A 72,089-nucleotide genomic window follows, 5' to 3' on the forward strand; every position below is an offset into this window, starting at 1 on the left:
CTGGTCCCTCCATGCTGATGCTATGGTTAAGAAAGACCACCAATGCCTCTATTTTCTCAGGAGGCTAAGAAAAGTAGGCATGCCCGTTACAACTCTCATCAGATGCACCATAGAAAACATTCTTACTGGTTGTATCACAGCTTGGTACGGCTCCTGCTCTGTGCAAGACTGCAAAAAAACTACAAAGCATTGTGAACAAAGCCCCGTCTATCATGCAAACCCGCCACCCATCCACTGGCTCTGTCTATACTTTCTGCTGCTTTGGGAAAGCTGCTAGCATAATCAAGGACCCCAAACACCGCAGACATACTCTCTTCCACCTTCTTCCATTAAGAAAGAGATATAAAAGTCTGAGGACATGTACCAATCGCCACAAGAGCAGGTTCTTCCCTGCCGTCATCAAACTTTTAAATGGACCTATTTCATATTAAGTTGACCATTCTCTACACTCTAGCTATGACTCTAACACTACATTCTGCATTCTCTCCTCTTCTTCTCTATGTATGGTATACTTTGTATAGTGTGCAAAAAACAATACTTTTTACTGTATACTAATATATATGACAATAATAAATCAAATAAAATCAAATCTAAGGTTCCTGAAACTGAACACAATATTCTAACTGCAGCCTAACCAATGAGTAGGGAGGACAATTATTTTGTTACTTTTAGCACCGTGCCTGATTAGAAAATTTAGGTTCCTAGAAGTTTTTTTAAAAGCTTCATGTTGTGTGGTCCCTACCTGGGACAAAAAGGATAACTATTTAACTAACTAATGCTTTGTGATAACTTGCAGGATCTTGCCCGTTTGGGTGCAGAATTTAATCAGGATACCTTCATTGCCAGAACTGCATGAGCAAGTAGTTTTCAAACAAAGATGAAGCCCATTAAAAATGAATAAGTTGTGAAAATGAGTAAATTGTGATAATTATCAATCAGCAAAATAGACTTGGAACTTATTTTCTATTGCAGGTCTATAGTGCTGCACAAATTGCACCACTTAAACAACAATTTAACTCTCACATTAATTCATTGTATCTAAGTTACTAAACCCAGAGATTGGGGCCCTGGTGTATCAGTCTTTAGTTTCTGCAAACATGGGCTTTGATATTATAGTGGCGGAATATTTTTGTTTACCATTGTCTCTGTGATTATACTTCAACAGATGCAGCAAACGCTATCTAAATTTCCCAGAAAATAGCATCACACGTGAGAAAGATTACTAGGATTATAGTTATAGTTATTTACAAGATAACCTTATCCAACAGATAATATAAAAGTGCCTTGTGATGGAGGACTTTGTTCACTAGGGACCTGGAACAGCCAAAACCTGTTCAACTACTGAGTCATATCACTTTTGGGAAAGATAAATATTTTTCTGCCCTTTGCAGGGAAGCATTGCTATGATACATGGTGAAACATTTCCAGGAATCAAAGTAAATTGAGAAGCATGGGTCATCATTCTGTTTATTGAAATAAGCTCCCTGACCTATTAAATATCATTTGTATGAGATAGTGCATGCATAACACGGTGTATCACAGCAGTCAGGTTCACTTCACTTTTGCAAAAGTAACGCAAGAAAAATCATGCTTTCACATTCCTAAGTGGCTCATAGCCAACTGATTATTGATGAAGTGCAATAGTTGTTATTATGCAAACAAAAGAAAAATAAATTGCATTTAGATAGAACCTTGCATGTCCTCAGACCATCTCAAAGCACTTTACAACCAAGTCACTCTATGGCCAAATAGGTAAATGTGGCAGTAATTATAATTATTTGCTGTGTTGAGTGCATTCCCTGCGTATTCTCCTTAACTCACACTTAAATAGTTTTATTGCTTCTAAACCTTCAACTCCTCTGTGTTACCCATTCAGCATAGGATAGCAACTTACTTGATGGAGCTTTGCTTAGGGGAAACATTATGATGTTTTTTTAAGTTGTCCAGTGTCAATGATAGCATGCATATTGTTATTGTATATGAAGACTTAAGGAATGGAAATTTCTGTTTAAAATGTTGCCAGTGCAACAGGGTGGAATGGGAGATTGTCCAGCTTAATGGTAAATTGGAACCTGGTAAGAACGCTTGCATGCTCACTATGACAGGTATTTACAATAATTCATAAACACATTAAAAGGGAAAATAGCAACTAAATATGTCTAAAATGTGACAAGCAAAGCTAGGACTTTTTACACTTTACATTTGATAATGTTAATACCTGTAATATTAATGCTACAAACAACACTTGACATTGAAGCAATATTTATTTCATGTGTACTTTGGATGTTGCACTAACTCCAGGTTTTGGCATTACTTTCTCATCATAGAATTTTTAAAAAATTTGTCATAATTCACCAGAAGATGATCAATATTTGTATTCCTATCTGTTTGACTGTTTCATTCACTCTTTCCAAGCTTTAAGGGGACATTGTCACGTTCGTATGATTCCAAACTTAAGTTAAGAAGCTTGCCTTGTAAATTAAAATATTCTACATGTGAAATTAAATATGGCTCTATACCAAAAATGAACAAAACATGAATGAATATTCCATCTTTCATATTAGCACAAGATATTACTTCTAGTAATTTTTGTGCTTTGAATGGACATAGCATTGAGTGAGACAGAAAACCAGATACATATTTAGCATACAAGAAAAAAAGGTGCTTTTAATCAGAATAACTGGCAACTTATGACTGTGCTGTTTATTGTACTCTCAGTGATATTTTTAATATATGATACATCAGGCATGGAATGGAAGTTACATGATTGCCACTGTGTATCTCTTATTAGCATGTGTGCAAGAAGCATACATTTACAGATGTTCACATATTAAAATATTACATAGAAAACCAAACTAGACAAATATTTACAATTCCTTAAGACATTGCTCTTATTTTTTTTTCACTAAAAATAGTCATTGCAAACAAAACAATGTAAGGCTCAAGAGAAATAGGTAGTAGGAGTTTTATCTTATAATACCCATTTCTATGAAGACTGATAAATCTTTTTAACCATCATTAAAAGTCCTTACCTCTGATTGTGGAAGGCCAGCTTGAGGAATACACAGTGTGTGTAGAATTAGAAGTTAACAAGGCAAACTACTGTCCCAGAGGGGAAAGAGGGTGGACAGATACTTGTAAAAAGTTAGCAGAGTTAACCAAGTGGCAATTTGGTTTGGCAGCATTATTGTTGCATAGAAGGAAGGAGATTAAAAGTGCTGACATCTTGTGATTGTTATTGTAGCAAAAGAGTGACATGAGGAAAATCTGTATTTTAAAAAATTGGCACTGTTAAGATAAAAGATGTGTGAAAGTAGTGGTAAAATGCAAACAGAGGACGGAGGCGGGTATTTCAGAAAATAACTAATTAGGACAGGAAAGCTATTGTAACAAAGAAATAAATCAGAGCCATCTGCAAGAATTATCAAAACACACAGTGGAAAAGTAGCGAGAAGTTGAAAATAAGAGATTAAGCAATATGGGCTTAAGGAAGCTCTTGGAAATGCTGTCATCTTTTCACAGAGCCTTAAACAATGATGCAACAAGAAGTCCTTCAAATGATCAGAATGAGAATAACAATGAAGCTTTGGCTACAATAGTGAGTTTGATTTATATAAGGATTAATGGGGCATCTCCAATAGTACGCAATGGCACATCTTCTTACTGTAGTAACTTCGGAACTTCAACCTAAAACCAGTAAAAAAAAACGCTTGTATTAGAAAACACTTTCCATATAATTGTGTTAAATCCATTTGAACATCACAGGTCGTAAAGCTTTGTTTTTAAAAAAGCATGTACTGCTGGATTTACAAGCCATGATTGCAGGGATAAAGGTACCAAAGTGGAAACTGGGCAGATGTATGTTTTTGTAATATGTTTTGAAAGTAAAAAAAGGATGAGAGCTTACTGGCAGGATGGTGGGTAGGAGATAGAGCGGGCACTGATAGGATGCAGAGAAGCTTTATCAGGAAGGTTCCCTGATGCAGTACAGTCACTGGGCCATTTTGTTAGAAGTAGTAATGGCAATGACAATAACATTTAGGCAAATAAATGCCCAAAAGCAATTTACTGGTTACGGTCATTGCATTAAGAACCTCCATGGTCTAAGCACAGTGTTCCTCATACCAAAGACTGCCCCTGCACCCCCTGCTTGCCTGCCCCAACAGAGAATTTATTTTCTAAATCCCCTGAGAGAGTGCCTCAGAGTGATGATGCCCTCTTGTTCTTGCAACCTCAGCAGTGACCACCTCTCTCAGTAGTGTTGCTCAGGCTGAAGAGCTGTTGCCCCATTGATTGGGCCAGCAATGCAGAGAACCAAACTGTTGTCCAGAATAGAGGCCACTACTGGAAATACTGTCATAGTGGACCCTCTGCTACCCACATGGGCTGAGGACCTACATTTTGTCCCAGTGACATCCTCGCCAGTAAAATTCCAGCCAATAATTATACAAATGTGGGCAGTAATGCATATTGGGAGTGGGTACAAGTCAGCAATCTTACTGAGGATGTTAAGGTTGTGTAATAAATCATAAATGTAAAACTTTAAATATCTTATTTCATTATCTAAACCCCAAAATGAGATCAATTTCTTGTAATCACTCTTGTATTTTTATAATAAATATACTGAAATTGCTTGGGCAACTTAACTCTGTTTCTACTACTTTGCCATAAGTTAATACATTGATGGTAGTCCACAGCCAGTTATTTGAAGCATTTGTTACAACGTTATGCGCTCACTGAAGAATTTACCATTATGGCATTTAGCCTGTTTAGCCTTCATTGTCTGGCTGTGTGGTCCTCTCAGATCTTCTACCTCAGTGTCGTCCATACAAGTCCAAATGCTGTTTTCTTGAGGTAACCGAGTGCTCCGGAATACAAGCAAATTGAGGCTGGACAATCATAATGCCCCCTCCCACTTTTTTTTCGCAATACTTCTTTATTCTATGCTACCATTTATAAAACTGTTCATTTTTATGGCCGTATGTTCAATGATTCTTTGAGACAATGCTCTTTATTTTTGAAAATATGGAGTGAGATTCACTAATCTTGTTCATTTGTGCCCCGCTGCCAGTGAGAATGGAGAATTTGACACCCAGCCAAACTGGAGAATTCCAGTTGCGGATGAGTTCAGAGGTTTCCGACAATGATTTTTCAACTTTCATTTGATGGAAATTTTGCAATTTGAACTGAGACAGAGCAAACTGTTTAAACATGCAAGGCCACATTCCAAGGTGAAAAGGCAATACTGAGAAATCACCCTCAAGAAAGTGTGAAGATAGAGGCATTTCCTGTAATCCAGAAACCCATCAAAACTCACAACTAAGGAAGAAACTTTGAAAAGGCAAAGGACTGGATATTGAAATGTGGCTGTCACGGACAGACCAAACCCAGAGCTCTTGGAAACACACAATGGGTGAAGTATTCCAAGGCAAAGTTGCCCAGCCACTAGAGAGAGGTTGCAAATGATTCCAATGGTGTCAAGGAAGTCTTCAGCAGAGGAAACAGACTTAAGACTATTCTATCTCCCCTTCTCTCTTTTGGAATAATAGTGTTGCTCTATTTGAAAAGTCAACACTACCACAAACCTACCAGTAAATCAAGATTATATATTAATTATATCATCTCTTACATTTGCCAGCATCCAAGGTACCTGTTAAACTAAATTGACCATAGCAGCTAAAATCTACGTCTCAAGGACAATCAAAGGACATTTAACTGTAGATTATTTTCCTTATTTTTTATTGGATTCTGGTGTGTTTTGGGCATTGGGGAGAATGACTGCATGAGGGACAAGTGCTCAACACCATTTTTTTTTAATGGTTAATGAATTTGACTCAAGAAAACTTTGTTTGATTGGCTACTTGTTGCTCACAACTTAAATCATTAAATACATTCTGATTAGGATAAGGCATATCCTTAAGAAAAAGAAACTTAAATCTCTGTTGTGACCAACCAAGGAGATTGTCACCCTGTTGTAACAATGGTAGCATATCAGTTTCTTTGTGACAGAACACAATATAATAATCAACTAGAAAGTCATAAAATGGCTATATAATTAGGAGAAAATACCATTCATTCTATTGTAGTTTGTAGTAGACTCTTTTGCCAGTTAATCTCACATTTATAGTTAATACTGTGCATTATGATCACTAGGATGGCCAAATGAAATCTGTTACCAAAAAAATCTGTTAAGTTATTGTGCAGTTCAGTCAATGAGGATGGGGCTTTCTATGAAATGTGCATAAGAAATCCTGTTTTGGATTACTTGACTATTGCTGCTTTGTCAGTCATAGGATTCTAAAACAAATTCTTAATTTTGCTGCTGTTTACAGTATTTAATTTCAAAGTTATTTATTGTGTTGTTGATTGGATGTTATTGTGATCAGAAGTAAACATCTTCTGGTAGGCTATTCTTCAAGGTGTGTTAAAATTACTGCACCTGCCCACCCTAGGAAACATTTCAAATTGCAGAAATGCCTTGATTTTCCCTCCAAGGACACTTCCAGCTCTATGTCTTCACTATCTCACTTAACCTCTTCATTGCTTTTGAGTTGTCACACTACTTCTCCAGAATCTAATCTTGGATGCACCAGAATTTCTTCCAGTTAAACATTGAAAAGACCAAAAACTTTCTCTCTTGACACTGAGTAAAAATGTGCCGGGAGGATGAAGTTAGCGGTTGCATTTTTATACTTTCTCCACTGATTTCCCCCACCTGCCATTTTTGCTGGTTAGTAAAAGTGGCAGGTCACCACCTGATGTTCGCTTAAAGTGACATTAGGTTTGCTATTGAAATCCCTGCTTTAATATTAATTTTCCTTGCTATTTTCATGGAAGCGGGGTGGGGGGGAGAGGTTCCTGAAGGCCATGAGAACCATACCAGCTAAGTCAGTCCATGAACCTTGGGGAAAACCTGCTGTGGTGCCATGATCTTTTTGACAAGTAAATTTAAATGCTCTTGCCAACTTTAACTGTGATTATGTAATGGTGTACAACGATTAAAGTATGTTTTCAATGCAGTTATTGATCATAGGGTTCTCTCCTTAAGAGAGACCATTAAATTGATGCAAGTGTTCAGATGCATTGATGTCATTTATCATCGAATTGTTATATCATAGAATCCCTACAGATGGAGGCCATTCAGCTCATCGAGCTTGTACCAACAATAATCTCATCCAGGCCCTATCCCTGTAATCCCCCATAATTACTCTGCTAATCCCCCTGACACAAAGGACAATTTAGCATGCCCAATCAACCTAACCCACATATCTTTGGACTGTGGGAGGACACTGCAGCACTTGGAAGAAACCCAAACAAACACAGGGAGAATTTGCAAACTCCACACAGTCACTCGAGGCCGGAATTGAACCTGGGTCCCTGGAGCTGTGAGGCAGCAACACTAATGACTGTGCCACCGTGCCACCAAATCCTTTGTGAGGATTTTATCCAATGCATAAGGTCCTCTTCTGCATTCTATAATATGGAGAATCTGTTATGACTGTATAGAAGGGTTTGATTTTCATATTTATTTAATGTCCTAACATCTGTTGAACCTTTGAATGTTCTTCAAGGTACAGAACCAATAAGCCACCTAATAACACTGGCAAGACTTCGACATGCCCATGGGGAAAAAAACAACAATCAGGCATTCAACATTCCTTTTGAAAACATTACCCCTCTTACATTCTCATAAAAATTGTAAATCAAATGCAGCAAGTCAAAATCTCATTGGAGAAACATTTAATCAACTTTATATCTCTCAATTTTGACCAAATAAACACTTTAGGCATTGAAAAACTACTTCAAAGAACGATAAGCTCATAAAGTGTAAATCAAAGTAGCTGGCCCATTCAAGCTGTGTAAACAATATCCTATCGACTGAAATATACCGAGAATGCTGTTAAAAACTCAGCTGGTCTGGCAGCATCTGAGAGAGAAAACAGAGTTAATGTTTCGAGCCTATCAATTGAGTTCATTAGTGAATCTTAGAGCTCAGCCAAGTTTACATAATGAGGCCATCTGGCAGAACAGATTTGTCTTGCCGTTTGTTCTGCTGATACAGTTCACTCCCAAATCCTTTGTGTTCCCATCAAGTTAATATAGGCCATAAAACTCCATCCTAGTCTGCTCCATTCTCATTTGTGGCTGGAATTCTCTGGTGCCACTGACATTGAATGGAGTTTTGGCCGGAACACCAAATTCTCCATTTTCACTTGCAGTGACGTGATCAGTGAATCCTGCCCATATACACTATCATCAGATTTGTGCTTTTATGAGCACTGTCACAGTAATGTTTGATTTTCCACATTTCTAAATCTTGTAAGAGTAATATGATCTTACCATATGATATTCACAATGGATCAAAGGTGGTGGCAGATGAAATTTGTCACGTTCTGTGATGTGACGATGATAAAACAATGAATTTCACATCCATGGAGGGGAATTGAGATAATAAAACCATGCTATTGGGTGAATCCCAAACTTCTTCCTCTCTGTCAAAACATTTTGATCTTTCTGGTGTTAAACAAGCAATTCTTGATCTTAGAATGTTGTACTTCTAACTTTGATCTGCTCTCCTTTTATAAGTGGCTTATCACTGGGAGAACAAGATCTTCTTTATCTAACTTTATCCTACATCAGACCACACTAAAAGGTAGTATTGTCAGCAAACCTGATATTGCAAATTAAATTTTGACTGACCCTGATAGAAGACTGGAACTGACTCAGGCTTGTGACATATAAAAATACGTGTGTGGCATCATCCATTATTTGCTGCAAAATTGAGCTCAAAAAGGCATGCTCTGCCTGACCCCACTGCAGATACTAAGTGGTTCTGAAAGGGCATCATGTATACACATTTTTCCAGTATATCATCATGTAGTTGCGAAGCAACCAAATATATTTTTCCAGACATCTCATATTACGATGACAGTTTTCACAATCTGGGTCAGCTATCTATGTTCATTGCTTTTGGCACATCAAAAAAGACAGAGATCATGCTCCATTCACACATTTTTCTTGCAGTTAGTTGACCCGTAACTAATACGTTAACTGCACTTCTCTTCCCCATTTTCTGTTTAGTTGCAATAATTGATGGACTACACATTATTTTCAAGTTAAAGAAAGTAGAAGTGTGAGTCCATTGAAAGAATTAAATCTGGAGCAATGAAAGAAATTTTAACAGAAGTTGTTCCACCATTGACCTGTTAAGGCATTTTCTGACATAATTCTTCTCCAAATCACAGTTTTATCTTTCTCTTTTCAGTTCTCCAAAACAACTTCCTATTTCTCAGTTGCTTTAGAAATAACCTTCTTTACTTATGATTTTTTTGCTTCTATCTTCCTTTCTAACACATCTTTCGACATCCCATTCCCTCTCAGCGTTTGGCCAATCCAATTCATTTGCCTTATTTTCATAACATCAATAAAATTATGTCCTTTGTGTAGCATCAGACACCTCTTCATTTTTTTTGTCTATCCACTATACTTTCTCCATGCAGCTCCAGGCTGGGGGTTATTGACTGCAGCTAACTCAAGAACTAAGAAAAAATCTTTATAATTAATTCATGCAAAGTTATTCATCTTTAAAATGTGTTTTAACCATGTCAGAAAAAAATGCATTTGATTTGATACCCAGATATGCAAATGGAAATCATTTTCCTTGTAATTTATTTTCTAATTCAAGTGGCTTAAAATCTAAATAAATCATCAATTTATTTGCAGCATGGGAGGAGGCCAATCAGCCCATCAATTCCAAGTGAGCCCTCTGTGGAGCAATCTAGTCAGTACCATTTCCTTGGATCATTCCCTTCAAGTACCCATCCAATTCCCTTTTGAAATCATTACTCACCTCTGCTTCCACAAAACTTGTGAACAACAAGTTCCAAGTCATTACCACTCACTGCGTAAAAAATTCTTCCTCATGTTTCCTCATATTTCTTTCCAAGTAGCTTAAATTAATTTGTGTCTCCTACTCCTTTTACAATCAATTAATAGGAACAGTTTTTCCTTGTCTACCTTATTCCAACCTTTCATAATCGCTATCAAATCTTCCCTCAATCTCCTTTGCTCTAAGGAGAACAACCCTAGCTTCTCCAATCTAGCGTTGTTGCTAAAATCCCCTAATCCTGGAACGATTCTGGTGAATCTCCTTTGTATCCTCTCACGTCCCTTCTAAAGTTTGGGTGGTCATATTCTAAATGATAGTCTACAATTTTGAGAGTAATTCCTTTGGGGACATCAGCATTAAGACCCCGCTCTTCCACACTGCTATTGTAGATAGTTGTGCTTTGTGCAGGAATTTTTGGCTGTGGCCAGAAAGGGGAGAACTAAGTCAGGTTCCAAATGCTGCTTTTGCTAACCATTTTCAGAGAACCATAGAATACCTCCAGTGCAGAAGGAGGCTATTCGGCCCATTGAGCAACAACAATTAGCCTCTAATTTACCTCAGGCATTCTGTTCATTTACAAGTTGCTGTGTATTGTTGGACAAACTCTTAGTCACAAATAGTTGGTGATTACCTAAGTAGGTAATCATGATTACCTACTTAGAGCACATTCCCAAAGTAAAATATTTTGTGGCCTTAAGTGCAAGGTCATTTCTGCAGCTCTATTTTAACAACAAACAATGAATCTTTAGGCAACTTGTTTCATCCAATTGGAAAATGCCATCAAGTCACAAATGTTTCCTTTACTTTTAAATAATAGCCTGTGTGTTTTGCAGGATAATGATTTTGTTATCATGAAACAGTACATCTTTGAATTTAACTGTGAGCACTTTGAAATTAATGGAATTTACCTGACCCCATAACATTTCTAGGAAAGATTTTGGAATCTGGACTCCAAATAACTGGACTCTTCAAGCATGTAGTTGGTGATTAACTGAAGTAATAACTCTCCCCTGTTACTCCGTTAAGTAGTGCTGCTCTCACTTCTATTCTTAGCTATCAAATTATTACCAGAGTATCTATAGCAATGGCCATTCTTCCTGCCCTCACAGTGTTATCTCTGTAGTTCACCACAAATCTATTCTTTGTGCTCACCTCCTCCTTATCTACATCCTGCTATGTGGCAACATTGTTCAAAGACATGGCATCAGCTGCCATGTGTACAACGATGATACTCAGCTCAACCTCTCCAACACCTCCCTGTTACTCATGTAGCTCACGTGGAGCAAAAACACCGGTTTGGGCCAGTTGTCTGTTCCTGTGCTGTACATCCTATGGAATTCCACAGAAAACCACTTTCGTCCATTTGTAGTTGCCTGTTTCTCCCCCTGACTCTTCCCCTTCTGCTATTAAACTCTGTCTAGTCAATGCCTTTGTCAGAGTGTATGTCCAACAACCAGTCTTAAAGTCATAATTTTCTCTAGTTAATCATTGGGAAGGTCAAGGCCATCAATTTTGGCCCCTGCCACAAACGCCATGCTCTGCCATTGTCTGAGATTGAACCAGATTCTTTGCATTCTCAACATTCTCTTTGAGATGAACTGCTGATTCCATATTTCCTCCAGCACAAAAATCCTTTACTTCTGCCTCCATAATATTGCCCTCTGTCACCTCAACCTGTGCTTTCCTTCTGCTACAATTGTGTTCCATGCCTCTGTCACCTTCGATTTAACTATAAATATTGCGATACTGACTCACCTACCTCAGCCATACTGACTCACCATTCATTTTCCTAGTGCCTCCAATTGTACTTTCTCTAGGTTTATAACTCCATAGAACCCCTGTGAATTCCAGACCTTTCACTCCCACATCATCTGGACACTATCCCTCAGAATTTTATTCTGCAAACTCTGAATGCTGACTTCCCTTTGATCACTTAGTCCAAGCTTTTGATCATCCCACTTAATATATCACCCTCATTGACTTGTGGCCATTATTTTATGATTACACTTTTGTGAAGCCTTTGAATGTTTTCTACATTAAGGGTGCCATTTAAATACAGATCATTGTTATTATTTTATATCAGGATTGAAAAAATTATAGTTGCAAAAGTTTGAAATGTTCCTTAGTTTAGAAATGTATTAAGTACCATTTAGGGTACAAATGCTTTTAAAACAGTTCAGAAATATCAAAAACAGATATTACTCTAGAGCTGATAGAAATCTAAGTTTTTTTGTAAAAGCTGGATTGGAACTGCTTAAATTTAAGAAAAATGCAAATGGATTAATACAATCTTATTATACCATAAGCCAGCATAGCAGGTTATCCCTATGCAGCAGATAAATCTGTGTTTTTCAAGCATGCAGTCAGAAATGCTAAACTTCAGGCTATTGATTTACTGTTAAATTTAATCAAAAGAACTGCAGGAATGTGGGCCGGAATATTCCAGCCATCCACGTCCCGCCCCCACTGCAAGCGAGGACAGAAAATCCGTCGTCAGCCAGAAAAGCCCACCGGTGTGAACAGTCAGAAAATTCTGCCCGTTGCGTTGGGAGATCCTCAAGGTTTGGATGAACAATGCCAAATGTCAGTTAAACTGCAGTTATCCTTTTTTTTGTTCCTGTCAACACCTCCAAGCCTCTGTCCTTGAATCTATCAGTCTTCCTTACTGCTATCTAAAGTAATGTAGGTGATTAGTATCGAGCTTGATCTCAAGTTCTACTTCCTCCTCCATATCTACTCATTTAATACAACTTCTACCTATGTGACTCATGGACCAATTGTCTGACCCTGTGCTGTACATCCAGTGTAATCTCATGGAAAACCAATTCCTCCCAGCTGTTGTTGCCTGTTTCTGCCGCCAGCTCATCTCATTTGCCCTTAAATCCCTGTCCAGTCAACACCTTAATTTCTTCAAGGTTTGATTGATTTCTAGCTGGCTGCATTGTAATAGAGGTTCAGAAGCTTGGGTGTTGTAGGTCCTTCGTTAAGTCCACATCCTCATCATGCCTACTCTCCAAGCTCCTCACCCTTTTTTCCAAATCTCTTTATGGATTTGTCTCAAACTACTGTAATGATTTTCTCTGCCTGACGTCTGCATGTAAATATTCCAAGTTTCACTGTGTTTCCTTTCCTCCTACTACCCATAAAATGGCTTCTCATTCAGCTATTACACCCCTTGCATTTTGTCTCATAGTGCCAGGGATCCGGGTTCAATTCTGGTCCTGTGTGACTTTATGTGGAGTTTGCACATTCTCTCCTGCTGTCTCATAATGAGAGGGACCATATTCAATTCTAGCCTGGGGTGACTCTGTGTGGTGTTTGGACATTCTCCCTAGGAGTGATCTTATGAAAACAATTGTTAGTCCAGAACAAGCATGAAAATTGGAACACTTCTTGATCTGTTTTTGGGCTAGTCCAATCTGCTATTTTCTGCACTTAGAGCAGAAAAAAATCTCAACATCCATTTCTCACCTATAGGGAGAGAGGGCAGGGTTTAAATCGTTAGATGGTAGGATCGCACTCCCTGTGTCAGCATGGGTTTCCTCTGGGTGCTCCAGTTTTCTCCCACAGTCTAAAGACGTGTAGGTTAGATGGATTGGCCATTCTAAATTGCCCCTTAGTCACCTAGATGTGTAGGTTAGGGGAATTAGTAGTGTTAGGGGGATAGGATCTGGGTAAGATGTTCTCTCAGAAAGATTCAGTGCAGACACAATGGGCTAAATGGGCTGTTTCGGCACTGTGGGGCTTCTATAATTTCTCTCTAATTCTCTAACCGCTTGCCTGTTTCTTGCCTCCTCCTTCACTGTTTTGAAAACCATCCTTTAAACCCTCCTATAGAATTCGCTACTCCAAAGTGCAGTGGATGCTGGGACAGTGAGTAAATTTAAGGAGGAATTAGACAGATTTTTCATTGGTAATGGGTTGAAGGGTTATGGAGAGAAGGAAGGAAAATGGGGATGAGGAGAATATCAGCCATGATTAAACGGCGGAGCAGTCTCAATGGGCCGAATGGCCTAATTCTGCTCCTATATCTTACGAACTCCTCTCTGTCCCCTCCTCTTTCAATTCCTCTCCCTGGCCTGCACATTTATCACCTTTTGTATCTCATTCCTCTGACACTTCTTGCACTTATGGAGATTGAAAAAACTGCCATTGCTATTCTCATAGCAGAATAATTAATGACACAAATACAGTGAAAGTGTTTCCACAAATATTATGAGTTCCAGAAAAAAAGACTTTAAATTTGATCTGCAGCCTTGCTATTCCACATGGATGCAAAATATTTTACATTTGCTAAATTCTAATTTGAACTCACAAACGGGAAGTACTGTCCACAGATGTTGAAAATTAATCTGGGCGTAATGGTAATATAATGGTACTGTCACTGGGCTAGTAATTCAGAGGCTAAAGCTCTGGCAGGACTGATTCAGATCCCACCATGGCAGCTAGTGAAATTCAAATCCAGTTATTAAATCTGGAGTTGAATACTAGTCTCAATAACGGTGGCCATGCAACTATCCTTAGTTAGTGTAAATACTCAGTTGGTTCACTAATGTCCTTCAGGGAAGGAAATCTGCCGTGTTTACCTAGTCTGGCTTACACTGTGTGCCGCCAGATTCACAGTAATGTGGTTGACTGCTCTTTTGGGCAATTACAGATGAGCAATAATTGCTGGCCAATGTCACACCCTATGGAGGAATGGAAAATGTGACTGGAGTTCTACCAGCACACCTGCCCCGGAATCGGAGCAGGCAAACTTGCAGAACAGCATTCTCCGGGCGGGATCTTATGAGCTTCAGGCAGGCGAGACGGTAAAAATTCAGCATAGATCTCCGTTTATAAATTAATCATTGAACTTTCTGCATTATATTTGCTCACAGCAACCTCTGAGAATTAGCTTAAGGCATAAAACATTGCTTTATAAAACTTCAGTTTACATGCTTTGATGGATGAAACATTCACCTTTTCGGCTTCCATATTTATATATGTTGTCCGGGCATTTATAATTCTACACAGCTTCCTAGAAATCCAAATGTAAAATCTACCAGTGAACAACATAGGAAACTAATTATGTACCTTCCTTAAATTTTTTATTGTGCTCCCTCGAATGGCAGCCAGGAGCTGATCTCGTGAATTTTGCTCTTGAACTGGTGGTCTATCTTCCAACTTTCTTTCAGATACAGGTGTCAAGGAATTTCTTAGCTTCATGGTCTCTTCATGTTCTTCTCCAGTCCTCTTACTTTGTAATTTATGGTTGTGTGGTACAGAGTTAGCTTTCTCGGGCAGGGCTGGGGGAGGAGGAGGAGGGGGAGCGGGTGGTGATGCATGAGTTGCCGCCTTCTTTGGGGTTGGCTTGGGGGATGACCATGGTGAACCTCTTGGAGAGGACTGCGGAGAAGGTTTGGGCGATTTTTGCATGCCAGGCGTCTTTGGGACTTCAAGCCCCTGCTTTTTGTCTCCAGCTTGACCCTGCCTTTGCTCTTGCAAACGCTTCTGTCTTTGTTTGTCCATGTTTCTACTTAGTAGGTTGGTCACAGTCATGCGTGGCCCTGCCAACTCAAAATGGTAGCCCAGCTTGAGAAGAGTGGTGTTTTCCTTTAGAAGTTTGGCAATATCCATCTCAACTTGTCCTCCAAATATGTGACGCTGATTGTGGAATCGGAACTCTGTCAGGACGTTATTCTGTTGCAAAGCTCTCATGATGGCAATGACGCCTTTGCCAGAGATGTAGTTGGATTCCAGGTTGAGGTTCGTTATGCTCTTGTTTATCCTCAGCACACCAGCAACAGCGAAAGCAACGTGGTCATCAGCATGAGTATTGGCAAAGCTAAAAGTCTTCACCACAGTGTTTTCCTTCAGCGCATCAGCAAAACGTATTAAGATATCATTGGTCATTCTCTCCGCATTATTTAAGTTCACCTCAGTTAATTCAGGATCATTATTCCTTACTTTTTCTATTGGCTCATCGTAAATGGTCGATGTTGGTTGTGTTTCTGAAGCTTTTGGTGGTTTCTTCTCCTCCTGGTTTTCTGTGCTGGGTGAATCTTTACATTTTGTTGTACAGCATTTGCTAGAATTTGTTGCAGAAGTGTCAGTGCAGTTTTCACTGCTCTTAATGTCTTTTGTCTCACTCTTTGTTTTGGAGCATTTCTCCTCTTTGATGATTTCCCTTGGTGTTTCTTCTTTAGGTTGAATCAACTTCTCTTCTTTTCCCTTTCCCTTCATCTCCCTGCTCTTCTCTTTCTCCTCTTTATCTTTCCCTTTCACCTCTTTGCTCTTCGGCCTTTCCTCTACCTCTTTGCCCTTGATGTCTTTGATCTTTGCACTATCCTCATTTTTCTCCTTTCTTTCATTTTTTCCCTTTGGTTTAGCAGTTTCTTCACATTTTTTCGTGTTTTCACTACCCAGCTCCTTAACTGCTTTATTTTCCAATTCATTGGATGTGGATTGCTTACATAATTCGTCTGGGGTTTGTCCTTCCTAAAGGAAAGGAAATGGATAGGCGAAAGATTAAGGAATTAATAAATATTGCTATTAAACTTTTGCTGTATACGCAAACTTACTTTAAAATGGTAAAAGAAAATAACTGATGAAACTTAGAAGGTTTCTATGATAATAACGATGAGATTCTGGCCTCAAATTTGACCTTGGATCAGTATCGGACAGGTGGGTTTTCAGTTCAGTTTGCAGCCAAAAACAGACCCAGATTATTTTAATTGATTATAATCTCAATTGTGAATTTGCAGCTTGGTTGTCCAATAGCAATTAATGGCAGGTTGGCCAGATACCTAATTGCAACAGGACTTTACCTCTTGAATAGACATTTCCATTTTGTTACTGCGGTATTGGAAGAAGAATCATCTATGAGATGATTGATAGGTAAGTTTTATAGTTCTCTCAAGCCTTCCTGGAGTTGCTACTGAAGAGGTGAAGATGGTGAGGAGGAGTGTCGAGAAGGGTTGCCATATACCCTTCCTGCTCCAGAGATGGAAGGGAAGTTCCAGGGATTGCCAGTTTCAATTGTGTAGGATCAGTTTTAATGATCTCATTAGAGTAGCAAAGGTAAGCATCACTCTTTATTCATTCCTATCTCCAGTGAACACATAGCAAAAAACTTTCAATCGTTCTCAGCTCTCTCAGCAATTCCCTTCCCTCCATCACCTTTTTTCACCACCAACACCTCTCATTCTCATCACAAACACGCACTCACCTCTTCCAAAGCAAAATACTGTGGATGCTCTGACTGGAAACATTGGCTCCATTCTCTCTCCACAGATGCTGTCAGACCTGCTGAGATTTTCTATCATTTTCTGTCACCTCTTCCTTGTTCCCTTCACAGCGACTACTAACACCATTCTTCTCACTGACTAGGCTCTACACCATCATTATATACTTTCAGGATTTTTTTCTTCACTTCATACTCCATACAATTGCTCTCCATTCAACAGCTCTCATCCTGCTTGTGTCATCTATTTCTGAGGATATATCTTATTAGCGCATTGCCCCAACATACCCACATTGTCCTCAGCATCCAGTCACGAACGTTTGCCCACTCTTTCTGCAGGACAAAACAGTGCACACTAATCATGACTGATCTAACATTGTATTTACTGTAGCTGTGCACGACTGACTGGAATTTCTCCTGTTGAAGTGGTTTTGAGGTACTAATTATGTAGTTGTTACATAGTTGGGTACCAATTGAAATATATTTATCAGGTTAAAATCAGGACAAAATGGAAAGAGAACAGTAAGTAAATTCATCCAATTTTAATTGTTTATGCAGCTCCTTGTTCCTGTTGGGCAATATGGTTAAAATCAGACTCTACCAGAGTCACACCACTCTTTTTACAACCAGTGAGTTAATGGACTTATAACATCAACAACTTCCATTTATATAGCTTCTTTAACATGGCAAAAGGTTGCAGCTTTAGGTGATAGGATCTTATTATTCTGCGGTCAGTGGAAATCCGATTTTAATCAGTACTCATTCACGTATTCGCTTGGCACAGTTGGTGCACCCTTGTGTAGAATTTCCCAACATAGTCCCTGGCCAAATGGCAGGACTACGTGCAGGTTAGGAACCTGAATGATGAAGCAGTGGGCTTTGCCAAGGTTTTTTGACTGAGCCACGATATTTGCATTCCTACCTTTGCATTCCCCAACTAATCAGGGAATGTGGGAAGGATGGCATGTTGGAGCTGTTAAAGGAAAGATTTCTAATCAAAGGGACCATAGCATGGGTTACAATGACTCACCTGCACTTGGAATACTGGGACTGCAACAACCACAGGAATGGTGGGAGACCTGGGAAGACTCCCTAGGTCTTTCACCCTTACTTGAAGATTTCACTGTGGGATCACCGTGAGGTGAATATTATCAAGGACATGAGGAGGTTGTCAATGTCACCAATCAAGCAGGCATGGAGGGAAGTGGTTGAGGAAGTCAGCAGCAGAAAGTTGGTCACTCAAAGCTGGAGGATCTCCAGGACGTCAGGAGGGTAAGAAAGGTGAGTGACAGAACAATTCCATGTGCCCGCTGTGCCTTGCCCAGCATTCACTTGCATTGCACTCCTCAGAACAACCCACCTTGCAGCTCCACTCATTCCTCTCTCTTCAGGCATTCTCGCAACCTCGTCTGAGGAGCCAATGCTCATTTTCACCCGCAGTCTAGTGCCCCTTTGCACCTGTGCGACACGGCTTCCACATCCACAAATGTTGCCCTTTCCTCATCTCCACAGAAGATGTGACAATCACTCAGACCTCTCTCCTTGTCGAACTTGAACCCACCCATCTCTAGCCTCAGAGGGAAATGTGCTAACATTAAAGCAAAGTTGACAAACATACACAATACCTGAATGCTCCTAGCCGCAGATTAAAAATAAGCCCCAAATAAATGACGAAGTAGGATTAGTGACATCTGATTAAAATGAACCCGCATCAGTGGTTAGCACTGCTGCCTCTCAGCGTCAGAGACCTGGGTTCAATTCTGGCCTTGGGTGACTGCCTGCTTGGAGTTTATACATTCTCTCGTAAGAAGTATGTTTGGTTGATTAGCCATGCTTAATGTGTGGCGATACGGGGATAGTGTGTGTGTGGTGATGGTGGGGAGGGAGAGTGGGGGTAATGGCATGGGGTGGTTATGGGTACAGGCATGGGCCTGGCTAAGATACTCTTTCGAGAGTCACTGCAGATTTAATGGGCCAAAATGGCCTCCTTCTGCACTGTCAGTATTCCTGTCCCAAGGAATTCTTCAGCTACACCAGGGTTTTTAAAAGATGCTGCAGGTTTATTGAAGCTGAAAAGATGGCGTTAGGTTTTGGCACATTATTATATGAGTACTTAAAAAGTTCAGTAATCTTCCAAGCTGAAAAATAAGTTAAAACATTTTAATGGTGTTACTTTTTAGCTCTATGTATCAATTAAACAGCATGGTTGAAAATTTCCATCTACCTTTTGATGTCTTTGAGTAAGATTGCCAATTTGAACATTTCTGCATTGGGTATACAAATCTAGATTGACTAAAAACTTAGACACCACTGACTAGATTGACCACTTGACTTCCAATTGCCCTGAGTTGCCAACATTACATTTCCATACCAAACACTTCACTCAGTGTTCCCCAATGTATCTATCCTTGAATCCGGAAATCCCCTTCCCAATGCTCCTACACTAGCTATCCCATTCCTAGTCTCTACACTGCAGCTTCTCCTTGCCACCTTGCAAACACATTCCAAACACACCGGCCTTAATCCTCCCAAACCCAAGCCCACCTTTATTATTTCAACCTTCCCAAGGATCTTTCTCAATATCTTATCATTGCCTTTCATTCCTCCCACAAACAAGATCATGCCTTGTGTTGATCTCAGACAGCTGAAGCACTCTCCTAACACTAACATCTTACATAACCCATCCCTTCCCTAGTACTGTTCACTTCTTTTAACTATCTACAACTTTCCTCTACCATCTTCGTTTGTATCCGGCACTTAAAAAAAACTTGAGACACAAAATTGAGTGCATAAAGAGACATCTTACATTAATCAAAGCCACAATTACCAAAATAGTGGATTTCAATCTCTGAGAACATAAGAACATATCAACATAAGAAATAGGAGCATGAGTAGGCCATCTAGCCCTTCAAGCCTGCCCCGCCGTTCAATAAGATCATGGTTGATCTGAAGTGGATCAGTTCCACTTTCCCGCTTTCTCCCCATAACCCCTAATTCCCTTGTCTGTCAAAAACCTATCTACCCGTGTCTTAAATATATTTAGTGAGGTAGCTTCCACCACTTCAACGGGCAGAGAATTCCAGAGATTCACCACCCTTTGAGTGAAGAAGTTCCTCCTCAGCTCTGTTCTAAACTGTCCCCCCATTATCTTGAGACTGCGCCCTCTAGTCCTGCTGTCCTTTCTGAGCGGGAAGAATCTCTCTACCTCTACCCTATCCATCCCTTTCATTATCTTATACGTCTCTATAAGATCCCCCCTCATCCTTCTAAACTCCGAGTACAGACCCAGTCTATTTAGTCTCTCTTCATAGTCTAACCCCCTCATCTCCGGTATCAGCCTAGTGAACCTCCTCTGCACTCCCTCCAAGGCCAAAATATCCTTGCGCAAGTGCGGCGGATATTATAATCCCTAAGTATGACTAACATTCCCATAATAATTTGTAATAAAAAATGTAATTTAATGAATTTAACGAGAATTAATCAATGGCTTAAATAATAGAATGATCCAGAATGTGCTGCCAAAATAACAGTGGATATCATCATATTAATGTTCATTAATCTGTAAATCATCCAGCAACTTACTGCAAGGAAAAGATACTTTATAAATTATGAATTGCCACATGTGGCTGGACAACTGAACAACTTGCATCACTTCACTGTTACCACTGCAAAAATAATGGAGGCGATTCTCCCAGCCTGCTGTGCTGCTCCAGTAGTAGTGGTGGCCAGGGGGTGGGGGGTGCAGGGGAGTGCCATGGCCTCTGCACGTCGCTGACTCCATATTTTCTGGAATCATCAGCTTCATGCCGGAAATTGATGTGGAGCTGCTTTAAATATTAAATTTGATAAAACCACCCCGGTTAGGAGTGGTTCACTTCAGCAGGTTTACAACCGCTCCCCATTAATGGAGAATGGAGATCCGACCACGCTGGAGTGAACAGAGGCCTTGGAGGCCACCACAGGAGGTCGAGGATAAGGGGTTGGTGCCCGTTGGACATAGCCAGCCTCGCCCCTCCGGCTGTACCCTTGGTACTACTCACCAGATGTCGGGCAGTGCCAAGACGGTGGGGCCAGAGGGGAAAGGACCTATTGGGGCAGAGCTTTTGGGGGAAGAATTCGGTGGGGGTGGGGATCCGGCTGCCATTCTGCGCAGAGATTGGTGGCAGAGAGAGGGAAGGGGGTGAACGGGGCGGGGTGGGCAGAGGGGAGACTCAGAGCTAACTGGAGATCCAGACTGCTGGGGAGGAGGTGGGGGAGTCAGGGAGATCAGGAATGGCTGAGAATGGGAACATTGATGCTCGACCGGAGAGGTCAGGGAGGCCAGCAATCGGGCCATGAGGGGTCGGCAAGGGCAGTGATGCTGGGTTGCAGGGTTGGCCAGCAATCTGGAAGTGTGGGGCCACTGTGCGTGTGCCAATCTCCGCTCTGACAGGTCTGCGCATGCGCAGTGGCCCACTCAGCACTATGCTGCCGGCCCCACCAGTAGGAATAGAACCCGCCCATTGATTTTCAATGTGAATCTTCTGAGGGCACTCTGCTGTGTACAGAGTGTGGGAGATTCATTTTGAAAATCCCACCAAAAAAAAACAACAGGAATTACTCCAGCTTTTACGCGAATTCAACACTTAGAATTTTTTTGGGAGAATCGCCCTCAAAAGCTCACCCTCAAGCTTCCCATGAGGTGTTGCTGTTTTTATGCATTAATCATCAATTAAACTCACTGTGGAATATTGGCCGGAATTATCCGGCCATTCACGCTGGCAGGATTCTCCAGTGCCATGAGCAGCACACTCCCGCCAGGGATTTCCCACCGGCATGGGGTGACATCAGTGGGAATTCCCATTGACAGCGGCAGGACCACGGAATCCCACCGCTAGCAAACAGTGTGCCGATGGGAAATGCATGGCTAGGAGAGCAGATAATTCAACCAATTAGATCAGATACTTGATGGCATCACAGTCTTTTTCACATTAGAAATCTTAAATTCCTGCAATGCTAATAAACATCTTCAGAAAGGGAACAGTTTAAATTGAGCAGCCTCATTCCTTCAGGTAGTAAACTGTTGTTAGAAATTTAAAGACCAATTTCTTCTTACTTTTCCTTTTAGTCTCTGTTCTCTCTCAGTCCAAACTCTCTCCCTCTCATTCTCTCCCTCTCTATTTCTCCTTCTCTAATTAATCGTAGTCTCATTCACTCTCCTTCTCCATTGTTCTGCAGCTTCATTCTTAATCCTTACATCTCATTGGTTAAGGTTAAATAAGTTCAATCATTCTCTCAGGAACTGGATGCCCCCATTGCACTTGCTGTGTCATTATCACAACATTACACTCCCAAGTGTAATGTGCCTCTAATAAATTAAAGAGACATTTATTTGAGCTGAAAGATAAGAGAAACAGTCCAATTACTCCAACAAATTCTGAGACTTCAAATTTTACATAATCTATGTAGCATCATAGAACCCTACAGTGCAGAAGGAGGTTATTCAGCCAATCAAGTCTGCACCGACCACAATCCCACCCAAACCATATCCCCATAACCCGATGCATTTACCCTAGCTATTCCCCCTGACATTAAATGGCAATTTAGCATGGCCCGTCCACTTAACCCTCACATCTTTGGGCTGTGGGAGCAAACCAGAGCACCCGGAGGAAACCCACCCAGACACAGGCAGATTGTGCAAACTCCACGCAGACAGTGACCCAAGCAAGGAATTGGACCCGAGTCCCTTGCACTGTGAGGCAGCAGTGCTAACCACTGTGCCACCTATACTGTAGCTCCTATTTCCCATACCACTGGATGATCCCTAAGATTTAGAAAATAAAATAAAAACTGAATTACTCAAACTGCCATGCTCAATCCAAACCTCATCACAGTGTGACTTTAAATTGAAGATGAATTAACTTATTAACAACAATCCATATTCATTCTCTGTAGCTGAGTTATCTTGAATATCTTTCTTTCTTCCCTGTTTGTTTATTTTCCATTTGTTATTAAACAGGCTAACAATTGTAGATGAATACCACTGAAGTATTAAAGGATAACTTTTGTAAAAATAATTGTAAATCCATCCAGAAATGTTCTGGTGGATTTGGCTGGGAGACATTAGGTGGAATTTTCCTATCAGTGTCAGGCTCTGACTGAAAACCACTGTGTATCGTACCAGATGCCGTGGCATTTTCAGACCAGATCTTGAGCCAATCTGACAAAAGAAAATTGCGGGGCATGGTTTACGCTGTCAGCATTCCCCCCATGATTTCAAAGTCCTTGGTGCTCCCCCCTCCCTCATACCACACATAATAGAAACACCCCATCCCCCCCAATTGGGCTCCCCTGTGATCCTGTCCCTAACAGCGCCCCATCACAGATCAGCACTGCCATGTTGCCACAGATTGGCAGTGCCAATCTGGCAAGGCCAAGCTGTGCCAGGGGCAGTGTCCACGCCCGTCCCTCTATACTTACCTTGGTACCCTGCTAGATTCCCCTTGACTGCCTGATGCTCTTAAATAGCAGTTATGAATCTCGCCGATGTAACATCACCAGCAAGGTATGAATATTTAGTGAGGGAGGGAGCATTTGGCTAGGATGCCCTTTAATCATGTTTAAATTTAGTGAGATTTATGAAAATGAGATACCTGCCCACATCTCCAGCGAGGGGCAGGGAATATCCTAACTCTCGTGATATTTTTCATCCAGGTCGCCGTTCTCACTGGCAGCCAACATGGGCACCAAATTGCTCCCATTGTCTTCTTTGCCTTGCTAGGCCACAGCTCAAAACTACAATAAATTAATCCTTATTATGCTCATGTGAAGCACATTGTCTGTCTTACAGTTAGATTTAATCCTTGAATTTAAACGCACTCACAGCAAACAAATTTGTTTCAGAGTAAGGGTCAGGACACAGCTAATTGTGCAACTGTGTTGACTAAAGGACCACACACAGAACAGTTTACTAGGGAATAACATCCCATTTCATTTTTCCTTCTTTTGGCAACCACCATCAGTATCAGATACTTATTGTTCAGATGTAGATAAGCTAGATGTAGGATAAAACTCTTCTGTTCTGTCTCACTAATATACCCCATCCCCTGTCTCAGAATATTTCCAATTGCAACTGTGCAAAATATCTATTTCCAAAATATGGTAACCACCTGATATGGCTGAGTAAATATGTTAATTAGTTAATATTACCTTCACAGATAGATGGAGGCAGATTTGTGAGAGTGTCACTATCACAAACTGATTGGTCAGAAGAGTGGATACAAATCTAAACAGGGAAGTGCTGGCAGGGGATCAGATTAAAAAATGGATTCACTTTGAAAATTAGGTCCGAGTTGCAAAGGAAATGGAGGGAGGACTTGCACCCAAAATGGGCACCAAATCGGTTGCTTTGCACACTTGCCTGTGGTAATCTGAGCCAAATCTAACACCGATAGCTGAAGGCACAAATCAGGTAGTTTGCTGGGCTGGTCTGATAAATTCTGTAAGAAGTCTCACAACACCAGGTTAAAGTCCAACATGTTTATTTAGTAGCAAAAGCCACTAGCTTTCGGGGCTCTTGCTGCCTCAGCACCTAAAGACCACCTGCTTCCGATATGGTAACAGCTCACTTACAGGGCAAATTTGATGTAGAGAGTTTGTGACCAGACTCAGAGACCATTTTCTACCTGAAAGATAGGAAAAGGAAAGTCGAACCTCTCCCACAGGCAGTCAAGAAACAATAATGGGATACTGATTTTCACAGAACTACAGAATCGCAGAATAGTTACAGCACATAAGGAAGCAATTAAGTGCGTTATGTCTGTTCCAGCTCTCTGCAAAAGCAATTTGTCTACTGCCCCTCCTCCACTTTCCCCCCATAGCTTTGTGTTTTCTTCCTTTTCAGATAAAGGGAAGAATGTGCATTACAAAAAACATAAAATTTAAGGCAAGGAAATAATTGTAGTTAATCAGAACTGGAGTTGAATTTTCATTTGGAGTACTACATTCATTTCTGGGTACCCCTCTCGGAAAGGAGTTCAGGCATTGTCTGTGTCCAGCAACAAGTATTTGGGTTAATAGGACGTAACTATGACAAGAGATTGAGTAAACTTGGTTATATTGCTTTGGGTGAAAAGGCTTTGGGGCAGTCCAGTCTCAGAGTAAGGGGTCGCTCATTTAAGACCAGAGATGAGGATGAATTTTTGCTCTCAAAGAGTAATGAATCTGTGAAATTCTTCACCACGGGTGTTTGTAGAGGCTGGGTCATCAGGTATGTTCAAGGCTGACATAGACAGCTTTTTAAAATCAGTAAGGGAATCACAGGTGATAGGGATAAGGCAGCATCAGGGCAGCATGGTTATACAGTGGTTAGCACGGTTGCCTCACAGCACCAGGGACCCAGGTTCAATTCAGACCTCGGGTGACTATGTGGAGTTTACACATTCTCCCCATGTTTGCGCAGGGTTTCTCCAGATGCCCCGATTTCCTCCCACACTTTAAAAATGTGCAGGTTAGTTGATTGGCCATGCTAAATTGCCCCATAGTGCCCCAATAGGGAGTTTTATGAAGTAAATATGTGGGGTTACACGGATAGGGTCTAGGTAAGAGAGTTGATGCAGACTCAATGAGCCGACTGGCCTCCTTTTGCACTGTGGAATTCTATGAATCTATGAATCTATTAAGCAGGAAAGTGGAGTTGAGGATTATCATGTCAGACCAGTCATGATCTCAGTGAGTATCGGAGCAGACTCGATGGGCAAAATGGCCTAATGCTGCTCCTACTTCTTATGGCCTTATGATCGAAATATTTAGTACAATTAAGAGAAGTAACAAACTGGAAAAGTGTTCCTCTTGGCGGGGAAACTCTAGAGCAAGGGGTTATCATCGTAATAATGGAACTAAACCAGGAAAAAAATTATTACAAAATTCTGAAAATGCAGAATGCACTGCACCAAAATGTTAAAGATGGTGAATCACCTGAGCATTAAAAGAAAAAAGATACTTACTTGGGAAATATTAAGGGAAATGAAGATAGGACAAGGGTTTAGAACTAAAAAGATAAACAGCAGCCATGATAATAAGATGATTGAACAGTTGAATGGTCAACTGCTGTTCCTAAGCCAATTCATTTAAGAAATAATTTGATGGTGGAATGAAAAGAAGGTAAAATTGTGTCCTCAAATGATCATGTTAAATAATCTTAGGTTCCATATGACATGAAGAGAAATCCAGAACTTTGTTCTTTTGCCATTTTAAAAAATTGAACCAAATAAGATGGATCCTATAAGTCACATGACCACAGGGTTGGCTCTTTCCCTGTGAGCTACTGCCAGGAGTTACAAGAGCAATGTAATCATTTTCTCAACCAGTGGTACTCACACCTCATTGAACAGACTCCTTGTAATCACAAAAACCAGGAGATTCACACATCAAAACTCAGTAGCTTGCAGAGTTGTTCATAGATTTACATCACACCTGGGACTGTCCAGGCTCATTTCAAAAGGGACCCAAAGGAATGACTTATACCGAGTTTACCTAATCTGTATTATTTCCCATTTATATGTAGATTCTAGAAGTCATACAGTGCAGAAGGCCCACCAAGTCTGCACCGACTCTCTGACAGAACATCCTACCCCGGCCCTACCACATATTTACCTTGAACTTTGATAAGTTCTCTCTAAATATCTTCCTTTCCAGATCTACAGCTTGAACTTCTCTAAATGTTTTACATCTTGAATTCTCTCTAAACTTTGCTCACATTTCACCTCTTTTTCACTTGGACCTTATTATTGCTGAAAATACAACTAAATAGAATAGTTACATTTGGCATCTGCATATATGAAATATTCAGTTCGTTTTTGCACCATTCTCACTAAGCATTTGGTGAAAGGCTTTCCATAGTTCCATCTGTTGTAGATGTATGAAGGTTCACCCAGAGTGGAACAGGCAAGGAAAGTAGCGGCATAAAAATAGGTTATTGACATCTGGGAAGTATTTTTGTCAAACCTAAACATAGATCGGCAGTCATCCACAAAGAAATTAACTATCAATAGTAAGCTGCTTAGCAACGCCAATCCAGGCTTCAGATCCAGCAGCCCATCCTTTGCACTGACAGGCAAGTTGACTCATACGTTTAGGAGTGGTGGAGACAACAGGGTACAGAGATTTAAGTAGGCTTACATTAACACTGCAATGAATTGACTGCGAAAATCACCTGGTTGCCACAGTCCGGTGCTTGTTAGGGTAGACTGAGGGAGAATTTAGCATGGCCAAAGCACCCAACCAACACGTCTTTCAGGAAACCGGAGTATTTGGAGGAAACCCACGCGGACACACGAAGAACATGCAAACACTGCACAGACAGTGATCCAAGCCAGGAATCAAACCTGGGTCCCTGGCACTGTGAGGCAGCTATGCTAACCACTGTGCCACCATGCCACCCTAATATGTTCTTCAATCTTGTTTCTGGTTGCAGCTCCTGATTATCTAAAAGTTTTCCGTGTTGAACAGCACCATAATGCTCTGGCCAAGCAACAGATCCCATAACAGAGAAATAAGGCAAAACCTCAGATCCCTGATCCCAGACTTTGATCTGAAAAGTTACGCAAAATCAAAGGGTGAATCAAACTAGAGACACTCTATAATGCAAATATGTGATTGGCCGACATCAGATCTGCTTCGAAGCATGAACAGCTAGGCCTGAAGAATTCAAAATTCTATACATGTATCTTCAAGTAGAGCAGAGTAGTGCACAGAAGCTCACTCTCCACAAATCAGTTTTTGAGATGATATAAGCTTGGAATTGGAACGCTTGCATGGACATTGATAGGATATTTTGGCCCTGGAGGGAGTGCAGAGGAGGTTTACTAGGCTGATGCCGGAGTTGAGGGGATTGAGCTATGAGGAGAGGCTGAATAAACTAGGCTTGTACTCGTTAGAGTTTAGAAGAATGAGGGGAGATCTCATTGAGACGTATAAGATGATGAATGGGATGGATAGGATAGAGGTGGAGAGACTCTTCCCGCTCAAAAAAGACAGTAGGACTAGGGGGCACAGCCTCAAGATAAAGGGGAGGCGGTTTAGAACGGAGTTGAGGAGGAACTTCTTCACTCAAAGGGTGGTGAATCTCTGGAATTCTCTGCCCGTTGAAGTGGTGGAGGCTGCCTCGCTAAATATTTTCAAGAAGCGGGTTGATGGGTTCTTGATAAGAGAGGGGATTAAGGGTTATGGGGAGAGGGCGGGAATGTGGAACTGAGCCACAACAGATCAGCCATGATCTTATTGAATGGCGGGGCAGGCTTGAAGGGCTAGATGGCCTACTCCTGCTCCTATTTCTTATGTTTCTTATTAGAAGTAGAAGCATCATAAAGAACAGCTTCTTTCCTGCTGCCATCAGACTTTTGAATGGACCTACTTTATGTTAAACTGAACTTTCTCTACACTCTAGCTATGATTAATACCATATTTCTTTCTTTCCTATGTACTCTATGAACGGTATGTTTTGTCTGTATATCACACAATAAACAATACTTTTCACTGTATCCCAATACATGTGACAATAATAAATCAAATCAAATCAAATCATATGCTTTCCATCTTTCCCTGGATTTTATTTGGTGTTTAGAGACCTAGACAGGAACAAGACATTAATATCCAAAGTGATGACTGGACTGGGGCAGTTGCCCCCCACCCCCATCATGTCTAAATTTAGTAACTCAGTGAAACAGACCTGTGCAACTTCAATCGGGCGGAAGCAGGTCTAAACTTGTGGAGTCCTTTGGAGAAATAGGGGACCTCTTTGGATGTGGTCCCAGGTCTCTTTTCCCTTTGAAGAAGGTTAGGTATTTTTTAAAAACTTCAACAATTGTATTATTTTTAGTCTTCATGATGGTGCTGGAGAATCTGAGCAGGCCTTCCGCCCAGGCTGCCTCCACATCTGGCTGCCTCCATATTTGTCCCATGATTGCTTGGCCCAAATCCCAGAAAACCCCAGCACCCTGCAGTGAATATCCCTATTTTCCAGGCCTCTTTCTCCTGGGTTGGGTTTGCAGAACCTGGAATTGTCCCGACTCTTACACTGCCAGGCCTGGTTTTCCATTTCTGTAATAAAATACAGAAAACCAATGCCGGGAACAGAAAGCCATCTCCCTTCCCACAAGCTTTTCCAGAACACTCAATATTGCCACCACTTCAAACATGAAAGAGTCCAGACAGTCACAAAGACTGGAAGGTTTTAGCAATGTTTACGGGGTGCTTTTCAGCAGAACTAGTAGAGTTTCTAGTGGAGGATTCAGACAAGCAGGTAGTGGACACAGTTGTAACACTATCCCCATTATAATTCTCAACCTTCGATCTGGGAACAATCAGCTCTCAATGAATTTGGAGCAAGGTTCTGAAGAACCATGATGAAAATTATTTGTTCTTTAAGGGAGAGAAAAGACCACTGAAATGTAAAGCCAGACTATAAGAAATGAACGGTTCAAGCAGCACTGGATTGAGTAACTTTCATTATCCTTAACCTCCTTGGATCTTAATGCCCTGGAACACAATGTGGACAAGCAGGTGGAGCCATAGATCATTTATTAACATTAACTGAACATTTAATTGCCACTAGAAACATTGGTGAATTCGTTTTGTGTTTACAACAAAATGTAATGCTGGAGCATAACTTCTCTTCAATTCTGTCTCCTAGCCAGGATTATGGTCAAGCTCTTGATCGACCCCCTTCCCAGAAAGTATAACAATGAATACATGACAGCAAGTTCCTTGCAGAAATCACTGCAATGAGAGAGTAGAATCAACTAATAGTGCAATGTTTATTCATGAGGATAAATTTTGGCTGGCAAATATTGTTTGTTAGAAATCCTGTGAGATACCCTCAGTGTTGTATATATGGGGATGCACATTGCTATGTTATGTGACACAACAGCCCAGTGCACAATTACATCGGCGGCATGGCAGCACAGTGGTTAGCATTGCTGCCTCACAGCGCCAGGTACCCGGGTTTGATTCATTTGTCTTGGGTCACTGTGTAGAGTTTGCACATTCTCCCTGTGTCTACATGGGTTTCCTCCGGGTGCTCCAGTTTCCTCCCACAAAGATGTGCGGGTTAGGTGCATTGGCCATGTTAAATTCTCCATCAGTGTACCTGAACAGGCGCCAGAGTGTGGGATTTTCACAGTAACTTCACTGCAGTGTTAATGTAGAACATAGAACATTACAGCACAGTACAAGCCCTTCGGCCCTCGATGTTGCGCTAACCAGTGGAACCAATCTAATGACCCTCTAACCTAAACTATTCCAATATTATCCATATGCCTATCCAATGACCATTTGAATGCCCTTAAAGTTGATGAGTTGCTGCAGGCAGGGCATTCCACGCCCTTACTACCCTCTGAGTAAAGAACCTACCTCTGACATCCGTCCTATATTTATCACACCTCAATTTAAAGCCATGTCCTCTCATGTTAGCCATCACCACCCGAGGAAAAAGGCTCTCACTGTCCACCCTATCTAATCCCCTGATCATCTTGTATGCCTCAATTAAGTCACCTCAATTGAGTCACCAGCTTACCATAAGTAAGCCTACTTGTGACACTAATAAATAAACTTAAACTTATCCGCTTTTCTCTTTTTAAAGATTTCAGCAACACTATTTGGCTGATCTATCTCCAGCATGTCCTTCTCATTTTGGGGTTTATTATTAGTAGTGACATTAGGCATCAAATCCTTTTGCAGCCTCTGATGACAGAAGGATACAAGACTATGCTTGTGGTGGGCCATAACAGTGCCACAGCAACAACAGACAGTATGTCATTGTTGCTTGTCATTATATTGATGCTTTCCCTTAAATGGACCTAGTTGATATCATTGAAAAGAGCTTGCGGACTTATGTTTTGTCATCATTAATGTAAAAAGATTTATTCTGGTTTTTGTACCCAGCTGCTGGCCATGATCGGGAATATTCTCAGCACACATAACTCATGGTGTTTTTCATTGCATACTTTACCAAAGCCAACATGGAAAGCAGCTGATGAAAATTTATGGAGCTGAACATTATCTTTTCTCGACATAAAAAGAAAAACAATTCTTCAGCATCTAAATTCCAGTTTTGTGGTCAATTGGATTGTCTTCCATTTTATGGGTCAGATTGAAGGAATAATGCTTGCTTTATTTTCAATAGGATTTAAACAACACATCTGTCTACAAATTCCCCAATTATCTTCACAATCTTTATTCACCCCCCACCACCAATCTCTATTGTTGTGTTTTAACACACACTTAAATGGAATCAGGACTGAGCTCTTTGCAAAGTCGAGTCAATAGCCGAGACAGATAAAGCAGGACGGTCAGGAGTTCAATTTGGGGTCTGTATTGGATTTTTTGGTAGGAATTTTACACGTAGACTCATTGCTCTGGCTTAGGAAGGAAAAAAAAACAAGCTCACTTGCCTGGTCTTCATCACTGCCCAGCAGTACCTCCTGCAAGTTTACTTGTCTGCACATTAGTTGAGACTGATTTGGTCATAGTAATGCAACCAGCTCCTGTCAACCCTTGGCATTAAGGCTTCCATATGGATAGATAATGCCCAGCTGAACAACATCACCATGATTCCATCGTCCATAAATTCATTGTTTAAAGTCAACACTTTCAGGAAAGAATGGGAAATAATTCATCAGGAAAGCTAATGGATCCTAAGCATATTAATATATGTGATGAAATCGTACTGCATAAACATCATTTAATGGAGCCACAATGCATTTTCTTTTTATCAAGAACACAACATTAATTTATCACTAGATTTCTAATGATATAATAATGCAACATTTATCAATGAGGGTAAATTTTGCCTTTTTCAATGATTTTAGTGTGAGCGCTGTCACTTTCTTCTCCAAAACATGGAGAAGCACACCAATTGAAAAAGTTTATTTATTGTTTGTCACAAGTAGGCTTACATTAACACTCCATTGAAGTTACTATGAAAATCCCCTCGTCGCCACGCTCTGGTGCCTGTTTGGGTATACTGAGGGAGAATTTAGCATGGCCAATGAACCTAATCAGCCTTTTGGGCTGTGGGAGGAAACTGGAGCACCCGGAGGAAACCCACGCGGACAAGGGGAGAAAGTGCAGGCTCCGCACAGACAGTGACCCAAGCCGAGAATTGACCTCAGGTCCCTGGCAGCTGTGCTAACCACTGTGCCAGCGTGCCACAAATATATGTTCTCAACCGCGTCTCTTAATCCTCCTGACTGAACAGGTTCAGGTCTAGGCTTAATCACCTCTCAACCTACTTCAACAAACTGTAAACCTGCACCTTTTTTACTCTGGTTTACCGGTTTTTATCCTGTCAAGTAACTAGATTCATTTATTGCACCAGTCTTGTTCCTTACTCCACCCCTTCCATCAAGTATTGTTCCTCTATCATCCTAGTTTTTCTGACCCCTTTGTCCTGAATCAAGTAAAAGTAAAGTTGCTATTGTCCCAGATGACCACAGGCTGCTCTCCTCTTTGAGGGAGAGCTGACTGGTGGTGACTTAATCTGAGGCTCACCACACCTCAGGCAAGGGGACAAGGTTGAGATGGCGGGACCTTCATGAATAACTTCAGCCAGGACGAGTAACACATTTGGTGTTACTCTGCCTCATGAACTACCTGCCCAACCAGCTGAGCTAGCCGACTCCCCCAAGTACAAATTCTCTAACAACACCAACCTAACCTATCATAACTTCACAGGGCAATGCCAATATGCCCTGGCACGAATTAAAAACTGCACTTTAACCACACAAAAGTCTGGACATGAATGATTGTCTTTGACCTATTCTAATAATATATTTCATAGAAATATCAGCCTGTGACTAACATGGGAATGTTAGAATGAATGGGAAAAGTTTAAAAATAGAACCAGAGGGGTGATTCTCCCAGCCTGTTGCACTGCTCTGAAATTATCGGTGTTGTCACTCTGTATCAGAAATCAATATGGAGCTGATCTAAATGTTAAATTTACCATTTTAATATCATTAGTGGACCTGGGACTGAAGTCTCCAGGACAACTACCCTCTCCCTCCTTGCCAGGAGTGGTTCACTCCAGCATGATTTACACTAACTCCCCACTAATAGGGAGCTGGAGGCCCGACCCCGCTGGAGTGAAGGGAGGCCATGGAGGCCCCCCAGGAAGTTGGGGAGGGTGCCCCCAGGCATTGCTAGTCTGGCCCCCTGGCACTGCCCACCAGGCGTCAGGTAGTGCCAAGGGGGTAGGGCCAGAGTGGGCAGTGGCTGTAGTGGGTGGGGCCTATTGGGGAAGAGATCATTGGGAATGGCGGGGAGGGGTCCTGCTGCCACTCTGCAGTCAGGGTCGCAGGCAGAGGGAGGGAAGCGACTGATCAGGGCTAGCCAGTGGGATGGGGAGTGCTGCTGAGGGTCGAGGCTGCCGGAGGCAGAGGTTGTCAAGGCATGCCAAGGGATGGAGAGGTGGGATCAGGACTGCTATGCGGGGAGGGGGGGAGAGACGGGACTGCCAGGATGGGGAGGGGCGGAGAGTTGGGGGGTTGGGGAACCACGTCGGGAGATGTCCGGGAGGCCCACGATTTGGGTGGGGGGGAAGGAGGGTGAAGAGGAGGGCGTCTGTGGCAGCACTAGGGGGGAGGAGGGTTTTGATCTGGCCAACAATTGGGAGTTAACTGCACATGTGCTGATCTCAGCGCTGACAGATCGCCGCATGCGCAGTGGCCCACTCAGCGCTATGCTGCCAGCCTCTCCAGTGGGAATAGGCCCTGCCCACTGATTTTCAGCGTGAATCTCCCTGAGACACTCTGCAGCGCTCAGAATGTGGGAGATTAGTTTTGAAAATCTGGCTTAAAAAAAAACAACGGGAGTTACTCCAGATTTTACGTGAATTCGGGACTTAGAATTTTTTTTGGGAGAATCCCAGCCCTGATATTTGTGGAGTGAGGAAGTACGACAAAATAGATCTTATTTTGAAAGGATTTTAAGACTACCCCTCTGATAAAATGAATATAATTACAATGGGTCCTAGATAAGCAGAAGCCAACTATAATTGACCCATTATAGCCACTTATAACAGCAATCATTGTTGTTTGTCATCCAGAGCAGTTACATTGTGTACAGCACATTGTAATAAAAAACAAACGAAAGAATTGCTAGATAATCTGATGTTGATTGTGCTGGTTCAACTCATTTGTAAGAACACCAGGGAGACTTCCTGTTCTTGCTCTAATAGTACCACAGAGCCTTTTATGTTTACTTGATCTGATCTGGCTTGACATCTCACATCTCATTCACAGAGTGGCACCTTCTGTGGGGGATGTGCTGGGGGCGCAGTGCGGGTAGAGTTTCCACGCTCATTTTTCTGGGTGGAGGGAATGGAGAATCAAGTGGGAGACCCAAAATGGCACTGGAGGAGGTAGTGGGGGGTTCCATAGATGAGGGGTTGGGGGCTCCATGTAGGAAGGAAGTTGGAGTGGAGGGTTCTGCAGGAGAGGTGCTGGTGGGTTCCAGAATAGGGAGCGTGGGGAGCTCCATGGTGGGGGCAGGGAGGCGGAGGCTCGGTTGTGAGGGGGTTGGGTGTCACGTTGGCCCAGTGCTTAACACTGCTGTCTCATGGCGCCAGGGACTCAGGTTCAATTCCTGGCTTGGGTCACTGTTTGTGTGGAGTTTGCACATACACCTTGTGTCTGCATGGGTTTCCTCCAGGTGCTCTGGTTTCCTCCCACAGTCCGAAAGACGTGCTGGTTAGGTACATTGGCCAGACTAAATTCTCCCTCAGTGCATCTGAACAAGCACTGGACTAGGAGATTTTCATAGTAACTTCACTGCAGTGTAAATGTAAGCCTATTTGTGACACTAATAAATAACCTTATATTTTTTATATCAGGCCTGATCTTTTAGAAGCTGAAGTTATTGCTGGGGTGGGTGTGTGATGTCATATAAATCACCCTTTGAATTTTTTTTGACCAAGTGTCTAAACATCCAGCTGGAAAAGCCCATGGTGCAGCTGGTTTTCCCAACCAAGATGATACTTTGACAAAAAGTGGCAAAATTCTGCCCATAGTCATAGATTGAAATACACACCAAAATCTTGCTGCCTTTCAAACCAGTGGGATCTTCCAGTCCTGCCCATGGCACACCTCTGCTGCATGTTCCCCAGCAGTGAAGGGTGCATTCAACGGGAAACCCCATTAATAAAAGTGGGACCATAAGATCCCGCCACCAACAAGCACCACGCTGCCTCCAGCCAACGCGAAATCCACTGCGGAAAGGAAGGAAACTCCCGCCCTATGTCCCAGATTATGCGTTCACCAGATTTAGTGCTCTATTCGCTCTCCCACTAACATCCAACACACTTTAAAAATGGGATAAGTCACAGGCTGTTTGCATGTAGAGAGATTTTGATTTGCAGTCAAGATATCTATACTGGGCATTATAAGCTATTTCCCATCCAGCAAAATTTGGCTGCATTCCCTTAGAGGATTTGTTTAAATCTGTGCCCTGAAGTTTTTCCTAATTAGGATGGTTCCCCATGAACTGTGTGAGTTAATGAACTCGACAATTTACTTCATCCAGCTGCACTACAGCTTACAACTTTCCACCTCCCTCGAGTATGTAAACTTTATCTTTGCTTTCTTCGTTGGATCTTAGGATTACAGAGTTTACTTTAAAGATATTTATGATCCCAAAAGCACGCGCTTCCCTCTTCAAAAGGTCTCATAAATTTCTTTATTGTTCATCATTGCAGATAGTTAAGCCTCACCAATGATTATTTTCACAAGTGGCCACAAAAATCTCTGTACTAACAAAGGGTGGCATTTTCCATTCTGGAGATAAAGCTCAATGCAACTGTAGCATTCAGAGCAACTGGATGGAGAATTCCTCATGGAGAAGTTGGCAAAGATGAACTATCACATCTCCAGACAAGTGAAGGCACTGCCTTTGGTCATCTCCATCTGTACGCTGTCTTGTGTAGACCTGTGTTCACACCAAGGGTGGGATTTTACAGTCTTGCTTGGGTGAGACCAGAAATTCCCGCCCGAGGTTAGTGGAGGTTTTTGTTGTCGGACTCTTGCTCACTCTGATTCTGGATGGGCAAGATGGTAGAATTTTGGCCCAAATGTCTTCGTGGATTTGTCCAATTCTCATTGGCATCTGGGTCTTCCTGGGAACCCGTAGGCTCTAATTCCTCAGGGCAAGGTCTTCCCTGAACTGTGCCAATCAACGATGGGCCCTTCTTATTCTAATCAAAGCTATCTAAAAGGCAATGTTGCCTGCAGCCTGCATTCTTCAATCCTCCTTATATCTGTGAACGGATACAATTGAGCAATCAATGGAGTTCCCATGGAATGGTCTCCCTTCATTTATAAGGCAAATGCAGTCTCCAGTCCTAGACTTTCCCTTAGTCTGTACATTACATACCAAGGCCACTCTTGCTGAATGCTATTACCCTGGAGGACAACAAGAGGCTGTGGTTTCCCTTAGATATGACTGCACATTCGCAACAAGGGTTATAATTCAGGTCAAAAGATCCATGTCCTAGAAGTTACAATCAACTGCGTGTTGGTTGTCCTCCAGTGGCCTGGATAATAACTATGGATACCTTGCAGTCCTTGCATTTTAGTGCTGACTGTAATCACGGTGCCTTGAATACCATAACCAGTGCACTGGAAACGTGCAGGCTTGTTGGGTCCATGCTGCCTCTGTGCAGCAGATGTGGCCATTGATCCTCCGACCCCGCATACATTCTGATATGCCTCTGTAAAGATCAGATGTCAATTCAGATCATACACACTGCAGCACCTAAATTTAATGGATTCTCGCTGAAATGTGCATTGTTAGTGAAGGTGCCAGATTCATTCATTATGAATTAGATCCTCGGGTCCAGCACTCAGCTCAGCTGTGCTGGTCATGCTTTGAGCAGAACAGTCATATGGTGGCCCTTCATTAGGCCATGAGTTGCTGTTTTGAACTCCGTGCCTCTCACCAATTTATTTTTCTTGCTTATTGTTCAAATTGTGTCACTGCCAGGTTAACTCAAAACTGATGCTGTTGACATTTCTCTGGGAGACCAGCTTCTTATTCCCAGTTATCACCCATTAAATCTCTCCGATCCTCCTCCATCCGCATTTCTAATTCCTCTTCCTCCTATCTCTACCGAGTCGCCCTCATTAGCTTTGAACCCTTCATTAACCACGTGGCTGTTCATTCCTTCTTCTCCCCAAACTCATTAATGTTGATGCTTTCATGCCCTTTCTCAGCCTGACTTTTCCCCTTCTTGAGGCCAAACACACCCTGGCTTACCAGAACAATCCAAGACTCCACCATTGCTTCTTAGCTGCTAGCATCCAGGATACAAATGTTGCTCCAGACCTTGACTCGCACCTACTGCTACCATAACTCTGAACCCCAGGACCAAATTCCTCAGCTGATTAACCATGCCCTGAACACTATACTGTGCACAACTATCATTGCAAAGAAATGTCTTCCCCTGCCCAAGACCAGAACCAAGACATGCACATCATGCAAAGCCCTCTAACATGGCTACAAAGACCCTGGCAGTCTCTTCAATATGCCCCAGTGGTGTGAATTAAACCCCAGGGTGGCCTTTGCCCTGACATCATAGTCTCAGCCCCAGGACAGTCTCTGTGCTGCCAATTGGTGTGGCCTCTGTCCTAGGACAGTCTGTTCAATATGCCCCCAGCAGCATAGCTTCAGCCCAAGGGCAGTCTCAGACTCTTCCTTGGACAGTTTTATAACTCTTGTTCCAGGACAGACTTTCACCATTCCACTCTGACCTTTGACCACTCACTGTTCCTGCCTCTGTCTTTTCATTCCTCCTGTGTTCCACAACCCACCAATTTCTGCCTCTAACTTCCCCCTTCCATCCCATATTCCACAACCCACCTCCTTGTGTTCCACAACCAGTAGCTTGCCTCTGTCTTTCTCCTCCCCTCCCACTTTTGCCCCCCAATCCTACCTGTCTTTCCCATTCCTCCCTGTATTTCATAACCCCACTCTTTAGTCCTGCTGCCACCTACCCACTTCCTGCTGGCATTACCTCCCATGCACAGCCTTGGTAGAGTTGAGATACTGATGCACAAAATCTCAAAGCAATGCTCTTTTTCTCAGTAACTTCATCAGTGTTAATATAAGCCTACTTGAGACACTAAAAAATAAACTTTAAACTTTAAAAGGTAAGTGAAAGCAATTTCTATATACTTCAAAAATTATTGATGAACTGAAGCTAGCCAGGTACACACCACACACATAATTGAGAAAGAATCCAATACAGTTGTCCACTGACAGGGAATTTAACTTGGAGAAGGAAGGTAATTTTTGTGAGTTAGCCTTTTAATGAGCATTCAAAATATGCAAATGAAAGCATTCAGCAGCAGGAAGCTTGACCTGTTTTATGTACCAAAGTGGTCAGATCACTTCAACAGCAGAAGACAAGGGAATGAAAAAGTTGCCTCATGGTGGGTTATTTGACCAGTTCCTCAAGCTTTATTAGATAGGTGCCACTTGCTTATAGTCCAGGATGAAAGAGAGGGAAACTCCACTCGTATAACAACTAACAGTAACTTTAACTCACTTTGAACGATAATTTCACCAACTTTCATTATATACAATCAGTATGAGTCTTTTAGATGGAAATCAGTTCTGCTTAGGCAGAATCCATCATTCAGGAGTCTTTCATGCTCTGAATAGTCTGTTCGTCACTTGGCTCAGGTACATCATCTGATAAAGTTGAAGTTCTTCAGCTTCTACAGATGCCATTGGCTCAACTGGTGCCAAATCTGAATTCTACTTCGTAGTGATCACAGTTTCAGTGATCATAGATTCATGGGTGGCATGGTGGCATAGTGGTTAGCACTGCTGCCTCAAAGCACCAGGGATCTGGGTTTGATTCCCAGCTTGGGTCACTGTCTGTGTGGAGTTTTCACAGTCTCCACGTGTCTGTGTGGGTTTCCTCTGGGTGCTCTGGCTTCCTCCCACATGAAGATGTGCAGGTTAGATGGACTGGCCATGCGTAAGTGCCCCTTTGTATCAGGGGGCCTAGCTAACGTGTGTGGGACTGTGGTCAGTGTAGACTCGATGGGCCAAATGGCCTCCTTCTGCACTGTAGGATTCTATAATTTTCAAACCTTGAATGGCCTTTCAGATACCAACTCTGCAAATTCTCTTTTCAAAGTGAGGAGCTAATGTGTGTCTCTACCACACTCTCTTATCATCTGTTGGCACCATATAAGAAATAGGTCCCATCCTTCCAAGTATTGAAGGTATCCACATCTCACTTGAAGAGTAGTTTCTCCTTGATTGAAACTTCTTGGTTTTGAATTTGCTCATGGCGAGTAACTTGGTTTTGTTGTCACTCTGCTATGGTTGAACTGTCACATAGTAAGAACAAATTAAATGTGCTTCTGAACTTCCTTTGATTTCTGGCATGTTTTAGGTTGTTGCATGGGCTGTGTGTCTGCAGGATATGAGAAAGCTGATTCCTCTCTTAGCTGACAGTCCATCATCCTATGATGCATTAATGGCATTCTTCAATAACTGTATCAACCTCTCCATCAATCTGTTAGTGGAAAGATGTTAAGGTGCAGTTTTGATATGCTTCTTGCTGTGGCTTTTAAAGTAGTCCACAAATTCCTTTGACTAAGCTGAGTTCCGATATCACTAACTAAATGCCCTGGGTTTCCAAATTATGCAAATACTGTGTCAAGTCGCTCGATTGTCTTTTCAGTAGCCGGCAACATCACCGACATGATTTTGGGCCATTTGGAACATGCGTCCACTAGGCTGAGAAACATGTATTCCTCAATTAGTCTGCAAAATGAATATGAATTCTTTGTCAAAGTTGTCTTGGTCAATCCCATGGGTGAAGTAGTTGGAAGATGGAGTATTTTGTATCCTAGTCGAAGACTGGCACTGTCCTACTCCATCTTCAATCTGTGAGTCTCGTCCCAGCCACCAGAAATAACTCCTTGTGAGTTCCTATATACTGAAGACACCTGAATGTCCTTCATGAGGTTGATCCGCTATACAACTCTACAAGCATGGAGGTATGATTATTCTGATACCCCGTAACAGTACTCTGTTTTGTACCATTAATTCAAACTCCCTTGTTCATTACAGCTTGCGTTCTGGATTCATCTTCACTTTATCCAATGGTACTTCTTTCAAAATCATGACCACGACCATCTACATCACCAGATCTGACCTAGTACACCTTTGCACTTGGGAGGATGTAATAGGTACATTATCAACCTGGGAAAAATACAAGATGTTCACATAGTTCTCCTGTGGTTTGACTTTATCCCAAATTGGTAGACACAATAGATCATTGGTGTTAGCATGTTGCTAAGTGTTTAATCCTGTAATTATGCGCTGATAAGATGAGGGACCATCACTGCAAATGATACTTGGCTAGAGACCATATTCTTTTATATGGACCAAAGATCGCTGTTTAATACCTGTGGTCAGTTAACAAGGTAACAAGGCCACTGAGATAGTGATTAAACCTTTTCATTCAGAAAACTATACTCAGGGCTTCGTGTTTCAATTGAGTATAATTTTGTTCATCACTTGTCAACGTTCTCGAAGCAAAAGCTTTTGGTCTTCATCTCCATTTAGTATTAAGTTGAGAGACGAATGGGCCCACCCCATAGAGTGATGCATGGCATGCGAGTTAGGTTTTTAGATTAGGGTTGAAGTGAACTAAGACTTCTGATTTTACTAGCACATTGTTGACTTCATTACATGCTTTTTGCAGGCTTTTGTCCAAGTCCATTGTTAGTAACACTGTATGAAGTGGTTTTAATATGGTAGCGAGATTTGGAATAAATTTTCCGTAGTAATTGATAAGTTTTAAAAATGATCTCAGCTGCAATATATTCTGCGACTGAGGATCAAGGTCATTTTCTTAGGTTCCTTGTGGAGTCCATCTTTATCAATGACATGGCATGGATAGCTTCTTCATGACTTGAAAAGACTTGATGACTCACATTTTCCTTTCTTCACATGAAGATTGTGCTTCTTTGGACGCCTTTCTACATTCCATAAATGTTCCTGTTCAGCTTTGCCCATGATTAAAATGTCATCAAATAACATATGACCACTTAGGACTGATCCATTGATTTTTTGGAGTAAGGCCAATGTCAATGTTATTCTGAATGGTAGGCGTTTAGACCCAGACAGTGCTTTGTGAATAATAATCATTAGGATTGGTTGTGACCCAGTTGCCACACTCATTTGGAGGTATGTTTGGGACATGATTATCTTACTGAAAGATTTACCACCAGATAATCCAACGAATAGATTCTCAACAAAGAACAACACAGCACGGGAAATAGGCCCTTCGGCCCAACGAGCCCGGGCTGCCATTTTAACATTGTGAGTCCCCTCTTCCACCCATGAACCTTGTCTACGCTCATGGCATTCCACATTGGAAACCAGATTGAGGGGAGACTAATTTAGGGACAATTTGTTACACCAATCAGCCTAAGAGCACATCTTTGGGGTGTGGGAGGAAACTGGAGCACCCAGAGAAAACCCAGGCAAGCACGGGGACAATGCGCAAACTCCCACAGACACTGGCCCAAATCCATGTATCTGCACAGCAAACAGTGATAGTCACTGAGCTGTCGTGTTGCCCATCAGCTGGTCCAGTTTAAGCGTACACTAACGATAAGGAAATCTGGCTGACACACTATTGGATTTACTGGCATTTTAAAATCACCACAAACTTTTATAGAGCCACCTAGTTCAACAAAAGGAACTGTTGGAGTTGCCCAATTGCTTGTAGTTAAGGACTCAATCACTCCAACTTTGATTACATTTTCAAATTCCATTTCAACTTTTGGTTTGATAGTACATGGTATAGTTCTTTAAGCAATAGACTTTTTGTGTAGATTTGTGTTCATTCTCGTATTCACTCTTCTTTGAAGTTTAAGAATTCTGTCTAATCCAACATCCCTTGGTTATATGAACTTTCTTGTGGGTTAGGTACAGTGGCCAACCCAGTACTGGAGCCTCCTGATGTCCAGAACCACCCCCCCAACCCCCCCACCCCCCTCCACCCCCACCCCCACCCCCACCCCCACTCCCACCCCCACTTTGCTAAGTGAGTGATATTGCAATTGCATTTTGACAAATTAAGTTTTAAATGTTAGAGCTATTGCGCATAATTTGAGTAAGAAAGGGACTGAAAGGCTTCTTTTATTTTGCTGGTGAATATTGCATGTGTCAGATGTCAACGATAGGGAGTGGAACACTTTTCCTGTTTTGATACCCAGATCTGATAGCCCGGAGTGGACAGAGCTCAAATGGAGCATAAACAGACCAGTTGGACCTCATGCCAATTTGTGACATTCATTCTGCATTGTCATTGTGATCAGATGTAACACCACCAGTATGATTCATGTTTGTTGGAATCTGTTTCAAAGCATGTACAGGTGATAAATTCCTCTAGTTTTAGACCAAAAGAGGTCTTCAGAGATGGGTATGCTTTACTGTTCTTTCAATCGTACTGTTTATTATTGTGATTCATTGCAGCTGCATTACTTGCTGTGCCCATGAGTTGCAGACTTTGCACATCAGTTAAAGCATTGCACCATTTAACTGCCTCAACTGAGAAAGGGCTGTGTTCAAGCTCTTAATATTTATAACTGTTCGTCAGAAAAATTAAACTCGTGCCAATATGCCCAGCTGTTGAACACATAAGCGTATCAAAATCCTGCAAAGCATCTCACCACTAATGAGAATATGAAAAGTCTACTTTATTGTTTTATTGAGTCAATGATTTGGTTTTGTTGTTTCTGCTTTGGGATCAATGTTCAGCTGCAGCTGGGGATGACTCTGAGCTAATCCTATTGATGCTGTTGTCAGGTATCTTACATTCGACAACAACATCCTTTCACCTCATGGCTTGTCCCAAACATTCTTATCGCCTTCATCTGAGTGATGTTAAAATAAGAAAGACCAATTTTCATCATATAACATTTTTCACCATTTCGGGATGTTTTCAAAGGATTTTACATTCCATTATGCATGTTTTTGAAGACTAGCCACTGTTGTAATGTGGGAAGTAAGATGCCAGTTTGATGCCATAGCAACAATGCTGCTGTGATAATGATCAGGTAATCTGCATTAGTAATGTTGCTCATGGGACAAATGTTAACAACTCTCCTGATCTTTTTTCAGAAGAGTCTCATGGAAACTTATATGTGCATCTGGTAGGACAGTTGGGGCTTGGGGTTTGAAGTCACATCTGAAAGACAGCACTTCTGACAGTCCAACACCCCATTAGTACTGCACTGGAGTATCAACCTGATCGGGGGGTGGGATTCTCTGATCTTGTTCGTCCCGCCCCCACTGATAGTGAAGTTGGCGCTCAGCCAAAGCTCCATTCACAGCAGCGACACCAGAGAACCTGAGCCGTGGGCGAGGTTGGAGGTTTCCAGCGCAAGTCTCTGGACCACGACTTTAACCCACAACCATCTGATTGAATGGAGAGACTGATATCGATGGACAGGGTTGACACAGCATGTGATATGACATTTCCTCTTCCTATATTAAACGGCATTTAGTTGTGGCATGATACGTGCAATGACATAATGTTTGATGTTGAATTTTGTTTCGTCTCTGATGCTGCTTTTAAAAATTTCACAAATGGCATTTCTTCATTTTTATTACAGAAATCTGATGAAAAGAATTAGAGTGAAATTCGAAATACAGTAAAGCAGTGGAAATGAAGAGCATAAAGAGTGGCTTTTTCAAAATAATATTTGTTGAACAAACTGAGAACAATTATGTTCCTGAATAGATCATTAAAAATGTGAAAAACTACAATTGCAGCACTCAAACTGTTAACAAATTCTGGGCAGAAAATAATAATACATGAACTCACGTCAACTGATAGTTCTCTCTCTATCAGCTTCCTAGTTGTTTGCTCACAGTAGGTAAGCATTGCCTCTCGATCGTATGTTCCTGTGGGCTGCTTCTCTGTCTGATTTCTCTGTCTCAATCCAACAGCGACATTGGAATTTGGATCCATGACATCCAACTCAATCTGTAGTTCTTGCATCTCCTCCGGAGAGAGATTTGCCAACAAATTATCAATATCTGGATCCTCGCTCACCTGCCTTTTGTATTCTTGCTTCCTGAATCGTGACATTTTGGTAAGTTGTTATCCACACAATAATAAAATCAGTGAGACTTGTATGCACCAGTATTAAAAACTTTTCCTGAAGTAAGACTTTGCAGTTACAATGAGATTCGGATATATCCAAAAGAAGATCAATTTGGCAACTTCTGACAGCTTAACTATAAGGTCTTTAGACTGTCTGTAACAGCAGGTGATGAAGTGACAAGCCAGAGTGTAGTGAATCCTTATATGATTTAGCAACCAAACATGAAATGAGAAAATTAATTGACGTGAGACTGCACCATTCAGAATGCGCTTTGGGAATACTAATAATCTGAACAGCCAGTCATCAGTGAGAGGGGGGACTCACAGAGCCTAACAGTTTAGGTTGCATGCTGAGGACATTCCATGGAATCCTAAGCAGTTGCAATACCAAATTTAGTACAGCAGATTTAGCCTTGAAAGGAAATAGGAAGAAGTACAGCAAAACTGAGACATACAAAAAAATGCAGGAGTTGGCAGTACCAAATGTTTAATTAATACTGTAAAAACTTTTAAAGGCAGTAGATCGAGTGGGAAATATCATTGTGTGATCAAAAAGACTAAATTTGGTCACTGCACTCAAATGCAGCATAGCTCTTAGGTGTTTAACCAAAGCTTGTTTTCATTTTGGTTCAAAAGAGTAACAAATTTAAAGGACAAATGTAACATGCTGGTATTGGCGCTCCCCAGGAACCTGGATTAGATTGTCATTGGTTCCAATGTGTATACAACTGTCTATAGAATGCCTTGCTGATGGTATAATCAGACATGTATTTTAGTGAATAACTAACAATTTTATTAGCAATGCTTTGGAACACTGTTTACTGTAATAAGCAAGAGCCAGGCTATAATTAGATAAAGAAAAGGCTGAAAAAACAGGGAAAAAAATTATTATTGCATTTCTAAATCTATTGACCAATAAATTTTGTGCTATTGGTGTTTATGTGGATTAATTAAGAGGCAAAAGAATGACTGCCTAGCTTCACATTTCTTATCTTCAGCACCCACCTCTACCTGAGGCCTAGCTTGCACCTATAATGGTTTCCTACCTCTGATATTTAAATAGCTTCCCTAATATTTACATAACTCCCGCTGCCTCGGAAAAGCAGCCAGCATAATCAAGGACCCCATGCACCCTGGACATACTCTCTAGCATCTAATTCTGTCCGGAAAATGATACAATATTCTGAAAACACATGCCAATTGACTCAAGAACAGCTTCTTCCCTGCTGCCATCAACTTTTGAATGGACTTACCATATATTAAGTTGAACTTTCTCTACGCCCTAGCTGTGACTGACACCATATTCTGCACCCTCTCCTTTTCTTCTCCCTTATGGGGTGGCATGATGGCACAACGGTTATCACTGTTGCCTCACAGCGCCTGGGACCCGGATTTGATTCCTGACTTGAATCACAGTCTGTGTGAAGCCTGCATGTTCTCTTCGTGTCTGCACGGGTCTCCTCTAGGTGCTCTGGTTTCCTCCAAAAAACGTGCTGGTTAGATGCATTGGCCATGCTAAATTTTCCCTCAGTGTACCCAAACAGGCACAAGAATGTGGCGATTTTCACAGTAACTTCATTGCAGTGTTAATGTCAGCCTACTTGTAACATAAATAAATAAACTTACTCTACGAATGGTATGTTTTGTCTATATAGCGCGCAAGAAACAATACTTTTCACCTTATCCCAATACATGTTACAATAATAAATCAAATCAAATCAAATCTTCTTCCCTTCATTCCAGGTGTCCTAGCGGGGAAATGAGGTTACTGGCTCTTCACACTCAAATGTTGCCTTGCCTTTTGCACCTATGTTGCTTCATTCCAACTAAAATATCGTATCATGTAATTTCATAGCTTAGAATCAGACTCTAAATAGATTAATGATGCTGCTAAAATAATGCTGATGGAAAGATTGAAGTGATAATACATTGTTATATATATATATATATAGATCACTTTTGTGGCACTGCTTATGATGAATCAGAGGTCTTGAGAGAACAGGATGTTATGCCAAGTAATTTTACCAGAGCTAGTGAGCTGTTCATACTGTGACATGCCTGAGATGTGCAAATTCAACTCCACATTCACTCCTTTCCGTTATGGCAGAATTTTCCATTCTGCAGACTAGTGCAATGGCGGGTGGGAAAATCAGCATGAATCCTGCCAGGCGAACATGCGAGATCATCTGCTTTTCAGCTCATTAATTATGCATGCATGAGTTGCTCAGCGAAAGGAAATCACTTATCCTGTCCTGTCCTCATGGGTTTGAAGATCCCAATGCCATATTTAAAGGGCACCCAAATAAACATTCACTCAGTGCAGGCCCAGGAGCTCTGTATTACTTGTCCAGAATCCTTGTGATTCTGGACAAGATGTGATTCTGGACAAGATGTGAGCAATCAAGGGTGTTTCCAACATTGCCTTTTGCTCATCTCTAAATAAGAGCATGGCTGACAATACACCCATGGCTGGCCAATGCTCACTATCGCAGTGGTCCATGTTCACCAGCATCTTCTTCTTAAAGAGGCCCTGCTGCTATTTGCTGTTTGGGCCCCTGCTCCTTAAGACCCTGTGCCAACTGACAATGGGCCCTCCATCTCCTCATCTGAATGAGAACCATTACCAAGGCAAGCTTGCCTACAACCTGCATCATTGATGCATCAGTGGATATGTGAACAAATTAGCGATGTGAATGTATCATTGTAAGTGATATATTAAGTGAGCCCGTTCTTTGCATGTTCCCTTTCATTGCAAAGCCAGTAGGCTAGTGTTATTCCTTTGGCTGACCTCCAACTAGACCTGACATCATAACCCCACCCCATCCAGGTGGAGGATATCCTGAAGGGCCAGATCTGAGCATTCCTCCTGTTCACACATGAATGTGAATGGAGACAATGCTGTTTCATAATAAGAGCCATGTGCAAAAGCTTCACTTTTCTGCTTGTCTTCCCTATCCTCAAGACTCTATTGAGAGACCATTGCCTTGGCAGCACAGAAAGCTGGAAACTTGCCTTCAATCCGCCATCAAAGTCAGGAGAACAAAATTCAAAACTAATTTCCCACCAGTGGGAAACTGAGGCCAGAATTTTCTAGCTGTTCATGCCCCACCGTTAAATCTCCACTCACTGCAGCAACACCAGAGAATCCCGCTGGCACGGGCAGCTGGAAAATTCCCCCCTGAATTTCCTCCTCAAAGCTCACTGCACTCTCTGGGATTCATTACTCGTCTCTGGGGGTGGTCAATTCCGCAGGTATCATGATTCACCTGAAAGAATGAGAACACTGCAGTGAGCTTTCAGGAGTTCTACTACAGCCCTGACCTTCATCCCTCCATGCCGCTCTGCCTATCCAAATGCTTCCAATTCATGGAGTGAATATCAGCTCTCCCTCACAATATTCCCTCTGATACAACAGCCACATCCCCACCAGGGGAGAAGAATGTTGATTGTCCATTTCCTCATGGTATCTGACCCAACCATTTCACCACCCCTCCACCTGCCCCATGTACAGCATGAGTATCCCCATCCCCAGCCCCGAAGTGCTCTTATCTGTGTCCTCAGATTCTCCATGGTGCCCCTTTAGTGTCAGATAGGCTGAGGAGAAATGGCTGCCTGAGCGCTCACCTCCGATATCCCCCAAGATCGATAATGAGATGCTGATGTATTAAAATGAGATTCCTGATGTTCTGCCATAGATGCTCCACATCACTTCACCTGCTGCAAATTTGCAAAAAGCCATCTCTCTGGTGAGTTTTGGTCTCCCCCAATGAGTTGAAAATATTTCTTTACATTTACCCTATCAAATATATTCATCATTTTAAAGAGCTCCATTAGAAAACTTTCCTGTCTTCTTTTTTAGAGACCTGAATCTTTGCTTGTTCAGTTTTTCTGATAAGTATTCCTCCCAGTTCTATTATCATGTGAAACATTTTTGCATCTTCTTCACTGCCTTCATATCCTTTTTCATAATTTTTATAAAGACCAGGGCTGTGTGCAGTTTTGTCTGTGTGGTCTAATCAAATTTGGTACATGTATAATTTCTCTGCTTTTCCATTATATCCCTCAAGTAATGAACCCCAGGGCTTTACCTGCTTTTTAAAAATACCTTATTAACCTGTGTTGCTACTTATAGTGATATGCACCGTTTCTATCTCACTTACTATTCAAATAATATGTGACCTTCTTATTCCTCCTACCCAAATAAACACCTCCCATGTATTTCCAAAGCACAAACCCATTTTGCAGGTCTATTTGTATCTTCTATTTTGTCGCAATCATCTTCATCATTAGCTATAAACCCCCCCCACATTGGTGTCAATTTTGAAATTGAAACCAAAACCACTAATGCAGATTGCCAACCTGCACTTCCAGTGAATGCTGACGGCATGATTTCCCCATGCTTTCGGAAGATGCCCAGACAACCCTGGTCTCCATACCTAGGTCCTCATTGGTTACGTTCTGCAGCTGACAAAGAACATTCCAGGCAGCCCGGCACAGAGCTCCCAGCTACTTTATGCGGACAAAGCTCACTGAGAAACAACTCACTGATCGTTGTGGAGTGACTCTTTCATTAGGCTTGGGAACTATCTTTCAGAAGCACCCTGTTCCTGATCAAGTGGTTCAACATCAGAAGGAGAGTGACCACTGAACGCTATCCCCCTGTCCTTGCCTAAGACGCCACTACTTGTCATTCATGTGGCTCCCCTCCATTCCACCATCACTCACCTGTGTTTGGGAGTCCCATGATAATGCCTGATGAAGATCTTGGTGCACTCCCAGTGGTGCTGCAGGCAATGGAGTGTTGACAGCCTCTTAATTGGCTGGTAGCTTTCAACCAGTGAGATTGCCACCCATAGGATCCTCCTCCATCCGGGAGAAGTCCTGATGCAGGCCATTTAGCTGCATAACAGGCACGTAATCCAGTTGGGTCTCCCCCCACAGAAGTGACAGGTTTTCTGCTGGCTTCCCAACAGGTGGGCTAGGCCCATGCCAATTCTGCCTATGGTTTCTGCTTCTACCATCCACAGAGATAGCAAATTCCAGGTCACTATCACTCACATCTCTTGGGCATCTCTTGCCCAAAGCCTTCAGTTTGTGTCTCCCTCATTGTACAATAAAGGTCAAACATGAGGGCCATCCAATAACTCAGCTCAATTTTTCTTGAGCCAAGTAAAACAATGAATATTTGCACATGAACAGAAAATGCTGGAAAATCTCAGCAGGTCTGGCAGCAACTAAGGGAAGCACTAAGAATATTAGCTTGCTTTTGTTTTAAATGTCAAGTAGTAACACTTGTTTCTTAGCTAACCCTCATAAGCAACGTTGCAGTTTATTTTCTCTTTTAATAATCGTCAGGCACAGAGGTTATCACTGCTGCCTTACAGTGCCAGGGACTTGAGTTCAATTCTGGCCTTGGGAAAATGTGTGTGGTTAGAGGGAGAGAATGGGGAACAGTGGGTAAGAAACTCTGTCGGGGTCAGTGCAGACTCAATGGGCTGAATGGCCCTTTCTATACTTCAACATTCTGAGTCTGTCCGACTCTTCATATTGGTAGTGGATAACATTACAGCCAAGGTTCTCCAGTCCAGGAGAGTTGAGGGCAACTGTAGTCCTCTAATTGTTTGCCATCACAGCAGAGATTGTAGATCAAGTTTGGACATTTCTGATCTGATTGCAACCTAAATCTTCAGTTTCATAAAGAAATTTAAAATTTTACATTGTGAAAAGAGAAGGGAACCTGGTAACTTGATTACTGAACATCACTGGAGAAAAATATTATTTTAAGTATGAATCAGAGAAGATCGAACTATCAATTATCTATCCATTTAAATCTGAATATAGCACAATTGTGATTTCAAACTACAATTAAAAGGTGAAGCACACTTTTTAATAGCGGCTAATTGGGTACAGTTGAAGGTTAAACAGCACCGTTGATTCAAGAATAAAGGATAAAACTGCTGCCTCAGAAATAGATCAGGTTGCGATTCTGACTGCAGAAGTTAGTGTGTGGTGTGGAACATTGAGCCTCAAGAACAGGCTTTCCAAAACAGTGCCCGCTATATTGAGTCTGGCTAAGTAGAGTCCCTAGCACCTGTTAAAAAGTGGATCAGTTCATCTCCTCCTCCTGGGCAAAGTTTAAAATGAGACGTGTGATGTTAAAGGATAGCCGCATCTTGCAGCCAGCTCACAGTGCCGAAAATCCTGCAAAGCCCTCGTCCTGATGGTTATTTAAAGAGAAGATAAACTGCAACGTTGCCTATGAGGGTTAGCTAAGAAACAAGTGTTACAATGTGGCATTTAAAACAAAAGCAAGCTAATATTCTCCAAAGGTTAATGTGCCTGTTTATATAAGAAATGCCAGTGTTATGATGTTGCCTTGGACATGTTAGTCAGATTCCTTTTTGCCTGAACAAGGAAAGTTTTGATAAAGGAGTCAAAGTTTAATGTGCCTGTGACAAGCTATAATTTTATTGAATTAAAAGAAAAGTTTATAAAGGCTGTAGGAAGGAACAGACTATATCGTGTAAGTTCTGAAATGTTATAGGACCATCTTGCGCTGTTTAACATTGTTTCCCAGAAACAGCTGGCAAAGATGTCTGTTCCACCGCCTGACTGCACCATATATGGAAAATGTAAACACAAGTGGACTTAAAATTGCTCTCATTCTCGGAGAATCCGGGGTGGGGGGGGTAGTGTAGGTTACAATTCTATCACGCTATGTCTTTCCGATGAAGCAATAACAGTAAACAGTGGTGTGTGCTTATAAATTCATGATACCGGGTATTCAAATACTGACAAATATCTTTGGATAAGTTTTAACTATTGGACTGCCAAGGAGTGATGTCCACTGTCAAATGAGGCCAGGACCGGTTTGATAACCAGCCCATTTCCGCATCAGACCAGTGGCCTCCAGATGGAATACTCTGGGACTACAACTGGGGCCCAAAGAGTTTGGGAGTTTGAGTGGGTTGGTGGAGGGGGGGGTTCCTATCTTGGGTGTGGTGGCAATCCGGCTGGTTTTCTGGAGCCTGGGGGAACACCTCTACCTTTTCTGAAACCACAAAAACAAAAAACTGGCATTTGGGATCCTGTTTGGCTGGACGCTGGCTGACACTGTATGGAGCTTGAGCTGCACCCATTAATTTTCCAAAATTGGCACCCTGGTCCTTTGTACTTCATGTATCATAGAATCATAGAGTCCCTACAGGCCCAACAGGCCTGCACCGATTCTCTGACAGAGTACCTTAACCTGGTCCTCTTCCCCACCCTATCCCTGTAATCCCATACATTTACCATGGCTAATCCATCTAACCTACACATGTTTGGACACTAGGGGCAATGTTATGCAGCTGGAAGTAGGTGTTCTTAGTAATCGGAGGAAACATTGTCAACAGCTCATCCTGGGATCAAATACAACACCAAATTTACAAACAGCCTGTTTCAAGCTCAGACCATTTGCCAGGGAGAGGGACGGAGTCGATCACTAATGAACGGAGCTTGTCCAAAGACAGTAGCTTCAGTCATCCCAGTGTTTAGTTGGAGAAATAGCTGCTCATCGAATACTAAGTAGAAAAATAAACAAACTGTTAATTTTTGCAACAGTGGAGAAGTCGAGAAGAGTAGTGGAGAGGTACAACTGAATATCAAATGTGTACATGTAAAAGCTAATGATATCGTCCAGAGACACAGAGAAGAAATAGGAAATAAACACATTAAATACTAATATGAATTGTAAGAAATGATAATTCATGTCATGTGTGGTGAATAAATCAGTTGGAGAAATGTTCTTATCTATATTCATTAAATGTGGAATTTATTTCTCTGTACATTAGAGCATAATGATTAAGACCATTTAAAGAATGTATCTGAATATGCACTTACCAAGTCTTTTACATTTTATTTATCAATGTCAATTCTTGAAAGTACTTTTGTTGAATGTTACTGTTGGGACTCTTGCTGCAAGATTTTCCTGAACCCAGCAACATGAATTAAGATCAGCAATGATGCAATCAGTCTCAATCTGTTCCCAAGCGATACCATCATCATGTTATGTCCAAACTGATTCTTTTTAAAAAAGAGACAATCAGGCATCCAAACAAGAAGACATTTGTGTTAATCTTAATTCTTCCATTTGTAAAGAGGCGAATCTCCTGATGGTGAATCTCCCTTTGTACGATTCAGTGACCCAGAACATCTCTCTGAATTGATACTAATGCTTTACCAATCAAAATAACAAGTAAATTCCCAAGCTCAGACCATTTTTACAACGTTACTACACAAGGAAAACATGCAGTACACAGAATATAATATGATTCCTTAGATAGAGTTCAAAAGTCGAAATGTAACTTTAAAGTGAAATAAAACCTCACAAAGCATTTCATGAGTAAATAAAAGATAGCTGTGAGATATCAGAATGTGCATTAGGTCTATCCATGCCTAATATGTAAAGAATGATGGAAAGAAGTAGTAGATCATAGATCTGAGACTGATAAAGAGGAGATACATTTGCTGAAGCTACTGTACATTTCTGATTCAGTGATAGGCAATAGTGAACTGATCCACTTCAGATCAGCCATGATCTTATTGAATGGTGGGGCAGGCTCAGGCTAGATGGCCTACGCCTGCTCCTATTTCTTATGTCCTTATGTTCAACCTTGGCTTTCATCTCAGTGGGGCTGCAAGATTGAAATTGGGCCTGTTGACTAACCATGGGCCAATGAATAAGATTGAATAAATGCTGAAGATTTCATCATGAGTTAGAGAAAGTGTTTAATAATTCCTATATTAGTAGAATTATTATTAAATGATAAAATCTAAATAAATATTTACACTTTGAAGGTAGAGAGAGAGCATGGCTCCCACAGGCAATGTTGTGTGCAATTAGCATGCACCTCACTTCATTTGCCCTTGCTTTACCTGTGGCACAGTGGTTAACACTGCTGCCTCACAGCGCTGGGGACCTGGGTTCAATTCCCTGCTTGGGTTACTGTCTGTGTGAAATTCGCACATTCTCCCTGCGTCTGCATGGTTTATTTCCGGGTGCTCTGATTTCCTCCCACAGTCCAAAGATGTGTGAGTTAGGTGGATTGGCCATGATAAATTGTCCATTGGTGTCAGGGGGATTAGCAGGGTAAATATATGGGATTACATGGATAGGATCTGGGTGGGATTGCTGTTGATGCAGGCTAAATGGGCTGATTGGCCTCCTTCTGCAGTGTAGGAATTCTATGATTCTCTGTGTCACTTCAGTCATACTGGTAAGGAAAAAGACTATGAGGGTGGAAATCAGAATAATGTGACAACCCTACCTGTGGACAATGGTCACAAATGTTTTGTACGCTGCACTCAGAATCCAGCTGTGGCCCCCAGGCCACAGGTTGCCCACCACTGTTTCAATTGCACTGGTTGAGGAGATATATGTAGGTTTCATGGCATGTCTATGCAGGATGTGAAGGTACTAGCATTGGACTGGGGTAAGCACAATAAGAAGTCTCACAACACCACATTAAGTTCCAACAGGTTTATTTGGCAGCACAAGCTTTCAGAGTCTTACTCCTTCATCAGGTGGGTGAGGAGTTGTGTTCACAAACAGGGCATATACAGACACAAACTCAATTTACAAGATTATGCTTGGAATGCTAGTCTTGTCTGTCCACTCACTCCATTCGCTCTCTCCACTCACATTGTCTGTACCTTTAAAACTTGATTACCTGTAAAGACTTGCAAAATTGAGTTTGTGTCTGTATATGCCCTGTTTGTGAACACAACTCCTCATTCACCCGATGAAGGAGTGAGACTCTGAAAGCTTGTGCTGCCAAATAAACCTTGGACTTTAACCTGGTGTTGTGAGACTTCCTACTATGTCTATGCAGTTCAGAGGCTTGAAAGAGTGTCCCTTGGCGTAGGGCCTGGGGGCTAATTAGTCCTGGAATGGTGGCGAGGGCAGTTGCTTTGGTTGATGGTTTTCATTGTTAATGTGCCGCAAGGTGCTAGACAGTTGGCTATTTTGCCACATCCAGCTGAAACCAGAAATATTTGCTTTAATTGCAACTTGTGTGTTTGGTACTGTTGGGTTGCCTTGGAAGATGTTAACTGTCTTATTCTTGACAAGAAATCTGGTTTAAGGCAAAGATCCTTTTTTAAAGTAAGTTTTATTTACATTTATTACTGTTATAAGTAGGCTTACATTAACGCTGCAATGAAGTTATTGTGAAAATCCCCTCATCGCCACACTTCAGCGCCTGTTTGGGTACACTGAGTAAGAATTTAGCATAGCCAATGCATCTAACCAGCACATCTAATGGCTGTGGGAAGAAACTGGAGCACCCGGAGAATGGGCAGACTCTGCACAGACAGTGACCCAAGCTGGGAACCAAACCCGGATCCCTGGTGCTGTGAGGCAGCAGTGCTAACCACTGTGCCACCAAGTAACCTTTGTTTACGTAAATATATGCAGATTTACCAAGCATCAGGACAGACGAACTGCTCACCTCTCAGATTCTCCTCATTCTCTTCTGCATGTGTGAGACATCATTATTACATAGTTCTTGTGCATATGCTCAGTAGCTATTGTTACAGTGTTAGAGTTAACCCTTTACCCTACTCCAGTAATCCCATTTCCCACTAAGTTTTTATCTTTACATGTTACATATACATCCTCCTATAGACCTGCCCTCCATGTCTCTCTGTTTACAAGGACAATCTTTGTGGTGGTTTCACCAAGCTCAAGTCTAGAAGCAACAAAGGCATGGATGATGGTTTCAGTAGAAGAGAAGTTAATGTCAAGTAATAATGGAGAGGTAGAAGTAAACAGTCTTGATGATAGCACTGTGGGTGATTGGAAACTCATCTCAGGGTTAAATATGGCACCAAGGCTGCATTTAATCTGGTTCAGCTTCAGGCAGGGAGAGGAATGCATTCAGTCCCTATGGAACAGAGTTTGTGCTGAGAACTTCCCAATATTTAGTTGTGAAAATTTATGCTCCAATATTGGATGTTGAGCAGGCAATATTGTCCCAAAAGAAGAACGGCTTGTTGCTGTTTTTTGTCAGAGATCCCAGTACAACAAGGCATCAATTTTAAAATTCTCTTTTTGTTTTCAAATTCCCACATGGCTTCACTCCTTCCTATCTCTGCAACATCCTCCAGCCATCTAACCCTCCAAGGTCTTTGGGTTCCTTCAGTTCTGGTCCCTGGCACATCCTCAATTTTAATTCCTCCACCAATGACAGCCATGCCTTCAATTGTCTAGGCAATAAGTACTGAAATTCTGGTTTCCTGACTGGGAGATGTAACAAGTGGCATCCATCAGCGGTCCATACTGAGGCCTCAACATTTTACAATTCATATAAATAACTCAGACTGAGCCTCAATTTGCAGACGACACTAAGAAACGTAGGAAAATATGTCATGAAGAGGATATTATGAGATTGCAGATGGATATAGATAGGCTGAGTCAGTGGACAAAATTCTGGCTGATGGGGTCTAATGTGGGAGTAGGTGAAGTTGTTCACTTTGGCAGGAACAATAACAAAGCAGAGCAATATTTAAACAGAGAACAACTACAGAGTTCTGAGGCGTGTCATTGCATGAGTCACAAAATGTTAGTATATAGGTACAACAAGTAAATAAGAAGACTAATGGAATGCGATTCTTTATTACAAGAGGAATTGAAAATGAAAGTGCGGATGTATGCTTTAGTTATACAAGACGTTGGTGAAACCACATCTCAAATACTGTGTGCAGTTTTGGTCTCCTGGATGTAAATTCATTGGAAGCAGCTGAGAGGAGGTTAACTTGATTAATAACAGTAATCAGCAGGTTAGAATATAAAGAACATAAGAACAAGGAGTAGGAGTAGGCCATCTGGTCCCTCGAGCCTGCTCCATAAGATCATGGCTGATCTTCTCGTGGACTCAGCTCCACTTACCTGCCTGCTCACCATAACCCTTAATTCCTTTACTGTTCAAAAATTTATCTATCTTTGCCTTAGGTAGCCTCAACTGCTTTATTGGGCAGGGAATTCCACAGATTCACAACCTTTTGTGTGAAGAATTTCTTCCTCAACTCAGTCCTAAATCTGCTCCCCCTTATTTTGAGGCCATGCCCCCTAGTTATAGTTTCACCCGCCAGTGGAAACAATTTCCCTGCTTCCATCTTACCTATTCTCTTCATAATCTTATATGTTTCTATAAGATCTCCCCTCATTCTTCTGAATTCCAATGAATATAGCCCCAGTCAACTCAGTCTCTCCTCATAAGCCAACCCTCTTATGAGGAGAGACAACCCTCTTATGAGGGTTCTCTTATGAGGATAGGTTGGACAGACTGGGCTTATTTCCACTGGAATTTAAAAGAGTGAGAGATGATTTGGTTGAAGTATATAAAACCCTGAATGGTCTGGATAAGTTGGATGGGGAAAGATTCATTCCTCTGTCCAGAATGAAGGGGTACTGTTTTAAAATCAGGGGTCGCCCTTTTAGAACAGAGACGAGGGGAATGTTTTTCTCTCAGAGGGTTGTGCAACTTTGGAACTTGCTGCCTCAGAAGGCTGTAGAGGGGTTACTGAATATTTTTAAGGCAGAAGTAGATAGATTCTTGTTAGACAAGGGAAGGAAAGATTATAGGAGTAGATGGGAATTAGGTTTAGAAACACAAACAGATCAACTATGAAGTTAATGAATGGCAGAGTGGGCTCAAGGGGCTGAATGGGCCTACTTCTGTTCCTATTTCGTATGTTCATATGAAATCCGCTCCCTTAACCTCACTGCATCTCTTCCTTTCGGACACTCCTCAAATTTTATCTCTATGACTAAGTTGTTGATCACTTGTCCTAATATCTCCTTATGGGGTTCAGTATTAAGCCTTGTCTGAGAATGTTCTAATGAGTTGCTTTGGAATGTTTGGTGAGGTTAAAGATGCTACATAATTCTGTAGCTGTTGAATCATCCCCTTGAATGAGAGGGTAGATGATTCTGTCAAACATGAAAAACTGTAAGTTGTGTTTATCCTGTATTATATATTGCATTGCTGTGTCCATACTTGCGTACATACCGAAATACTGCAGTGAGTCGGATCTTAAAAAATGATGAGACAAAATACAGGAATGAGATAGAGAATCTGGTGAACTGGTGCAGCAACAATAATCTCTCCCTCAATATCAACAAAAAGAAGGAGATTGTCATCGACTTCAAGAAGGACAAAGGAGAACATGCCTCTATCTGTATCAACGAAGGCTAAGTAGAAAGGGTCAAGATCTTCAAGTTTTTAGGTGTCCAGATCACCAACAAACTATCCTGGTCCCTCCATGCTGACGCTATAGTTAAGAAAGCCCACCAATATCTCTACTTTCTTAGAAGGTGAAGGAAATTTGGCATCTCACCAACTTTTACAGATGTACCATAGAAAGCATTCTTTCTGGTTGTATCACAGCTTGGTATGGCGCAGCTTGGTATACCAAGACACAAGACCACAAGGAACTACAAAAGGCATGAATGTAGCCCAATCCATCATGCAAACCAGCCTCCCATCCATTGACTCTGTCTACACTTCCCGCTGCCTCGGCAAAGCAGCCAGCATAATCAAGGACCCCAAGCACCCCGGGCATTCTCTCTTCCACGTTCTTCCTTCAGGAAAATGATACAGAAGTCTGAGGTCATATTCCAACAGACCTAAGAACAGCTTCTTCCCTGTTGCTGTCAGACTTTTGAATGGACTTACCTTGTATTAAGTTGATCTTTCTCTACACCCTAGCTATGACTGTAACACTACATTCTGAACCCTCTCATTTCCATCTCTATGAACGCTATGCTTTCTCTGTTTAGTGCACAAGAAACAACTCCAACCCACCTGACGAAGGAACAGTGTGTTCCGAAAGCTTGTGGCGTTTGCTACAAATAAACCTGTTGGACTTTAAGCTGGGGTTGTGAGACTTCTTTCTGTTAAGACAGGTGACAGTAATAAATCAAATCAAATCAAATTGTGGAATTGCAAAACTATGTTGTAAAGTATTCAAGGAAATCAACATACAGAGGCCATTGTTTTAGATGTTAGAAAGTCCTGAAAATGTTGCAATATGCCCTTTAAGGTTTAGCATCATGCCAAACTTTTAAGACTTATTACAACATCCCCCTTTCTTTTGAACTAGTTCCTCTTTCTTGAATGTTATGAAATAGAATCTGTGCCACTGATTTGCTTTGTTATTCATGAGAACTTCTCCTGATTCAACCACTCCCGAAGCTCCAAAAGCTTTAAAACAATGGCATGCTTCTATCCCTTAAAAGCATATTACAACGTTAAACCCTTCATGTTATTACGAAGGAATGATCTCTGTTCACCAAGGGTAAGCATTCAATAACACGGGGAATCAATTCCAAAGGCAACAAGAGACCCTGGTAGCTGTGTTCTTAACTATTTTTGTTGTTCACTCTTAGGGCTGTTGATTCAGGAAGAGCTTGTGAACATGAAGCCAGCAGGAAAGATGGAATATGGCAAGATTTCAGGTTCTAAAAGTGTTGCAGTTTCCTTTATTTTCTTCCTGCATTGAATCTTTGGGGATCTGTATGTAACCTAGCAGTTGCCGCTGCAGACTGACTCTGCAAATGCTTTCACTAATATGTGCCCTCTATTAAAATGTTAATGGAGCTGATTTAATTATTTGGCACTAATAAAACTATAGCTTCCAGTACATTCATTCCCAATGGTTGGTTGATCTATATTTATAACTGCTTTGGGCTTCACTGCATACAAAGCGTGCTTGGTGAAACAGCACTCTTGAAAGATATGTAAACTGTAATCTATATATAATAAACAGCTGTTCAACCGTGAATAAGCATACAATTTGATTGAACTTCAGAAAAAAAGTGTATTTGTGGGATAATGGATTTCTGAAGAAGACATGCATTTGTTTTCTTTTATATACAGTAAGACTAACCATTGGCAGGCTGGAGATAAATTAATATATGAGTCTTCATCCTATGTAGGATGTCAGGGAATATGCTTATCCAAAGGCAAGACCTTCTGTTTTAATGTGTTTGCACTCCATGTTACATTGTTAATAAAAATTAAGGTAATGGCCCGTAAGTTGCTGTAGCAGATCTGATGGCATCTGTTCCTATTTAGAGTTGTCTTCGCACATTTACATTTTTACATTTTTTGCATGGCAATTGCTAGTGGGCAGCATGGTGGCACAGTGGTTAGCACTGTTACATCACAGTGCCAGGGACCCGGATTTGATTGCTGGTTTGGGTCACTGTGTAGAGTCTGCACATTATCCCCGTTCATTGAAGTGTTAATGTGACACTCATAAATAAACTTAAACTTGAAAGTGTGAACTGATAATATTGCAGCAAAGGAAACTGGGCATCTGGGATCTGAATAATCAGGGCAAGCTGTATATCATATTAATTAATAAGTGTTACAGGTTGTGAAATTATCAGTGCAAGGACTGAGAACGAAGTGTAAGTTAGAGTGGGTGAATTCAGTGTTGAATCAAGGACAGAGAGACAAATAAAGAGGAAAGGTAGACTGGATTAATAGAGAACTAAAAACAGGAATCAATAATTAAAACCTGAAGGAACATGGCTTTCTACTTGAAATAGTAGATTTTCAGTCCCAGAAAGGTTGACTGATGGTAAATAATACTTTTCACTTTGTTAAAATGATATTTAACCTTGGAATTAATTGATTTAAATTTCAGTGGTGAGTTAATTAATATCCACTATGGAAATAAAGCACACAGCATTCGGTAGTCAGTGCTAGGCTATTTTCAGAAAGCTAATGGCAAATGAGTCAGCAACCTTTGAATTTCTGCATTTAATCCCACATTTTTCCTGTCAAAAAATTATTATAGCGTTTGGACATATATAGTGCAAGTATTGCTGCACCATTATTTTAATGGAAAATTATTCTGTATCATTTTTCTGGGAACAAAAACATGTGAATTGTGTAGTGCTTCTTCATCCAAAAGGGTCAGTGGATTAAGGTTCCATTGCTTCTTAGTCCCTCCCCTTCCTTTGAACTTTTACCTGGCCTCTGGCTAGCTCAGTTACAATAACACTTTGACATATTCTTCTTTATGGAAAATGGAGCCCACAAAAGCTGCTCTAAATTAGCCATTGAGGTTGGTTTACTACCTTTAGCTTATCAGGATTCTGTAAACCCTAAAGCAGACAACTGCATTCTGGGTGTGATTAAGGAACTTGACATTAGGAAGAGGTAATTAAAGTGGAAACTTTAATCACATATGGCTTCCTTCAGTCTCAGGTGACACCAAGAGCTTTGTCCAGGAGGTTGGGCTGAGCTGAACTGTCACTGGCTCTGAACACCTCCGCACCCACAGCACATTCCCCTCACAGTGCTGTCCCTCTGTCAGCCAGCTGCTCACTGTGCAGGTGTTCCATCTCTGTGGCCTATGTGTCCTCATTTCAAGGAACCCATGATTGGGAAGGGTGGTGTTGAAAGCCATGCCCTTGTCCTGGGCTTAGACCTTCCTCCCCCCCACTCCCCCTTCCTTTCTCAAAGATGATAAGACAGAATATAGGAAAGAGAGAGAATCTGTTGAAACGGCGCAACAACAATAATTTCTCCCTCAGTATCAGTAAAACGGAAGACATAGTCATCGACTTCAGGAAGTGTAGCGGAGGACATGCCCCTGTCACATCAATGAAGATGAAGTGGAAATGGTCAAGAGCTTCAAGTTTCTAGGTTCCCAGAACACCAACATGTCCCTCCATGCTGATGCTATAGTTAAGCCCGCCAATGCCTTTACTTTCTCAGGAGGTTAAGAAAACTTGGTCCAGCAGCAACAGTATACCTGGACCCTGCCACCACAGGGGTTTCACAGTAGTCCTATGGTACTTCACATGGCCTTACAAAGCCACTTGTGAGGCCTACCCAATAATTTTTTGTGTTGTTAAAAGTTAATTGGCAGTCTTGTGACACTGTTCATCCTCATTTTCTTAACAAAAGTGTAAGTTGTGATTTTTTTGAGCCAGGATTTCATTCAACATTAACATCAAATGGGATGGAATAAAAGTGGGGGCTGTTGCAGGATTCAAAATATAGAGAAAGGGTTTTTGGATGCTGATTAGTAATAATTCATTGGGATGTTTTGAAACGTGGGAAGTTACTGGATGCTGAATAGTAAAACTTGATTTGAGATTTATTGTAATAAGGTGGAATCTGTTAAAAGTGAGTGGAGGTATTGAGGTATTAGGCATATGAATTGGTGGCCTGTTTAACGGTTTAGAATCTAAAATGGTGTTGGAAATTGCTAGGACTTTCCTAAAGATGGAAGATGTAATTCTGATTGGTTTACAGAAAGTAACCAAAAGCCAGTTAACTGAATTGGCAGATAAATTGCAATTTGAATAAACTAATTTTAATTGGGATCGCAATTGGTTTAATTTATATCAAAACCACTGACCCTTTGCAGTTAAGGAACCATTGAACTTCCTTCAAATTGGAAAAATGCATCCTGTTTCGTCTGAACAATTACTAACCTTATTTAATTTTTTTTGCAAGTTTCTATACATAAGACCTATAACACTGTAATAAGAACATAAGAAATAGGAGTAGGAGTAGGCCATCTAGCCCTTCGAGCCTGCCCCGCCATTCAATAAGATCATGGCTGATCTGTCGTGGCTCAGTTCCACTTTCCTGCCCTCTCCCCATAACCCTTAATCCCCTTGCCTATCAAAAACCTATCAACCCGCGTCTTAAATATATTTAGCGAGGCAGCCTCCACCACTTCAACGGGCAGAGAATTCCAGAGATTCACCACCCTTTGAGTGAAGAAGTTCCTCCTCAACTCCGTTCTAAACTGCCCCCCCTTTATCTTGAGGCTGTGCCCTCTAGTCCTACTGTTCTTTCTGAGCGGGAAGAGCCTCTCCATCTCTATCCTATCCATCCCATTCATCATCTTATATGTCTCAATGAGATCTCTCCTCATTCTTCTAAACTCTAACGAGTACAAGCCTAGTTTATTCAGCCTCTCCTCATTGTTCAACCCCCTCAACTCTGGTATCAGCCTAGTAAACCTCCTCTGCACTCCCTTCAAGGCCAAAATATCCTTGCATAAGTGCGGCGACCAAAACTGCACACGGTACTCCAGCTGCGGCCTCACCACTGCCCTGTAAAGTTGCAGCAAGGCCTCCCTACATTTATATTCAATCCCCCTTGCTATGAAGGCCAGCATCCCATTCGCCTTCCTGACCACCTGCTGCACCTGCAGGCTGGGTTTTTGCGACTCATGCACAAGGACCCCGAGGTCCCTCTGCACCGTTGCGTGCTGCAGTTTTTCGCCATGTAAGTTGTAGTCCTTCCTATCATTATTCCTACCAAAGTGGACAACTTCACACTTGCCAACATTAAATTCCATTTGCCAGTTCCTGGCCCATTCGCCCAGCCTATCTCGATCCTTCTGCAGACTTTCCACACCCTCCGCACAATTTGCCGTTCCACCAATCTTGGTGTCATCAGCAAAGGTCTATGTGCAGACGCAACAGTCAATTATGAAGGCATGTGGCATGTTGGGCTTTATTGAAAGAAGATTGGAGTATAAGAAAAAAGAAGTCTTGCTGCAATTGTATGGGATTTTGGTGAGACCATATCTAGAGTGCTGTGTATAGTTTTGGTCTCCACGTTGAAAAAGAGACCTACTCCCCCTAGAGGCTGTACAGCAAAGTTTCACCAAACTGGTGCCTGGGATAAGGGGGATGTCCTATTGATGATATACTAAGCAAACATGAGTAGGTAACCTCTGCAGTTTAGCAGAATGAAAGGCAATTGGATTGAAATGTACAAAATTCTGAAGGGGCTTGATAAAGTGGACATTGAGGGACTGCTTCCTTTGTTTGGTGAATCTAAAACCTGGGGACACAGAGCAGGATTTTCCAAATGCGCTCGCCCTGAAACCAGCAAATCCCACCTCAGGTCAATGAATCTTGCATGATCCGTGTCCCGCCCACTATGATTCCCGTGTCAGGCGAGATAGGAAATTCAGCTTAAGTCTCAGGATAAGGAACTGAGATGCTCATAGGGTTGTGAATCTTTAGAATTCTCTACCCAGAGGGTTATGGATGTTCCATTGTTGAATACACTTAAGACTTAAGCTGGAAATGAAAGGATGTGGAGAATGAGTGGGAAAATTGGCATTGAAACGCATAATCAGCCATGTTCATACTGAATGCCGGAGCAGGCACAATGAGCCATATGGTCTGCTCTTTCTCCTATTTTTTATGTTCTTATTTGTGTGTAAAAGGAAGTTAACTGTAATTCAGTATTACTACACTCCAATAATCTGTCTGGAGGAGCTATAATATTTCACACAGCTCAAGGACAGCCTCTAATGGTGACAATCTAATACTACAGAACGTGCAATACATGTTAAATAGCTGAGGCCAATACATATTTCAATTATACATTTTGCAATGGTAACTATATTGTGTATGTAGGTTGGGTGAACCACTCATATCCTTCATTGCATAATCTTACCTGATTAACATTGAATGAGATTATGACGAGGGGGCATGGCTTTAAATTAAGGGGGGGGTAGTTATAGGACGGATGTCAGGGGTAGGTTCTTTACCCAGAGGGTGGTGAGGGACTGGAATGCCCTGCCTGCTGAGGTTGTAAATGCGCCTAGTTTGGGGGCGTTTAAGAGATCTGTGGATAGGTTTATGGACGAAAAGGGATTGGTTTAGGTTAGTGGGTCATTGTTTTTTAACTGGTCGGCGCAACATCGTGGGCCGAAGGGCCTGTTCTGCGCTGTAATGTTCTATGTTCTATGTTCTATGTTGACTATGCATATAAGTTGTATACTGTTGTACGTTGTATGTTATATAAGTTGCACACAAGTTGTATAAGAATATATGTTAAGAAATTTGACCCAAACTTATTTTATAAATCCAGAATTTAGAAATGAATAGATGCTTTACAATGAACTGGTGAGGCGGCAAACCTCTCCTTCTCACTGGTTACTATCTCAGGTCTAACTACTGTGTGACCCTGAGGTGAGTTTCTAATTCCATGTCCTCACCATTACAAAAACCACCTTCTTCCAACTCTATAATGTTACCCCTTCAGTCCATCTACAGCTGTCCTGATTACTTCAATTCTCTCTGCTCAGGCCCCGAACCTCCCATCTTCCTTCACAAAGCTACGTTCGCCCAAATCAAAGCTGCCTGTATCCTCTCCTGCATCAAGTCCTGCTCATCCATCACTTCCAACGTTCCTACATTAACTTCCTGTCCCCCAGTGTGTCAAATTTGAATTTCCCCAGGCCACACCCTTCCTTATATCATGAGCCATCTTTAACCACCACCCCCGTCCCCAGCCCCATCCATTGCCCCCACAAACTCTTGCTCTAGTGCATTTCCTTCTACTTTTGCCCCATCACTGATGGATGCTCCTTTAGCTACCGAGGCCCCAAACTCCTGGATTCCCTTCCTAAACCCAACCAAATCGCCAGCTAACTCTCCTCCTATAAGACCCTTTGTAAAATCCACTGCATTGATCAAGCTTTTGGTCATTCTTCCTAGTCTGTCCTTCTTTAGCTCAGTGTCCATATTTCATTTTGCCTCTTGTCAAGAACATTGTTAAAGATATCATAAATTAGATATTGGATTGAATTCACTTTGCAACCATTAATTTTGGCTACAAATGGATTTTACTGCAAACATTTCACTAGAAATTTTAAAACTCTTATGTTCTTAAAGACTGCAAGAAGGAGATAGCTCCAGGTTGTAACTCATTTGAAAATAAACTCAATGTCTGTACTGTCAATAGTAACTGTTGCATATTGTGTTGAATTGTATGCCAGTGGGAAGCACTAGACTCCCTACAGTGCAGAAGACCATTCGGCCCATTAAACCTGCACCAATAACAATCCCACCCAGCCCCTATCCCCGTAACCTCCTAACCTACACATTTTGGGACACTAAGGGGCAATTTAGCACGGCCAATCAACCTAACCCATACATCTTTGAGCTTTGGAAGGAAACCGGAGCACCTGGAGGAAACCCACACAGGCACAGGGAGAATGTGCAAACTCCACATAGACAGTCACCCAAAGCTGGAACTGAATCTGGGTCTCTGGTGTTGTGAGACAGCAGTGCTAACCACTGTGCCTCTACATAAAGGAATAGTGGCAAGTGGCTAAGGTTTGTTGCTCTCAATGCTATTTCCTGGTCAGGAAATGAAGCTTTGTTACCTTTGTGCAAACAATCAATATTATTACTGTATACTGAGCCAGCTCAGTCACTAGAGCATGAGACCCTTAACCCCATATTGGGCACCATTGTTCATTTCTATATTTCCCACTGGTTCTCAGAAGTGTATAAAAAAAAACCAAAATTGTGGTTGTCATGCAAGGACATACATGTTTGTAATGTTTATCTCTTGTAAATAAATGTTTATAAAAGTGTGTAAAGATGGCTGTCTTTCTACCCTTTACCTCCTGTCTTTCAACATAACAGTAAAATTATAGAATGAGTTCTGCCATGCAATATTACACATTTCACAATAATAGATTAGCATAAATGAATATACAATTTACTTTGTTCCAGAGATCACAAAGAATCCATCCTCTTTATTTAGACACTCCTATTTCTTTACCCTGATTCACTTAACAAGTTCTATTCATATGAAATATATTTGTTAATTATAATTTTAAAAACTTGGAGTCACAATTATTCATACAACATTGTGTCCCCAATCACAAATATCAAAACATAGCAGTACAATATTTTACAATACAAGCCATAAATAGCATAGTTATCCAGTAATTAAACTACATCTTTCTATTCAAACAGTAGAGTACTATTAAAACGGAATACCTTCCTTCTTTCTCCACATTGTCTACCACGGTGAGCATTATTCTATGCTCCAATATGCTATGATCGCTTGGACAGTGACAGCCTTTTACCTCGGATGGTGATGGCTAACACAAGGGGACATAGCTTTAAATTAAGGGGTGGTAATTATGGGACGGATGTCAGAGGAAGGTTCTTTACTCAGAGGGTAGTAAGATCGTGGAATGCCCTGCCTGCAGCAGTTGTGGACTTGTCAACTTTAAGGGCATTCAAATGGTCAGTGGATAGGCATATGGATAACATTGGAATAGTTTAGGTTAGAAGGTCATTAGATTGGTTCCACTGGTCGGTGCAACATCGAGGGCTGAAGGGCCTGTACTGTGCTGTAATGTTCTATGTTCTATGATTGTGAGAAGTTTGGGCTCCCTCTGTGCATGACTGGACTGGTTCTTGTTGGTACCATAGCATTTAGTCAGATGATCATAATACCTTCAAACATTATCAAGCTATGAAAATGCATCATGAGGCTACTAATGGTTCACACCCTACCCCTAGTGGATTTCTTGCTCAATATGCTTTTGGATCTCCATTCAGCATTTATCTAACTGACGAAAGCTCAATATGCTTTTGGACCTCCATTCAGCATTTATCTAACTGACAAAAGCTGATAAAACTGCTTACAGAAATATTGAGAAAACCCAAATGGAATTTCAGATCACCTTTAAGAGATGTTGGGTTTATGATCTAGTAAATGCTCTGTAAAAGCTCTGGAATCTGCATTCTACTGTTCTAATTATATGTACGAGTCTTTTACTAACTCTTCACATTTTATATTATTTTCAACATCCAAATAAAGTGAAGCATGCTTTTAGAATTAATATAATGCTCCTATATCATAGTCAGAACAGTAGAATGCAAGGATCCAGATATTACAATATTTAGTTCCTTAGAAGATTGAGTTCAGGTTACGTCTCCTCAAAATAGTTAAAGAATATATGTGTTGGACAGACTATGGGGAGACAACAGGAGAAATAACAATGGACAGAACATTAACCACGAATAAATCTCAGAGATGATTACATTTTACAGTTTAGAAAAGACAGTGGTTAAGGGGAACTTTGTTAAATTATATGAAATATTAAATATATTAACCAGGCTTAGAGACATGTGCATTTGCCTGTATATTCAACTTATTAAGCATACAGCTTTATTGTTAATGATGTGAATTCTATGTTTAGGCTCACTAAGATGTTGCAGAGTTTGTCACAAAGTGTTCGCAGAATGGTAATGGCCCCTTCCAATTCTGATTTGTTTAGTGAAGACAGGGATGCACTCTGACTTGCTGTTTTAGTCCTGGCTTTGGGCTTTTGCTGCAAAATGTTGGGTTGGTGAAAAGGTCTAAGGGCATTGGGCTGAGAGATTCACAGCACTGCTGCTGCAGAGTGCCAGGGACCTGGGTTTGATTCCCAGCTTAGGTCACTGTCTGTGCAGAATCTGCATGTTCTCCCCGTGTCTGTGTGGGTTTCCTCCAGGTCCTCCCACAATCCGAAAGACTTGCTAGTTAGATGCATTGGCCATGCTAAATTCTCCCTTAGTGTATCTGAACAAGAGTGTGGTGACTAGGGGATTTTCACAGTAATTTACTGCAGTATCAATGGAAGGCCACTTGTGACACTGACAATAGCTAAGCTAATGTTCCCATGTGCGCACATTAGTTTCCTTTTGTAGTTTATTTGGTGAATTCAAAAGACTTTCTGAATGTAAAACTAAATAGGACAAATTTGAAATTATAGGAATCACAATCACTAAAAGAATTAGTTTCTGTCCAAATGGTGGATAAAAGAAATCAACAGAAATCTGGATCACTTTTTACTTCTTCAGGTGGTTAGATATGAACTCCCTAAAGAAAAATAAATAATCCTTAAATCCCTATTGTCCCTTGCTTTCAATGTATTGAGTCGCTGGTCCCCTGTACATATAGTATGCTGAGATTTTTTTTACAGTGTGAATATACCTTGATAATCACACTATCCTCCCTATTCTTTAATCTTTAGGAAATATTGCGATGTAAGATTTATATCTTTAGGTTTGTGTTCAACATTCCTTCAACCTATGAAGTGCAGAATATCATATATTATAAATATAATTATAAAGCGAATTATACAAGAAAAAGTGACAAAATACTGTGTGTAAATTTCTTTAGTTTGGTCATGGATTTTCTTCCCATGCTTTTACAGTCTTATATTTGCCTCCTGTGTCTCTAGTTCCAAGGAACAGATGGTTGCTGGTACCTCACGGACTATCCCAGCAAAGCTCAGTGTTCTGGATTTCTCAGCAAATGTTGATGCTAACAATGTTCAGTGTTATTGAGGAATAAGCCAGAAAGCAATTTGTGGCAAATAGTTCAATGTACAGATCAAGAAGATGGAAAACACTGTGATGAAATGGATTTCCAATCACAACAACACAAAATTCTGCTGACAAATATAAATGTAATAAATAGCTGGTGCCATTCCTTCAGCACAGACTACAAAATCTGGGTCAATGTTGTTCAGAAGAGAAGGAAAAATACTGGAAGAATGCAGACTCTCCAACCAATAACGCAACTAGTTTGAAAGGCAACATTCTTTTAGTTTTTTTTAAACACACTGTTTAAAACTTGAGACTAATTTTGATCAGCGTGTCTATTCTCACTGATCAGAGAGTATCCAGCTAAATGTTTCCAAGAAAAGACTTTCATCAGGAAATCTGAACAAAATCATATTGAGCGTATATTATTTGTAACATATACTGCTCTTCAACTTTATACAGAATATGAAACTGCTAACATCACAAGTGTCAGAGCAACATTATAACACAATGCTGCATTCTCATTAGGCTTGGTGTTCTCTGTTCCGTGAGTACCTGTTGGATAACAAAATGGAGGCAGTAAGTTCCTCACATTTCACCCATTCTTAATTCTAAAACAACACATTACAACAAAAAAATTGTAGAATTTGATGGTCATGCTTGATTTTTTTTCCACACAACTGTTCAATATTTTATGGAAATCATAAGGACTTGCAAGGACTTTGACCAAATGTTCCTCATTCACAATCAACAAGAGGATATTTTCTGTGCTCGATGACTAGAGAATTTAGACTTTAATCATTTTGACAGTTTTAAAATGGTGGAAGTTTCTTTCCTTCTTCCCGGAGGTGATTTCCCTGAGGCGAGGAGGTGGTGTAGTGGTATTGTCCCTGAACTAGTAATCCAGCGATCCAGGGTAATGCTCTGGGGACCCAGGTTCAAATTCCACCTCGGCAGATGGTGACATTTGGAGTCAATAAAAAAATTCTGACGTTAAAAAGTCTAATGATGACTATGAAATCATTGTTAACTGTCATTTAAAAAAACGCATCTACTTCACTAATGTACTTTAGGGAAGGAGATCTGCCATCCTTACCTGCTCTGGCCTATATGTGACTCCAGATGCACAGCAATGTGGTTGATGCTTAAATGCCCTCTGAAATGGCCTAGGAAGTCACTCAGTTCAACAATGGACAACAAATGCTGGCCCAGCCAGTGGCACCCAAATCCCTTGAATGATGAAAAAGGATTGATTCATGCCAGATTATTCTGTAGGAATTGACAGCTCTCCACCGCCTCACCATGATCATCCTGTACACGCTCAGTGGCAGGTTATTCAAAGGGGTAGATGACTTTTTAGCATGAGGTAGTTGATTTCCACCCTATTACTAGCCCAGAGAAAGGAAAGTTAAACCTAGTTCCCTATTTATAACCTGCCCAACCTTCTAATCTGAATGGTTTAGTGCTGGACAAGGCAGTGACTGTTGTTTTGATTTAACTCACAGACAGTCCACAGTTCAAAATCACAGAATCATAGAATTGTTATTGTGCAAGAAAGCAATTATTTTAAGTTTCTCTTAGTTCAGACAGAATACAAACACCGATAACGGTAACAGCAGGTTGAGGAATGATGACTTACCCACATATTAATGCAATAAGAAATTTAAAGTAAGTAATGATGATTTTTAAGACATTTAAGTTGATATTTTTAAAGTGCATTTTAAGTATTTTACTGTGATTGAACATTTTTCAGTCAATGCAAGGTACCCAAGAACATAATGGGAAAATTGAATAATTTGACCATAGTCCTGGGAACCCCAGCTAGAATGGCTACATCTTGGAGGTTACTGAAAGAGAACACATTTCAAAACTTTAATGAATAGTTGGTTCACAGCCCAGACACAGATTAAACATAACCTCGGATGCAAGGACAAATGTCTAATCAATCTTGGCAATGAGTTGAAGGGTCATTATAGCAATGGCTGCCATATCCAGGGCGACAGGGAATGAATCAATCCACAGTGGGAATAACTTCCGGTTAGTGAAAGACAAATAAGAAACTATTATGCTGGAAAGTACCGAGCAATTGGCACAGAGATTTATATTGATGTATTAACATTAAATACTAACTTATACTAATATAAGGCAGAGAATTTGATTTAAAAAATATAACTTTTTTATACTGGTAACATTAGAATTTATTCGAGGGCGTCCTGATATTCTGTATCAGAGACTATCACCAATAATTTCTCCTATTGATCATTCGTTTTTAATAAAGTTTTACTATTATACTGTGACATTGGTTTCCTGAGTATATTTGCCACCTCATTGGAAAGCCCCTCTAACAGTGTAGAAGGAGGTTGTTTGGCCCATGATATCTATACTGGCTCTCTGAATGAGCAACTCACCCAGTCCCATTCTCCTGTCTTCTCCCTATAATCCTGCAAATTCTCTCTTTTCAAACAGGAGTCTAATTCCCTTTGAATGCTTTAATTGAACCTACCTTCACCATACCCTAAGACAGTCTTTTAAATTTACTAATTACTTTAAATTTCTGCCATCTCACTCTTAATCCTTTCATGAGTGAACACAGTTTCTTTTGATCTACTCTATCCAAACCCTCCATTATTTTCAATACCTCCATCAAAGCTCTTCTCAGCCTTCTTTTCTCTAACAGTCCTAACCTCTCCAATCTAGCTTCATAACTGAAGTTCTTATCAAAGGAAAAAGTAAAAAGTTTCTTTATTACTCACAAGTTGGCTTACGTTCAGACTGCTGTGAAGTTACTGTGAAAATCCTCCAGTCGCCACACTCCAGTGCCTGTTTGGATACACTGAGGGAAGGCTAAGCATGGCCAATGCACCTAACTTGCACATCTTTGGACTGTGGGAGGAAACCAGAGCATCCGGAGGAAAGCCATGTAGACCCAGGGAGAATGTGAAAACTCCACACAGACAGTGGTGGTCCAAGCCAGGAATTGAACCCAGTTCCCTGGCTCGGTGAGGCAGCAGTGCCTTGTACTGTGTCGCCCCAAATCATTTTTGTTAATCTTTTCTGCACTCTCTCCCATGCCTTCAAACCCTCCCTGAAGTGTGATGCCCAAATTGGATGCAATACTCCAGCTGAGGCCAAACTAGTGACTTCAACAACATTACCTCCTTGCCCTCATATTATAGGCCGCTATTAATAAAACCCAGGATATTATATGCTTTTTTAATTGCTCTCGCAACCTGTCCTGCCACTACCTTTAATGATTTATGCTCATATACTCCCAGGTCCTGCTACTTCTACATTTCCTTCAAATGTTCTCCCAATGTTCTTCCTACCAAAATGAATCATTTCACATTTCCCCATATTGAACTTATCTGCCACCTGTCCACCCATTCCACAAATTTATCAAAAGGACATAGACACTATCCTCCTCACAGTTCACAATACTTCTCATTTTAGATCATCTATAAACTTTGAAATTTTGCCCTGTGCACCGAGGTCTAAGTCATTAATATAGATCAGGAAAAGCAGGAGTCCCACCCAGCACTAACCCCTGGGAAACTCCACTACGAACCTTCCTCTAACCCAAAGAACATCCATTAACTACCACTCTCTGTTTCCTGCCACTCAGCGAATTCCATACCCGTAT

General features: G+C 41.3%; 1 protein-coding gene across 1 annotated transcript; it reads right to left on the reverse strand.

The window, feature by feature from the left end:
* Positions 1-3,304: 3,304 nt before the first annotated feature.
* LOC145357014 (leiomodin-1-like) lies at positions 3,305-44,480 on the reverse strand. The gene is made up of 3 exons (XM_080210058.1): positions 44,008-44,480; positions 14,966-16,369; positions 3,305-3,687 (listed from the first exon to the last, which is right to left on the reverse strand). The coding sequence occupies exons 1-3, from the start codon at positions 44,272-44,274 to the stop codon at positions 3,661-3,663; spliced, it is 1,698 nt and encodes a 565-aa protein (XP_080066184.1). The 5' UTR covers positions 44,275-44,480; the 3' UTR covers positions 3,305-3,660.
* Positions 44,481-72,089: the final 27,609 nt, after the last annotated feature.

This window comes from Carcharhinus amblyrhynchos, chromosome 22 (assembly GCF_965287045.1).
Source record: "Carcharhinus amblyrhynchos chromosome 22, sCarAmb.v2.hapA, whole genome shotgun sequence".
In the NCBI taxonomy this organism is placed as follows: Eukaryota; Metazoa; Chordata; class Chondrichthyes; order Carcharhiniformes; family Carcharhinidae; genus Carcharhinus; species Carcharhinus amblyrhynchos.

Bases quoted from the DNA above. Each gene is read 5' to 3' on its own strand.
- LOC145357014 (XM_080210058.1), bottom strand. From the start codon at position 44,274: ATGTCACGATTCAGGAAGCAAGAATACAAAAGGCAGGTGAGCGAGGAT. The intron at 16,370-44,007 runs GTGAGTTCATGT...CCTTTCCTTTAG, and splicing joins AGAGAGAACTATCAGTTGAC to GAAGGACAAACCCCAGACGA. The intron at 3,688-14,965 runs GTACATAATTAG...TACTGGTTTTAG, and splicing joins CAATAAAAAATTTAAGGAAG to GTTGAAGTTCCGAAGTTACT.